This window comes from Perissodus microlepis, chromosome 16 (genome assembly GCF_051167445.1).
Source record: "Perissodus microlepis isolate ML-2025 ecotype Zambia chromosome 16, ASM5116744v1, whole genome shotgun sequence".
Classification (NCBI taxonomy): Eukaryota; Metazoa; Chordata; class Actinopteri; order Cichliformes; family Cichlidae; genus Perissodus; species Perissodus microlepis.
The window spans coordinates 9,151,084-9,223,172 of record NC_140476.1 but is presented as its reverse complement, the minus strand read 5'-3'; the positions used below and the strand labels follow the sequence as shown (position 1 = coordinate 9,223,172).

General features: G+C 41.0%; 3 protein-coding genes across 3 annotated transcripts; all 3 read right to left on the bottom strand.

Annotated features, from left to right (window-relative positions):
• Positions 1-31,945: 31,945 nt before the first annotated feature.
• inhbb (inhibin subunit beta B) lies at positions 31,946-41,830 on the bottom strand. The gene is made up of 2 exons (XM_084908504.1): positions 40,873-41,830; positions 31,946-34,282 (listed from the first exon to the last, which is right to left on the bottom strand). Exons 1-2 carry the CDS (start codon positions 41,258-41,260, stop codon positions 33,456-33,458), a joined length of 1,215 nt encoding a protein of 404 aa, XP_084764630.1. The 5' UTR covers positions 41,261-41,830; the 3' UTR covers positions 31,946-33,455.
• Positions 41,831-45,852: 4,022 nt separating this feature from the next.
• Positions 45,853-68,769, bottom strand: klhdc3l (kelch domain containing 3-like). Its single transcript, XM_084908115.1, has 8 exons — positions 68,695-68,769; positions 57,037-57,229; positions 56,374-56,456; positions 56,208-56,286; positions 54,153-54,199; positions 53,531-53,651; positions 52,814-52,997; positions 45,853-49,593 (listed from the first exon to the last, which is right to left on the bottom strand). The coding sequence occupies exons 2-8, from the start codon at positions 57,197-57,199 to the stop codon at positions 48,981-48,983; spliced, it is 1,290 nt and encodes a 429-aa protein (XP_084764241.1). The 5' UTR covers positions 57,200-57,229; positions 68,695-68,769; the 3' UTR covers positions 45,853-48,980.
• LOC146370387 (E3 SUMO-protein ligase ZBED1-like) lies at positions 57,201-68,688 on the bottom strand. Its single transcript, XM_084908114.1, has 3 exons — positions 62,245-68,688; positions 61,200-61,828; positions 57,201-61,110 (listed from the first exon to the last, which is right to left on the bottom strand). The coding sequence occupies exons 1-3, from the start codon at positions 63,092-63,094 to the stop codon at positions 60,718-60,720; spliced, it is 1,872 nt and encodes a 623-aa protein (XP_084764240.1). The 5' UTR covers positions 63,095-68,688; the 3' UTR covers positions 57,201-60,717.
• Positions 68,770-72,089: the final 3,320 nt, after the last annotated feature.

The following is a 72,089-nucleotide window of genomic DNA, read 5'->3' as shown; positions in this document are numbered from 1 at the left end:
AAAGCTTTGGTTAAAGTAAAAGGTTCATGTGAAAAACCGAAGGTCTGTTGCAAAAGTGTAATCTCAAATTAATTGATTATTGTCATTGGTTTATCTTTGATTTCTATGTTTGTGTCCACTGGCCTGTACTGAATGGTGGGTGCTTTTGTTTCTTATGTTATATTTGTTATACTTCTTGCCCTCTAGGCTAGATCTCTCCAATTAGACATTTTAGCTGGATAAATAAAGGATAGATATATATAATACACAAAGATCCTTTGAGTCATTTTTTCCAAGGGAAAACAACGAGACCTTAAGTCATTGCTAAATAATTGGTATACTGGTAATTTGATGTTAAAGATGTGTTCTCTGACCTCAATTTTATATCCCTCTGGACAGATGCCAGGAGTACAAATTCCCCCATTCTTGGGTATTTCCATACACACTGGTAAAATGGCCTTTAGTCAGTCCTGAAGTGTTGGGAGGAACTTTGCAGACTAAAATTTCTGCTTCACTGGAAAGTTTTTGGTTTTCGTTAGCTCAAGAAAAGGATAGGAGAGCCCAAAGTCACGGCTTCCAAAATATATTGTCATGGATTTGTTTAACTTCAGATGAGCATCGTGGTCCACTGACACACAGGCAGCCTTTCCTTGAGAAGCACTCAAAGATCACTTAACAGCCCTCACATGTCATTCATGTGCACAGAGAACTAACAGCCATCGATTAGTGGATTCAGGTGCACTAATTCAAGCATAGAACAATGTGGGTACTTGAAGAATAATAGCTGCTGATCTTCAAAGTAGCTCAGCAGTTTGATTCCTCAGTGTGTACTTTGTTTGTGTCACAACACAGGGAGGCGTTCTGGGCAAAGTGAAGACTCCCAGCTGGATCTGGCGACCCATAGAACCAACATAAAACCCGTAAGAAGGGGATGAAAGAGGGGTTTAATCCCTCCTATTCAATGTGCGCTGACAGCACACATCGAGGGTCTAAAGTGTGTGTTCGATGAGGGTAATGGGGGTAGGTTATTATCTAGCCGTCAACCTGGGTAGTTCTTCATACACAAATATTGTCCAGACACTTCAGAGCTCAGTGTTTGGATCAGGATGTAGAGGATATGGCTATAAAGGCTGGTGTAACTCAGGGGCTGGAGAATCACATTAAGGGTTCACTTCACTGATCTATATAGATTCTTGAAATTTTAACATTAAAATTTGAAAGATTCAAGCTGAGATTATAACGCTGCTGAAAATTCCTTCCACACTGTGCATGAATTAAGTCTCGGTTCCATGAGGAGCCCTGCAGCTGGATCCATTTGTGATATTTCCAAAAGAACTTCAAGATGATGACTCCCTATTTTTCTTACTTAAGTTTCATTATGTTTGTCAAGTTTGAGCCAGTCTTGCTATGGTAAATAATCCTTCCAAAAATCCCTGGATCCAAATATGGATATGGATTTGGATAGACTCCGAAAGAAAGTCCTCCTTGTCCTTCACACATAGAAACTAGATATTAAAAGTTAAAAAAGAAATCAATAATTAAAAATTAAGACAGGAAAACACGATTTTTTGTTCCTTCTAGGTATGGTTTTGCTATCTCTTTGTGGTCTTTTTTAAATCAAGTTTTTTGTTTTTCCCAATGTGGCAATTTTCTGTTTCTTTCTTGACAGCTTGTGTTTCTTTGTGGTCATTTTGCATCTCTCTTTGATTGTCTTGCCTCTGAATGTGGTCATTTTTCATTTGTTTGGTGATTCTGATTTTCTATACAGCCCTTCAGTACCTTCATGTAGTTTTTTTTTTGTCTTATTGTGGTTGTTTTGTGTCCATTTAGTCTTCCTTCCCATCCACTACCTATCACTGGGAATCCTGTGGGAGGAAACTGTGGGGAGAATGATATTTTTATCACGTCTTTGCTCTCCATTGGAGTTCTCTACTCTTTAGTATATCACTGGTATGAATTTACATATATCTTGTCAAATCTGACAACACAGATTTCAACAGATATGAAAAGAGATCGCTGAATGAAATACAAACCCACCTATTTTCAGTGTGCCACATTGCTTTGTGATCCTCAGGGGAGATGAGTTGCTCTAAATATTAGCTGTATTGTTTGGCATATCGTGTCACAGTTGACTGCTCATCCACCCCTTTCAGGCTTAAGAAGAAAAAAAAAAAGCTCTGATGTTTTTCAAGCTATCACTGCCTCCTCAGCCAATGATCCCGCCTTTCATTTGAAGGCATGGAAACCTCAGCAAACACGATGCTGAGCGTTCAGGCTTGATTGATGACTTGCTCTTATTGATACAGTCTCTTACATGTGGTTTGGCCATTGTAGCACATGTGGTTAACCAATAAAGAACAGATCTAGGTCAGATGCAAAGAGAACATGTAGATTATAGGCTTTGGTTGCTGTTCTAATTCAACTCACTGCATTGTCATTGGCTGGTGAAATGACTCCAAATGACAGTTATATTTTTCAACCTGTCATTATTGTATACCAGAGGTTTTCTGTCATCCTTCATGTTTCCAATAGCAGAAGCGGAGTGAGTTTTCTCATGGTATACAGCAGCTGAAAATAAACAGTTGGCTTTGTGAGAGGACAGTTTTTGTTTCAGTAGCCATAATCGACACTCTTGCTGCTAATTATAAATCCTGCAGACATTTCAACTTGTCTTAACAGAAGAAGTACAGGTGTACTTTATAGCATTACATGCATTCCACTTTAAGGGTTGTCAGGATGCTATTCATTGGAACATCAAATAGAACTGAATCACTGCTAATGTTATTATTATCACCTTTGCTATGGCAAGACAAACTCTTGCAGCACACATGGAAAATGTGCAAAAAGGTGCACCGGCGTGGTGAGCTCTGGGAATACAGCAGCATTGCTACAAGACGTCATTCAGGACAAGAAAAAAGCCAAAAACTCACAAAAGGTTTAGGCCCATGTTTAGATTCCCATCCATCATGCAATACCATCAGGGAGGTGATCCGTCCCCACTTCATTTTGCAACATGACAGTGAGCTCAAACATGCATTAAGAGCTGTCTTCAGGCACAGGAAAAACACAAGTATCTCGCAAAACATGGTCACACAGACACACAAATAGTGATTTGACTTGTGTGATGTAACTCATAAATAAGAAACTTTCATCACATGATTTGTGACAACATCCCAGTGTTTCCCACAGAATACGACTGGATTTGTTGTGGTGGCGGGGAAGGGAGAAAAAAGCCCCTCTCACACTTTCTTCAATGAATTGAGAAATCTTTTCCTTCTTCTGTTCCCTTTAGGGGTCACCACAGCAGATCGTCTGCCTCCATCTCACCCTGCGCTTTATATACTTCTCTGTCACACCAACCGTGTACATGTCCTCTTTCACTGCATCCATGAATCTTAATATTGTGTGACAACAAACACAGTTTTCATGTCAGACTATAAACAATATGATTGTGTTTGATTTGACACAGGCCAGTCATCATCCTCACCAGTCTTTGAGTCAGGTCTCTGAGGGAGAGGAACATTTGACTGAATTCAAAAGACTGTATTGTATTCACACTTAAATGTTGAGAGTTTGCCTCTCTTTGGCGTTAACAAGAAAAAACTTAATGGAACAAAAAGAGTGAAAAAAGCTCTCCAAACTGAGGGAGTTCAGACCGAATAACCTTTTAGTTTCTGACGTCACTGTCCAGTCTGGGATTGTGTGGGATTTTTTGTTTGGACAGGCAGTTATTTACCTCATGAAAAACACCCAGACTAGACTGAAACATCTCTGAACATAATTTTGAGTCAGTGAGGAAGTTGTAGCAATTGACAAGTGCAGCTAAACATGCTGCTGCAGTGTTTTTTTGTTTCTGTAAGTCTGGCACAACATGGTGATGTCTCCATCCAGCCACTCAGTTCTAACTGAATGATTTTGCAGAAAGAGTGTTAACAATGAAAACGTCTAGAACACAACACGCTTTCATGAAGCAAATGCACTAGTACCAAAGCTGTTATTCTCTTAATGTCCACTTGAGGCTGTCCAACTTTACATCAGAAATAAACATGTTTGCAGCTTATCACAAAAAACAGTTTTGGTCTCTTTATTTAATTTTCCCTTCATAACAACTGTGCAAAAGTTGATTTTTTGTAACTGTTTAAATTGTATTAAGGCTTAAGCATTATTGCATTATTCAGTTCAATTCAATTTTATTTATATAGCACCAATCATGACTACAGCTGCCTCAATGCTCTTTACATTAGAAGGTAAAAGACTACAATATTAGAACGAAGCACCAACAATCAGACAAGCCTTATGAAAAAGTACTTGGTGACAGTGGAAAGGAACAAACAAAAAAGCTTTATTATTTGTCACATACAATATCATACAGAGTACAACGTGCAGTGAAATGTTTTTGTGTCCGTGCTGCGGACGTAGCCGTGCAATTCCAGGGCTTGGTTTAGCATGGGGAGTCTAGCCAGGACCCTTACTGGATAGGAATCAAACTTGCAACTCGCGCTCCAAAGGTCTGTAGTCTTACCACTACACTATCCAGCTGCAACTCACTTTTAACAGGAAGAAACCTCCTGCAGAACAAAGATCAGAAAGGGTCAGCCATCCATCTTGACCAGTTGGAGGTGAGGGAAGGGAGAAGAGACCAGGGAGGGACAGCGCAAAAGTCAAAAGAGCTTACGAATGCAGTCCAGTGAAGATACCATAAATGGAAGCAGGTACAAACTGCCATTAAACAGTGAGTCAGATCAGAAAACCTTACAGTCATGACTCTGCAGAGTGCTGCTTCAGACTGTTCTTGACTCATTGTTGATATTAGTGCTCTTGTCTAAGCCATCTGCAATAGCTGTCTGGATGCCCGAGGATTTTCAACATGCAACACCCACACTTTAAACTCTGAGGTTATCACGAAAAATTAATGATTTAAGAAGTTAAACTTTCAGATATTTAGAACAGATATTTAGAAAACCTCTGATTCTCAGCACTCATTAATGTTGACCTGATTTTGAATATTTGTGTTGTAAATCAGGTTCCCAGCACTGTTTGATTTATTTATTGATGACATATTAACTGTATGCTCATGTATCAACAATACTGTTTGCTAGGTAACAATTGCAGTGGCATGTTTATTAGAAGAAACATGTTGTGTTGAGTCAGGGAAAATAACTGGCCATATTTGCTCATTTTTTTTATTGACACTCAGGTTGGGATCCAGTTATTTGCTGCTTTTGGTTGTAGGGATGGGCGGCAACCATGTTCCCTGTGTGTATGTGAGTGTGTGCGTGCATCTGAGCATGTGTTTGAACCTGATGCATTACTGACAGGAGCGGGCCTTGCTGCAGCAGCGTGCTATTGTTTTCGTTGGCAGAGATTAGCGGCCCCCAGGGGCCCGTGCCACAAAGAGAGCTCTGTTACCCACTAGAGTGCTTTATTGTGCCCCAAATTACCCCTGTGGAGAGGGTAAAAAACAGCATGGCAAATATCAAGCATGCATAATGTCACTGAGCAAAATGACAGCTGCCTGGTCCAAAGATTCCTTGCTGTAGGCTTTACCCGTACTGCTTGAAGAGATGTGTCAGCTTGATCATAGAAACACTCATAAACTCATAAATTTAACTAATTCAAATCCATGGATAAGATTTTTTTTCTCATCTGAGCTTCCTGCAGTGTTTCCACTTTGTGTTTAATGCCACCCTTTTTTATCACATCAAACTGAAGAAACCACATGGTTTTGTGCAGCTTTTCTCCCTCTTAAAAGCTTGTTGTTGTTTCTTTTTCTTCATCTAAAGCATGGATACAACTTCACATCCTCAAAGTGCTCTAAGACAGCTCAAACCTCTCAAAAAGACAAATGGGGTCATGTCGACAAAGAGCAATAATCTTCTTTGCTCCGCGGCCTACGAACAGGCCTGTCAATTGGATTCATTCTCAGCATCCAAGGGGACTGGTTTTTAAAAGTGTCAAGATCAAAAGGCTTAACTGACAAAGCACGCTTTTTATTATTGCAGTGGCAGCCCATAAGCTTTTAATGTTGAAAATTACAGTAATTAAGTACATGCTGAACAAGCCTTGGATCTTGAGGGAGGCTTTGAGGAGCAAACCACAAATAAAAAAAAACAAGCCCATAGCTGAGATGAAGAGGGTTGTATGTAAATATGAGCCCTTTGTACTGGTATGCAGTGCAAAGTCTTGCCTGCGGTGGCTCTTATCATCCCGAACAGCATGGGATTCATCAAATTTAACGTGCCTTCATGGTGTCTTTGGTTTCAGAGGAAGGAAGATCCAAAAAAGAAATTGTAATAAATGAGTCAGTGGGTGAAAAAAGTTAACAAAGAAGGTGAAATGATGTGAGACATAAAAGCAGCATGATTAAAAAAAAAAACCTTCCTGTTTGATTAGTCATCACGGAATAATCTGACTGACTTTGCCGGCAATAAATAAACAAGTCAGAGAAAAGATTTTCCCAGCGGTGATCTGGAATCATGTCAAGGCCACATAGAGTCTACAGCATGTGACGGTTTGTTCCTCCCTGTCACTCATTGGGATGTTTTTCAAACTACAAGTTAGCTGAAGCTCGTTTATAAGGCATCCAGAAAGGGATCAGAGAGACACAAACACAGAGTTTAATAATGCTTCATCTGTGAGGAAACCACTTAATTACTTATTAAATACTTTGGGTTTATTCTCTACTTTTTAGGGAGAGTAACAAAAGCACTCCCATAATAGAAAAGATGCTTTGTGGTAGATTTAGCTGCTATTCCGTCTGCAAACTCTGGGTAGAGGCTATATGGATCCAAGGAGCATATATTCTACATTTTAATGCTTCACTGTCAACAGCTTCATGGCTACCATGTTGGGTTTACTCATTGTTTACTCATCAGCTAATGCAATCTAGCAAGCTGCTTCCATGGATTCTATTGGTGCATCACACATAACCATACACATAGGAAACATGCAAATAGAATAAAATTCTGGAATTTCACTCAGCAAGACTGCAACTCCGACTTCTTGAATGGTCTGTTAGTACAATTAACTGCAAGGGGAATGACTCCAGTGGCCCCAGTGACTCAAGTGGAAATTGAGTGAGTGAGTTTTGTCTTCATATTTCAGAGAGTTGTTTCCTTGGCTTGTCGACACACACCAAATAGGCTATAAAATACAAACCCAGATGACAGGATACAAAAAGAACACTATATTTGAATTAGATGATGAACCAGTACTGATCATAACCCTGACATTTAAATATTCTAAATTTATATTTGGTAAAAATGCTCTCATGATAATTTTATAAATAATACTCAGTGTTATGGACCCATTTCGCAGTTTCCCGTCTTTCAATAGCTCCTTTACCGCAGCAGCCGAAACTTACCTCTACACTTCACCAAAGCAGGGTGAAGTGATTCCTTTTTCTTTTCTTTCTTTTTTTACTTTTGTGAATCACAGAAGCACATACCAAAATCTATGCATGTTGTCCAACACCTGAGGAGTGTTTTGGAGTCCTCAAAAAGCCGGGCTTCCTTTAGGAATTCGACATTCATAGTGGGCGAGAAAGAAATTTAAATTCAGAAAACACTGAAGTTACAGTGATGTTTAACCTAAAAATCTCTAACAAGATATTTACAGTGAATAAATTTAACACCATACATCTTTGATATACAGTTTGCGATATACATTTTTTCACCTAAAAAACTCCAGTGTCATGGTCCTGAGTCTGACGACTCAGTGTTTTGTGTTTCTTTATATTATTCTATGTTCTTGTTTATTCTGTTATATCTTTTGTTAAGGTTTGCCATTTGTTTTGTTCTATACCTGCCTGCTCCCACTTCTCTGGGTTCCCTCTGTCTGTCCGTGGTGTCACACTGTCTGCTTGTGAATCTGTCTGTTAAGTTCAGTGTCATGTCTGGTTCTGTGTCTGTGAGCTTCCTGTTTTATTCTGAAGGTCTCTGTCTCATGTGAGTGTGTTCAGTTTACGTTTCCCCTGTCCCGTCAGCTCTGATTTCTCCCAGGTGTGTTCCCCTCCTGTCTCTCATCCCTTGATTACTGCTGTGTGTATTTAAGCCCTGTGTGATCTCCTGCCTGTTGCTGGTTTGTCTGCGTTTTTCTCCTCTGTCGTCCTGAGTGGTTTTCCCTGCATCTGTCTACGTCTCCCTGCATGTCCGCTTGTGTCTTTAGGTTTCAGGTTTGTTTTCTATGCTTAGATTTTCCAGTTTAGGTTTACTCAGTTCTGTTTTTCGCCACCCTCGCCTTGTGTTTTTACCGCCTCCATTAATAAAGCTTCCTCACATCAGAAGTGCCTGCATCTTGGGTCCTTTAATAAATTTCACACGGCTCGCCTCGCTGACCGTGACATTCAGGTTGCATTCTAACAAAAAAGGAAATTATTTAGTTTTAATTTTTTAAGAAATTGTGCTGCTCAGCATTGCATTTAAAATCTTAATTTTTCCCCTCTGAGTTACTGTGAATCACATGTAATTACCTTGAAATTACATTTTAATAGCCACCCACCATGGCATAAAACAGCATTACTGTAAAATCAATCAAATAGAGATAAACGTTTTCTTTTTCTAGATGTAATGAAAGTTGATTATTGCAGCTTTTCAAGGGGAAAAGAATCACGTGTGACGCTAAAAGAGAAACATGCTCTGTGTCGCGTAGCTTGCAGTGCAGTGTTGGTAGTTGCCCTTTGAGTGGCCAGCGCGGTGAAAGGCTGGTGGGCAGGGGTGACTCGGCCCTCTCCCTATTGTTCCTGTAGCTTGGTATTCCTCTCATAGCATGCCCCAGGCTCTAGAGGATGTGCTTTTTAAAGATCCCAGGCCCTCCTAATGGCCTCACTCAACTCTACAATACTTACTTTTTAACAAAGACACCCCTCGGACTGAATTTCTGCCTCTTTCACCTCTGAGCAGATGCAGTGTTTATTTACAGAAATTACACAGCAATATAAATGACAAAGCTCCTCCCAGATTATATATTGTATTAGTTTTAATCAAATTCTTCAATTTTTCATATATTCCACTCTTCCCCTCTCCTTTCACCCTTCCTCTCTCAGGCCTCTCTCTTTCCTTTTTGCTGAGTGTCCCGCTCAGCTGGCCAGCACCTTTTCACTCTTTGCTGCAGGAATTGTCCCCTGCATGTCAAGTGTAACCATTAGAAGGAAGGGTTTGGATGAGAGGTGCTTTTCAGGTCCCCGTCCCCCTCACCTTTGAATGGAGACAATAGAGCTGTTCTTTATGTCCAGATGACCACACATACACACACTGCCAGGAAAGTTTCTAGTGTCCTGCAGCAGCAAGGCCCCATACACTAAACTCACGTTTTAAGGAACGGGTAGATTACATAATAAAGGCACGATTGCTCTCGCTGTTGTGACGCAGGCATCATCACTGTACTAGAAGTCAATTTCCTGATAGGGCTTACTGTAGTTCGAGCTTGGTTCAAATACAAAGGAAAAGCCAAGAAACAAACAGAGAGATTGTGCTTTTCATGAAGACGTTCCTCAAATCAGGCCAAGATCTCTCTTCTTTTCAAAAACCTAAATAGACTAACAAGCTGCCGAATTGCCTTTTACTTTAAAACATCAGAGGGAAGAATTTTTTGATCTAATGCACAAATGAGCTGGTCAATATTTTCTGTAATTTACCAAACTAACAGTTGAAAAATGTCTGGATGATAAACATGACATTGTTAGGTTTTGTGAATGTGATTTAGGGTAAATAAGTACTTTATATGAGAAGATTGAACAATGAATCAATAATGGAATCAAGACATTGTCTTTCAGACACTGTAAAATGTTGGCCCATCTATCTACCCAGCCCATCTCCATGCACAAACTTTCTGTGTGATGACTGTCTCCTCCAAGTAACTTGAACTTGGTTACGTGAAAGAATATAGATGTTTCTTTCACCTTGCAAAATTTCAGAAAAAAAAAAAAATAAGATGACATTTTGACAGCAATACAAAAGCCTTTTGGGGAGGAAGCTGAGGAAACGTGTTGGAAAGCCAATTGGTGACTTTGACATGAACAGTCTATTTGTATCTCTGCTCAGAGATCAGAGATTTCTTTTACATTCACCACAAACTAATCCACCACAAATGGTTCTTCCACAGTGAATGGTTAATTAATGGAATTTTTGTTTTATAGAAAAAGACTTTAAGTGGAGCAAGGAGGAGATGGTGCCAGATTCTCCGGATAACATCTCCGCTTTTTTCAGATGATCGGGTTCTGTTGGCTTCATCCAGTAATGACCTCCAACTCACACAAAGGGGGGTTTCAGCAGAGTGTGAAGCAACTAGGATCAGAATTAACACACAGAAGTGTGAGGCATGGTTTTCAGTTAGAAAAACAGTGTTCCCTACTGCGGATTCTGGAGACGTTTCTGCCCTAAGTAGACAAGTATCTTTGGGTCTTGTTCATGAGTAGGAGAGTGTAGAGCAGGAGATTCACAGATATACTGGTGTAGCACCTACAGTGATGTACATAATGCACAAGTATTCTGAGGTGAAGAGAGAGCCAAGTGTGAAGGTGGACCTGTCAGTTTACCGGTTGATCTGCATTCCTACCTTTAATTACATGTACAAGCATCAGCCGTGACTGAAAGAATAGGACTGAGATAGGATCCAGGATGGAATCAGAATAGATCTACAGCTAGTTCAGTTGGTTCAGTGTCTGGCCAGAATGTCTCTTGTCTCACAGGTAAGGTATTTTGGCCATGTCAAACTAAAAGGAACCTCAGTGTCAGACCCAGGATATCCTAGAGAAATTACACACAGTTACACAGGCCCAGTGAACAATCATTCCGATCTGGTGCATTTAAATATGGTGCATTAAGCTCCTGTGTAACTGTCCATAAATAGTGATTCGTGAATGAGACCCTCACCTTGCCGTAAAACGAGAATCCAGGTGCTTTGATAGAACGCGAGGGTTTGATGCCCTGTGAATGAGAATGAGCTATTAACCATTACTTTAGACACAAGTAACCTTGCAACATTCCTTTACTCTTCCTTTCACTCTTTCAAACTCTCACTTTTGTTTACACGCTGTTCTTCCTGCAAGAGAAATGATTATGACACTTATGCTTTCAGTATCTATGCCTTTAACGATCTATCCCTTAATGCTGTCAGAAACTTCATGTTGTGTTGTGTTTATTTAACCTCTTAACACCAGTCAGGTTGCAGATGACCTATCTGGGGCTAGGGATAATGTTTGGGCGAGGGGCTTATTGTTAATGAATTTTGACCTATTTGGGGGAAAAAAAAATGCTTTTAACAACAACAACAAAAAGTTTCCATTAATGTATGTAGTTTATTTGAAAGAGAACATCTTAAGAAGATTAAAACTTCTATGAAGTCAAACATATTTTAAGTTTCAAGTTTATCCAAAGCTTGCATTCAATGCGTTTTTCAAGTTATAGCACTATATATCATTTGCAGGTTACACCACTGTAAAAGGCCACTGGGATCAAGGCCAAGACATCGTGCTTGGCAATCTTAAGCCAAGCCCAGAAACTATGAGGAAGCTTCTGGCCAAGAAACCTAAAGCACACTCTCTGTAGGGACACAACACAAACTTGGCATTGACTGCATTCTCCAACAGCTCCTCCTTCACGGGTGTCAGGACATGTTACTTTCTCACCTAACTTTTTACAAGAAGTGAAGACCTTGACAACCTTATCTAAATACTTAAGTGTCTGGCTTTAGACAGAGTGACTTACAGGAAGTTTTAAAAAACATGAAAACAACCTGTTGGGTGGGGTGGGGGGTGGGAGTAGGGGTCACAGCACCATTCGGCAGCACCATTCTCCCCACCACAGGTTTGCATAAGCCCCGTAATGGTAATGCCCTGTACAGTCCTTCAGCCCCCATGCTTGCCTCCTTGAGTGACAAAGTCACTCATACCAGCGGATTAGTAAGCAGGGGCCCTCCGCCTCTAAATGGTTGCCGGTAATGTGCCCGTGATGGACGTGCTGTGGCATGTAGCAGCTAGCTCTAGCTCTCTGTCCCACCATCCTCCCCTCCATCCATTCTTCACCTCTGCCCTCCTCCCCTACCTTGTCTCTCTTTCTTGAGTAGTACGGATCGGGTGGGAGGGTTCTCCTCCCCCTGTAACATGAAGAATGTCAAGATAATCTTCAGGTGGTTGGTACACACACCGCCTAATTTCCCAGGGCTGATTGCTGACCTCTTGGGCTAATACATCTGAGGCTAGAAAAACACAGCTCCCAAGGAAACATAATGCCACCCTTTAAAAATGTGCAGGCATTTTAATGCACCCCGCTGCGAAGGCACAAACAAGCCCTGCTGCTGACGAGGATTCCAGCTGCATATAAACACAGAGCTTAGGCTTTGCACTGTTAACCCTTCTCTTTGTCTTGGAGACCGTTTCACTTTGGCGCGTATAAACAGAAGCAAATAGAGGGACTGGTACAATTATCCCTATCAGATGGAGTACCCCTCCTAAACTACTAACACTAGTGGCCATGTGTGCAGCTTTTTTCATTATATGATGTTTCAGATCAGATAACTTTTGCTTCCCTGTTGCATTAATTTTTGACTTGTTTCATTCTTTTTTTCAGCAGGTGTAACCCAGTTTGCTGAACTTAAACAAAGTGAAATTAAAATTCAAAATTTGTTCTACTGAAACTTAATTTAACTTATTGGAAGAGTTGATATTTTAACCCTGAGCACATAGCTGGACTGGCCATTGGGCATACCGGGCATTTGCTCGGTGGGCCGATGGTGATTTTTCGTTTTTATGGGCCGATGATTTTTTTTTTTTTGGGTAACGGTATAAACAATGAAAGGTGGTGGATTGGCCAGATGCTGGCTGCTGTGTAAAAATAACTCAGTTGTTTGGTGGTGGCTATCGCGGAGCTTCCACAGATTCACTAACATTAGCAAGTGGTGGAGGCCAGCAGGTGGATGAGAGAAAGGGGAGGCAGGAGAAGGAGAGACCCGAGGCGGCCGCCGGTCCGAGTGTCAGGTGAACTGAACTTCAGGTAAGAAGTTATGACCTGCAGTCTATCTGGGTCAGATATAAACCAAGTTTAGGTGGAGTTTATTTTCGTTGTGCTGACTTTTTACAGTCAGTTACAATAACTCGTACTGCGTACTAGCTAGCATGATGGAGTTTCTATACAGCTGGGAGGGTGCTATGATGTTACTGATAGTGAACTTTATTTTATTCATAAGGTTAATTAGTAGAGTTGCCAACCGTCCCGTAAAAAGACAGAATCGTCCCGCATTCAGAGAATATATTACGCGTTTCGTATTGAGCTGAAAAGGAGCACAGTTTGTCCCGTACTTCAGCTAGGATGGAAAAAGACACAAAGGTGGATTTATTCTGTCTTTACGCTGCACAGCTGCCTCTTCTCTCATTCTCCCCCCTCCCTCTCCTGTTTCTTCTTCAATCATGAAACTGATCAATGATCAGCTGATCGTCTTTTCTCTCTTGTTTGTTTATCGCCCACTTTGCGCCAGAAAGAAGAAACCAGTGGATGTCGCATTAAACAACAGCTGCACGTTTAAGCTTGATCAGCTGTTGTTAGAATTTATTTAATATTAATTTCTAGTATCAGTTGATGTTTGTTGGAGCCACAGCTGTAAAGCTGCTGGTCATGATATCGGTTTGTATATCTGGTTAGAGGGAAACATGAAGATGAAACCAGGAGATGTCCTTACTGAATCATCAGAGCTGAACAGGTGATGGAGAAACAGGTTTACCTTTTAGGTGACATGAATGAGTTGAAGGGAAGTTATAAACTGTTTCTGAGAGACAAATAACACCAGGATCCTTTTTTACGCTGACAGCTGGTAACTGTGCAGGGGGCCAGGTAGGGCATTAACAGGGAAAGGGGGGCACAAAGAAATACCTTTCTTTCTTATTCTCATTTAAAATGTCTCGCTTTTATTAAATAATTATCTGAAGCTTACAACAAGTTTTTAGCTGACGTAAAATGTATAGAAATCATACATATACCAACAAGACAGTGTATATCACTGTCACAACAGCGTCTGTTTTCATTCAAAGGCTTTATGGCTTTTCCTATAATACCTGGGGGGCGGTCTCTAGTCAAAATGCCCAGGCCGATTTTTTGTCCCAGTCCAGCCCTGCCTGAGCAACAAAACTGTTTTAGCATCTAGAAGGGCCAAAAAGGTCATTTATCATTTATAAAATGTCTTATTACAAACAAATTACAATCAAATCAAAGCCTATAAAGCTAAAATCACACCTATATTTCACACATCTTTTCATTTATCCTAACCACACCAGTGGTAAAAGAAGATGTAGGATAGAATTAGCTTGACAAACCTATGGCAGGAAAAACTTTTTGTGACTAAAAATTGAAATATTCACTGGAAAGCTAAATTATTTCAGATTTGGTGAAGGGGTAGTGACTCTTGACAGAGTCCAAATGGGGGTTTGTACCATGAAACAACTTCAGCATACTGAGGATATCTTCTCCTTATCTTGCTTCCCAGCCTTAACTGCATCAACAAGGATAAGACATCACAAAAAGCCGGTTAAAAATCTCATCAGTCTCTGGTGTTTTCATGAGCTATGAGAAAAAAATCATAGCATGAGCCGTAAACCTAACCCTCTATACTCTAATCTAAATATCCTCACTTTGGGATCCAACATAACTTACAGCGGTGTTACAAAATGACATTAAGGGTTCATAATGGGGCATAAAATCCAATGAGTCACATAATAGTGCCTGTTTTATCAAATTAATTTTTAATTAGCCAAGACATAACATGTTGAACCACAGAGGTTTCATTCCTATCGATGAGTCGCAACTGCAGATTGATCCTAAGACCACAAAATGACTTATTAAGAGTAAGACACCAAAAAAAAACTTTCCTAAATTTAAAGGGGTGGGTGATGGTTTAATTGATCTACTCCATCCTGTTTTCCTCCCCTGAGTTGAAGTGTTTTGCATGAGTCAATGCTGCTTTATTGGACATTTTAGGAAGGATCATTTCTGACTGCCAGGGTGGTTGAAGTCTCGGTTTTCCCAACTTTACGATGGCTCATTCTACCTCAGGGTCCTCCCTGCTTATTCATTCATTGTTATTTATTTGTACAGTAAGCAACATTCCGATTTAATCACAATAGGAATTTGAGTGTGGCAAAATCAACCAAAGTTTCCACCACTGATGGAAAATTCTATGGAAGTGTCTGTGGTTACTGTTGTGAGAATCAGTACACATGCAGTCATTACAATGATGGTCCATTGATGAGGCTGGTATGTGCTACAGGTGTGATTAAGGTGTCTGGGTTAAGAACATCCAGCTGATGCCGAATAAGGCACACCTGCACCTTTTGTTAGTCGTGTGTTAGTCCTGTGAGTTTTACAGGATAACCATATAAGGATTGCTTCCTTTACAGCCTTCTGACTTGAGACGTGAGGTCCAGCCAACCTCCTGTGTGTATGACTTATGAAATGACTGTCTGTGAGCTGTCAGCTTACTGGGGAAAAGGAGGGGGAGAAACAATTAAGCCCAAGCTGTTTCATTTTTGCTCAAATAAGTCAGTAGTTTCCAAACTGCAACCTCATCCGCTCTGTGTGTATGGGTGTGTGTGTGTAACCAGACAAATTGCCTCAGCCGCCTGAGATGAGGTGGAGCACCTGTATACTGACTCAGTCATTCACACACAAGGCTTATACACATCTCTGATTGTCTGGATGTGGGATTACAGCCAGCTGTCTTCTATAAATCAGTCAAACCATCACAATAATAAAAATCACTGATACATTCAGTAAGAGGTGATTTCAGAAACTTTTTTTATAGCCCACTTTCAGTTTGCTTTCTTGATTGCTACATCATGGTAAGCAGTGACATGTGCATCCTGAGTAAATCTAATTATTGCACAAATACAGTGCAGCATGTGGTTTTAAGCCACAGACTGTGAAAAATTGGAATCGTCTGGGTCTAAATACATTGTAGAAGAGCCTTAAACCTGAATTTTTACAAATGGCAGGAAGAGGGAAACTCCAGTGTTTGCAAGAAGAACTCTGAGAAAGTGAGCTCACTGCTCATTTGCTCTGTCCCCTCAATAAACACTTTCCTGATGCGTTCCATCCATCCATCCATCCAGTCAGCTAGCTTTAAATGCTTATCCAGGTTTGGGTTGCAAGGGCAGTCCAAGCAAACATTCTCCCTCTCCCTGGGCATCTCCTCCAGCTCATCTACGCAAACCACCTCTACTAAGTTTATGGTCTCAATCTTTAGTTTCAAGTCTTATCAATTACAAAATGATTTTGATTTTATAAATGATAGTCCTGTTGAAGTAAAGGTGTATATATAAAAATGTATAAAAATGATTTAGGGCAGAGTGACCTTATGAATGTGAAGTTTTCAAATCGATGGTGGGTACTAAAATGCTCAGCATAACAAACATCACAGACTGATGGGTGACCTCATGGTGGCTTTGACTATGACTTCTTATTCCTAGTAATGTGAGCTGTAGGTAAACTTGGATGACCTGGTTCAGGATTTGCCTTGCAAATGTCCTTGCTCACTTCAATCTCAAGATCTGACAATCATGAAACTTAAACTAAATTATTTTTATTATTACTTAAGGTTTTCTTTGACTTTAACAACTTGACACAGATGTGATACTTAACTGGACTTTGGCTCAGTTACTCTGGACTTATCATTCGCATCATATCTGTAATCTTGGCCTTTATTTTTAAATCAGCTACAGTTTTAAGTTTTTTGGGTTTATTTTTTCCCCTCATTGACAGTATCAGTTTAAATAACTAAACATTGGCCAAAGTTAAAGCTTCCTTTGTTATAAATTGTGCTACCCTAGGTTTTTACAATGTCTGTATTTTGCTGGTTGATGACACACATCAATTTTGTCCTGTCCTGTAGACACATTAATGCATTGCATACAGTGATAAAAGCCAGACACCATGCTGTGATCCAAGGAAATTCAGGAACAAATGAAAAACAAAGTAATTAGGATCTCTCAGTCTGGAAGAAGGCTATAAAACCATTTGTGAAGCTGTGGGACTCCATTGAACCACAGTGAGAGCCATTATCAGCAAATGACGAAAACATGGAACAGTGGTGAACCTTCCTAGGAGTGGCTGGCCGACCAAAATTACCTAAAGAGCGCAGCAACAACTCATCCAAGACATCACAAAAAAACGCCAGAACACTATCCAGTTCCCTGGCTCACTTGCCTCACTTAAGGTCGTGATGTTCGTGACTCCACCATAACAAAGACTTGGCAAAAATGGCCTGCATGGCAGAGTTCCAAGGTGAAACCACTCCTGAGCAAAAGGACCATAAAGGATTGTCCCAGTTTTGCAAGAAAACATTGTGATGATCCCCAAAACCTTTGGTAAAAAGTAGCAAAAGTTGAACTTTTTGGAAGTTGTGTTCTATTATATCTGGTGTAAAAGTAACACAGCATTTCAAAAAAGGAACATCATACCAACAGTAAAATATGCTGTTTTGCTGCCACAGGGCCTGGAAGACTTGCTGTGGTAAATGGGACCATGAATTCTGCTGTCTACCAACATATCCTGAAGGAGAATGTCTGGCCATCTGTTCATGACCTCAAGCTGAAGTCAACAAAACACACAAGCAAGTCTACTTCTGAATAGCTTAAGAAAAACAAAATGAAGACTTTGGAGCGGCCTAGTCAAAGTCCTGACCTGAATCTGATTGAGATGCTGTGGCATGACCTTAAAAAGGTGGTTCATGCTCGAAAATCGAAAATGCAAAGATAAGTGGGCCAAAATTCTTACACAGCACTGTACAAGCCAGTTATCACAAATACTTGATTGCAGTTGTTGCTGGTAAGAGTGGCCCAAGGTTTAGGGGCCAATCACTTTTTTACACAGGGCCATGTAGGTCTGGATTTTTTCCCCCTTAGTAATAAACACCTTAATTTAGACACTGCATTTTATATTTATTTGTATTATCTTTGTCTAATCTAAGGAGCTTGGAAAGAAGAGCAACTGGACTTCTTTAAGTTTCTTGAAGACATTTCACGTCTCATCCAAGAAGCTTCTTAAATTGTAAGTCCAAATGGTGGAGAGTCCCAGGTATTTAAGCTCTAGTGGGAGTTGTCCCTTAAGAGAGTGGTTGACCCACTATTGGTCATGTCCCTCATCACACGACAAAGGGGATGCTTCTCTGGACAGCAGTCTAAACGCAGACGCTCAGACCTTTCATCAACCACACAGCTGAAAGATGTAATAGATAGGATTTTTTCACCTCGTGTTGTACACATCCAGCAGGATCCTCGTCAGATGTACCAGCCACCCTCACTGGTTCTTTTTGTGTGGAATAAATCACACAAAATGTCAGTTGTGTCCTATTTGAGAGCCATCAGTTTTGCTTTGTTTGTACTTGCTGGTTTGCCAAGGAATTTTTAGTTTAAAACTAGTGCTGTCAGCGTTAATCTCGTTAAAATGATGTTAATACCATAACCGCATTAACATGGAAAATCTCCGTTAGCGAGTTAGCGCAGATCGCCCCGTACGTGGGGCTGGATGGCGCTAACACGTTAAGGAGCTAACCGAGCTAACCGCGCTAACGCGTCGACGGCATGCAGCCACAGGCACGAAGCGATCTGCGCTAACCTGCTAACGGAGATTTGCCGCGTTAATGCGGTTATGGCATTAACGTCATTTTAACGAGATTAACGCTGACACCCCTAGTTAAAACACATCTTTTCATTAAATTAACCTCTTAACATCCACTGGGTCACCAGTGAAATTAGTGTGAATTCTATCAACATGTTGAACAAGCATAGTTTTAGAAACTAGACTTTCCAAATCAAGACTCCTACATGCACTCTGGCCTTATGCTTCTTCTGTGCTAACAATTCCCCTTGGAGATACCAAACTGGTAAAAACTGCATATAAACCTAAACCTAACAATAAACAGGTTACAGGGAACCTAATGGATGTTAATAGTATGCGTGACATGGTGCTTCAGGATAGCTGCAATGTTCAAATGGGGTCATAACCAAATGTCCATATGTGACAATTTGAGAGTGGGACCTGTCTCATTATTAGTATAAGTGATACTACAACAATATCATCAAAGGACACCTTGTGTATACTTGTCAGATGCCAGTGGTTTGACAAAATGGCAGTATTTCACATCCTGGGAATGATCTATGCCGGCAGAAAGACTGCCAAAGTGAATTCAGTCCTAGCTACACTATTTTTTATTGGCCACAAGTGTGACCGATGGCAAATTCTTGTTAAAGTGTGAGGTGGTGAGAGTCCGGTGTGTTTCTGCTCATCTAAAAGTGTTGGTTTTTTGTTTTTGTTTTTTTGGCTGAGAGAGGTGGAAAAATAAAAGAAACCATTTAGTACAAAAACAGCACATTCCACACAGGTCTGCAGTGTGATCAACAAAAGAGAGGGAGGGTGTTAGCTTACTGCTGCTGCTTAATATGTTGACGATACCCCTTGTGTAAATCCCTGTGGCTTTACTACTGCTTGGTTAGACTTAAACACAATCCGTCCCTGTTATTGCAAGGGTTTCTCAATGAACCCAGCTCAGATAGAGCTACAGTTACCACTGATCCCAGCGGTGTTGAGAAAGCATGCAAAGCATCTGGGTCTGTCCTGACGAGAGCCCTATTAGTCATGGTTAATAATCCTGCTAGTCTTATAAGGAATACTTAGATGAAAAAAACCCACCAGAAATCAGAAGGGAAGATATGAGAAGAAGAGAGGAGACAAAAGAGCCGTATGAAATAACGAGTGGGAAAGAAAGCTCAAAAGAAGTGAGAAAAGCAGTGGAAGTCAAAAAAGAAGGGTAACAAGAAAGTAAAAATGAAAGAGAAGATGTGACTCTTTTTAACTTGGTGATAAACAAAGAGGTGACAGGAGATGTTAAACTGAAAGATTCTTCTTCATCCTGGCGTTGTTTCCGCTGGTGCAGGGTCCGCTCTTCGGCGAAGGTTTCTCTGTTAAACTGAAAGATTAGAGACAGAAAATGGCAGTGCAGTGATGGAGTATAATTTGTGGGTGAAAACGTGACAAGTGCCCTACCTGTTGATAACCTTTCCCATCTTATATAAGGTTAGAAGACAGGGAGCGTATGAGGATATTATTTTTAAAATAGAATGCTGACTCTGCCCGTGTGATCCACTTCACCCGCTGTGCCATCTGACTCTACCGGCCCAATCTAATCAGGTCACTACAAGCAGCCTGCTGGTGCAGGACCAGGCCACTTCATCCTTACCTCAGCTGATATGCATGTGGTCAGAAGGAGGAAGTGGCTGAGATAACTGAGGTGTTTTTAAGTCAGACAGGCATGAGGTAAGGCATCAGGAATCTCTTATAGGGCATTACCTCAGTCTGCAGGCCTACAAAACGGGGTTGTTGTGGTGGCTATGTATTGAAAAATACACACACACATACACACACGCACGCACGCACACACACACACACACACACACACACACACACACACACACACACACACACACACCCCTGGAGGTGGTACCTATTGTAGGCAGCAGGGCTTGGATCATTGTCATTTGGATTGTCTGCTGTGGTGGGTGAAAGCACCATGACTAATAATTTCACATTACGAGGTTGGCCAGGTTTGGGTGTAATTAAAAGTCATGTCTGCTCATGTTCAAGCGTAAAATGTGTCAATATATGAGGTGATTTCACACCCAGATTTGTCTTAGTAGATGTATCGAGGATGCAAAGTAGTGCAAAGTAGGCAGACTGGAAACAAATCAAAAGAAAAAATAATGCAAACTTTAAACCTTGAGTCTTGATTTTAAAAGAATAGTTTTTGCCTGTTTGTATGTATTTTATATGCTTTTATTTCGAAATGATTTTACTTCCTACCCACATCTTAATAAAATTAATTATTCACACCTGCTCACTCTGCATGAAAGATGGAAGGCAGTCACAGAGCAGGTACAGAAGTGGCACGAGCATGAAGACAGCAGAGCGTCAGCAGAGCAACAGGATGGACAAACCACGTGTTTCAAGACTGTTACTTAGCTGGGTTTTAGTTTTTATAGTTTTCTGAATGGCTTGGGCAACCTTTATTGCAAAAAGTCTCCCATATCACCGCAGTACAGTTGCTACGAAGAAGGGGTTTTTTTGCCCTTTGTTTGTTCCTCCTACTCACAGACAAATGCTGTTTGAAGACATGACTCAGGATCTGCATTGAATGGATGAGCATACTTTCAAAAGATATTTTCCTCATTTTGTGTTTCAGCCACACATGCCATATAATAGAAAAGATTCAGTGAAGGATAAATCAGTGAGTTCTTACTCTATCGGACGGCATCAAATACTTACGCCCACTGGCGTCATACAGATGCTCCCGTGACGGTGCGTTCAGGTCTTATTTAAATGCTATGTTCACATACCATTTAAACCTTCACATTGTGTTTTGCTTTGTTTTTACTCGCTGGATAGCTTCAGACACTAAAAACTACATCTTAGAAAAGATCTGATCAAGGTCTTGTGAGTTAAAACACACAAATAACCTTCCACGGTGAAAAAATACTCTCACACAGAGTGTTTAAAAATAGTATGAAGGTCATTGGGCAATTTGGATATGAGATTTGCATTTCTGCATCATGCCCTGATGTCAAAGGACTCTTTCTGTGTAACTGGAATAAAAATAAGCCTTCACAGTACAGACACCTTTTTATTGATATTCAAGGAGGAAGCAGACCCAATTAATTCCACCAAAATGCCCCCTGCAGCATAACAGAGCCACTCTAGCCACTAACTGTAGGAGGCCCAGACTTGGATTTTTCCTTTAAATTGTTCACAGGAGTAATAGTCTCTTTCTGTGTGGCTTTCTGGCAAAAGCCCAAAGGAATGTTCAGTATGCACCTGAAAGATTCACCAATAAAAGTATTTAGGAGACATTAAATTGAACACGATGACTGGCTGGTACAACAGATGCCTTTGTTGTGTGTACCACAGAGGAGCGCGGACAGGGATCCGATTCCACCACTGAAATCTGAGATAAAAAAAAAAGAAAAAGAAAATATGTGTAGGGAGAAGAAAGACTTTAGAGGGTGGGTAACTTCAGATAGTATCTCCTGCAACATGTGAGCCATCAAAGACTGTGTGTGGCACACTCGCTCACCCAGATCGTGAGTTAAGGCGCCGGAAAATTAATTTTGATCTGAGTGATATCCACGCCCAGAGAGAAGACCCCACACCCCAAACCATCTCGTCTTCTCTTCTCATGCTCGATGTGCACTGGCTCGCTCACAAGGCAGCTAAGTCAGCAGGAATGTCAATATATCAAGCTCGCTGTCCAACGTGTGGAAAGCTACGTGAACTTGTTCCATTCGACAGCAAGCAAAACGTTTGTCTGCGACTGTTCATCGCCCAGAGATATGACCGTTTTGTTGTTTGCGTTTGTGTTTCTCCTTCACCTTTCATTTTTTTTTATCTCTGCTGGCAGCTGGCGCCAAGAATGTGTTTGGAAGAGTGCTGCATTGTTTTCCTTCACACCGTTGGGGAGGCCGTCTCAACCTGAAAGCTGTCAGCGTTACGTGGCGCTCACATTCTCACTCACTGTCTGCAGCTCGCTCGCTCATGCGCACTTATGTTGTTGTTGTGTTTTGCACACTTTAAAGAGGTGAAGATAAAGGGTGCAGTTCCGGTTCAGGGAGTCAAATGTGTTTAAAGCAGGAGGCATTTATTATCACAAATATACAACATTTGTCCACACAGTGGTTTATACACCACTCTGCATTTAATATTAGTTATTATTATCCCTTCCTATTTCTTCTAGTTAAAAGGGAGGTTTTCTCTCTATTAGTGTAGGGTGTTTACCTTACATGTAAAGTGCGTTGAGGAGACTGTTGTTGTGATTTGGCACTATATGAATAAAATTTTAAAAATGTAAATACAAATTACATTGTTCACCTAGGATGGCATGGCGATGTCGCCTCACAGCAAGAAAATTCTGCGTTCAAATCCAGCCCAGGGCCTTTCTGTGTGCAGCTTCTCCCCATGTTTGGGTGGCTTTTCTCGGGTACTCTGGTTTCTTCCCACAGACATGCATAGCATTGGGTTAACTGGTGTGAATGTGTCTCTGTGACAAGCTTATGATACTAAACCTGTATTCAGTGTTACCAGCACTCTGGGCGTGTGTTTTGCTACTAAGACACACATATGTGAGTTTAACCTCCTAGGACCTGGCGTCCACATATGTGGACATCACATTTTGGGACCAAAATACTTACTTTTTCTCTACAAGGGCCTGATATCCACTTATGAGGACATTATACTGCCACTGTTCTATCAAAATTTGAAGCAAATGCCCTCATATGTGGATCTCATTTTTCTCAAAAACAAAAATCTGGTAATTCTTTGTTTTTACATTCTTTAGGTCCCAATCAACCCAAATAGCAAAGAAAAATTAAAAATGCATGCCATGAAGGAGTTTGGGTCTTAGGAGGTTAATCTTACAGGCGATATTTCATCCTATTAACTGTCAAGCAGCCAAGCTATTCTTTAATGTCTGTGTTTGTGTTATCTATGATACCCTGGACAGGTCGCCAGTCTGTCGCAGGGCTGACACACAGAGACAAACAACCATTCACACTCACACATTATGGGTAATTTAGACTGATCAATTAACCTATCCCCACTAACAGTATGTCTTCAGACTGTGGGAGGAAGCCAGAGTACCTGAGGAGAACCCACGCAAACACGGAGGAGAACATGCAAACTCCACACAGAAAGACCCCAGCCTGATGGTGGAATTGAACTCAGGACCTTCTTGCTGTGCGGCAACAGTGCTAACCACCGTGCCACTGTGCCACCAAAAAAATATATTATATAGCATGTGAAAAAAACAGCTATGGGCTAAAAATAACACAATTTGCTGTTTCTATGTTGGTCTTGCTACAGTCCGCCTCTCACTCTGTAACTGAGTCAGGCTTAATTCTTAATCATACCTTTTAAAAATCTGTATTACAAGTACAAAAGCTGTAATATTTGAAAATAAGCACTGCAAGCTTTCAGTCAAAATAGTTTGAGATTCAATTTACAACAAAAATCACAAAAAAATAATTTCTTTATTACATTAATAATATAAATAATAGATAAAATTAATTCAATAGTTACTTTTATTATAGGTTTAAAATTAAATGCAATACAATACAATAAATACAAATATAAAAAATATATTGATCATTGTGTTTCTTGATAAATTCTATCATAATTCTTTCTTAATGTGTCTTAATGTATTAATTCATATTGTGGCTTTTTGTTTATTGAAACTTAATGTTAATATTAAAATTCAGATTTTATATAAATAACACAACAAGTTCTTAATCTTTTCTTAAAACATTAATCCTCTTTTGACATCTCAGATTTTTTTGTGTGTGACTGTAATACAGTTTGGATGACTCTTATTTAGTTCTAAATTAGATGAAATATCAATAATCTGCGAGTTTCCAAAATGTGTTAACATATGTGTGACACAATGTCTCTTTGGTGTACAAACACACAAACACAGTTAAGGAAATAAAACACAAGCATCAGTTGTTTTTCTATTACTGAAACATCTGTCAACAGAGCCTTTGTATGACCTCATCGGAAAGTCCTTTTAGTGTGGAAGAAATACAACAAAGACACACAATCTCTGACACACAGCAGGGGATGCTAGTGCCTTGACATCTATCCAACCATAAACCAGTGACAATGCAGCATCAGAAAACAAAAAACAGTTAATTTGAGGCCAGCTGAACACTGACCCCAAAGCCCCGGGCACATTGCTTGTCACATACAGGATGACGTTAGGCATCATTTTCAGCATGCACGATTAAAGTTAGCAACAGGTGAACTTTAATCTAAACCAAAGCTTCTTCCTAAACCTAACCAAACAGCCAGTAAAACTGACAGCTGATAAACTTTGAGCAGACTTTATCGCATGTGTTCTGTCGGCTTCTTAAATGATGACACATTTAACGTTGCCAACTTTCAACTCACCTGGAGTGAGATCATAGTTGGGGGGTTGTGTGGGTGAACTGGACCTTTAAATATTCCACAGGTTCCTCTGTGAATAAGAGTAATTTTATTTATTGATTAATAATCTTGTTCAATGTGTATCAATATATGGGAAATATTTCCCTGTGGGTAATATTTATAATATTTTATGTTTCCTTTATCGCTGACAGATCATCTCTAATGAGATTGTTGAGAAATACTCTGCAGCAGGAACTCTCCTGTTGGCTCTTTTAGCCATGGTTCACTGAAAACATCACAATGGAGTGAATCGAAGCAAAGCCTCTAATGGTAAAAAAAAAAAAAAAAGCCAAACAAACAGATACATTTTTCACACAACTTTGCGTTCTCCTCACCACATGACAGGACCAATTCCTGTAAAGACTATAAAAGGTCTTGCCAGGTGAAATTGTTTGCAAAGACTGTGCTGCAGCAAAAACCTTGTGATTGCTCTGCAATGAGCAGGTTCCCACAGGTGTCAGTCGTTTGTATAAAAGATGGCGACTTATTTGTTAACACTCATGTGCTAGAAGTAAGCAGCAAACTGGAAATGAAGTTTTGCCTTACTGCTGCAACCAACACATTTCAAAAAGTGCAGCTTTTAGTTTGAAGGGAAACATACTGCGTTTACATCGCAGTATTCACTGTTTCACTAGTATTCAGTGAACTACCGTATGCCTATTGGTGACCAATTTCATGTTAACAACTTCCAGCAACCAGTCGCTGACTCATATGTAGGTCCATGTTAATGGGACCTAACTTTGTGCTTACTTCTATCCCAGCTAAACCTTGTAAATCTTCTATTTTTAAACTTCATTGTAACACCTTGGAGAACAGCCATGCTAAAAGAACTGAAAGAATTTGGACCTTGGTGTTTAAGTGGAGCTTCTGTGATTCTTTTCTTTTAACTTTTGAAGGAGGATTTGGGAGATGGTTGATGAATCAAACTTAATAAAAAGACACAGGATGCCTTGAACTGGCTGACCCCTGCTACATGAACTCCAGCAGCTCATTTGATAATCCTTACATCACTGACTCTACCTTTTTTCCTTTCTAATGGCCACCATCACCACATCCCACCAAACATCCAAACAGCTCAGGTAGGCGTTCTCTCTCTCAACAAAGGGTCCTCTCTTCTCTGCTTTTGATGTCATACTTTTTCTGAGTCTTCTTGACTTTGACTCAGGCCACCACCCCCTCCACTCTCACCCTCACGTCCTCCTCCCCCCTGCATATTTTGGTGTTGTGTTTTTGGTATGCTCATGAAAAGGCCCGCAAAGTTGGGACAATAGGGCACCTGCCAGAATAATGAGCCCTCAGAGAAATGCAGCTGGGGCTGAGAGTCATACAGGAACGCTGATGATGGCCTCGCTTTTAAGTGGTCAGAGATGATCCGTAGCCACACCTTACATCCCCTTGGCTGGAATTTCCCCTCTGACACACACTCACATCTACTAAAAGGTGTACAAGGAAGTAGTGTTACAGATAAATTATCATAGATTTTCCATGTATATATTTTTCCTTGTTCAGTGTTAGTTAAAAATGAGTACAATTGTTTCCTTCTGTGAGTGAGTTCAGCATCACTGCCTGTCTATCAGCCTAACACAACACTACGTCACTGAAATGTGGACTGAAACTATGCTTCTTGGAAACAAAAGCCAGACTGTTTATACACTGATTCTTCATTTAACTCCCAGGAGTGCATGTGACATTAGTCACACGGATTCCTTTCCCTTTTAAAGGTTTTAAAAAGCATCCTTCATCGGTCTAAAATACCATCAGAGAGCTAAATTTAACTGGCCAACAAATCCAGGGGACAAAGGACAGGAAGATGTCCAAAGGCATGAATAATGAGGGGCAGAAGAGGAAGACATGGATAGATGGAGACTAAGTGTGGGTGTGCCGGTTATTGAGCCACATGGTGTGTTCACACCAAACACATTTCAGGCAGTTTATTCTAGCGTGAACTTCAGGAACTTGGAAACGTACAGCAGTGAACAATGAGATAATTAATTATCATGTAATTACATCATTACTAAGATTTGTTACAGCAATGATCTATTACCATGACTTAACAGTAAGCCATCAGCTGATCAAAGGAGAGTGAAAAGAATAGAAAACTGTATTAAAAACATACAAATATATACAAAATATCTAAGATGACCAAAAGGTTATTTAACTTAAAGAAAATTTGTATGGATTTATTATTAATGTCAATGATTTTATTTGATTCATAATGAATATACTTAGAAGGTTTAAATAATCCTACTAATATAAACATACATATAAAATCTAAGCCACCTTGATATGTCCAGTTTCAGTTCATCTACCTACTGAAAAGGACAATTTTCAGAAACTAGATGTTACATGTCAAATAAAAATATTTTGCACTTCCTAGTTTTCCGTTAAACACTATCTTGTTGGTTCATTTCGGCAAAAATTCTTTAAAAAAGGGTGCATGTGAGATCTCAGGCATGACCCGAACATTAACCCTAACCACCACTGTTTACACCCCTTATCTTAACTGACATTTGTTTGAAGCCACACGGGTTTATTTTTTAATGCTCTAATTCTAGGTTTCTCTTTCTGTTTCAGTTTAACCTAGACTGCAATCAAGGTGGCTTGTTCTTTCTTGATTGCTTGTTTGTTTATTGTTTTTATGCTGAACACAAGCTCTATTGGTCCCTGGTTGAAATGGACTGACTGGTTGCATTGCTATTGACTCTTCACTCCCAAACTTTTTAAGTTGGTGGACTGAAATGGGGAGAGGCAGCAGTGGATCACTAAAGGTCGCAGAAATGCCATCAAGTCCAAACAAACACAAGTGTCCAAAGTTTTTCTATCCTTCCCAATCTCCTCCTCTTTGTCATTCCCTTTATCTCTATCATTCTTACTAAAACTGACCCGTTTAAAGTTAGATATCAGTAGATTGCAGGTTGTCAATTGAATTCTGTTTCTTACTCCTGCTAACTGATGTGCATAATCCTAGCTGAGATGGTTGCTGTAGGACAAACAGCTCTGGGCACCATTGCTCTTTAGTGAGTGTAGGCTGTCAGTCTAACTGGTATCAAAATCTATTTCCTCTGGAAGAGGCTAAAACTTTGTGAAAGGAGTCCAGTATGAGTTGATGAGTCAGTTATGCTTACTTCTGACCAGTGACAATGATTTTGGCTGCTGTTAGCTGCTGTCAGTCCCTGTTAGCTGATGTTAGCTGGTGTAGGGAAATCTTCCTTTGATATGGCTCTAACATTGTTGAACTTGGACACTTGAATAAACTGTCATACAATGTGAGAGAGTCATTGAACTGGTTATCAGAGGGAAAGTGTGATTTTTAGGACTGCTAGGCCTAACATTAGCTGCCATAATATTAGCTTATAACCAGCTGTTGTGGCTGTTTAGCTGGCTTGTTGTCAGCTGTCTGGAAATATGAGTGTCACCTGTTTAATCTGCTGACAGTAAGTACTTGTGACAACCTTGGGAACGAATAAGCATGTTTATGCATGTTTTTGCGTATTAGAGACCTAACTTAGGAGAACAGCTTAGGAGATGAGGTTTGTGATAAAGAGGAGGAGGGAGATTTTTATCCAGATGCCAGTCATATTATCATTTTCCTCTTGGTTTTGCTTCTTTACTGAAGGGGACACCTCTTCTGATCATATCCTGTGTATTTTTAATGGATTCATGCATCAGTTTGGTGAAAGACATAATTACATACTAATAAATGTATATTTGAGAGCATGCTTTTCTTTTTCTATTTTTTGTTTAAAAAAAAAAAAGACTTGTTGTACCTTCAAGGCTTAACATTTTGAAAATTAGAGGTGTGGCCTCTTTGACTGACAGGTGGATGGCAAGCAGGCACCTGTAGCTGTTAGCTGTCTGCTGGACCTCTGGACTGTGTTTGTGTTGCTGGAGCCCTTTGGAGCATTTTTAGTAAATTATCTGACCAAGAATATGGTTGCAGTTTTGGTGAGTGAAATCTTAGGATTTTATTTGGATGCTATTGTGTCTGTGTGCAGTACTTATTGCTCTCATCGAAATACATTTCTGGCTCCAAAACACAAAGACCACGCTCTCTGCTTCTAGCTTTTCCTAAAATCTATGGTCATATTAATCTGCTTTTGCAAATTACTCATGGTGTTGTGTTTCAGGTTGTGTTGCAGATTATTACAAATTTATGCTGAAAGGAAACGTAGCAGAATCTAAGACTGTACCCTTTAGTCTCACATATCCATCCATTCTATCATTAAGGTGGGCAACACAGACAACAACAAATGAGGGCTTTGTTGCCCCTGAGTTTGCCTTCAGTACTCTGGGAGTCAGGAGGTCGGGATAGTGGAAGGTGGGGTGAGAAGGTGAGAAGGTTTAGGGGCTGACAGCGAGACAGTTTGGGGGGCAGGCGGAGAGTTGGTGACAAGGCTTCAGTTGTTCTACTGATCTGCTAAGAAACAACCCTGACATTATGACATTGTGGACTCACAAAAATACACGCCCTGTGCCGCGTTGACCTCTTCACCTCCTGCTCAGCAGCAGCCAGAAGAGAGAAAATATAATCACTGATCTGGTAACAACACTTAGAAGCAGTGTTAATGCTGTTTTCCATTTGTAAAACCAAAAGTCAGAGTTGGTGCTCCTGTCAGTCAACTTAAATCCTAACCAGCACTTCCATACTGGTCGTTTCCAGTGTCACCTTTGGCACAGTAAACTGATTACATCATTTTGATTAACCCAACAGAGTGACAAAAAGTAGAAAAGAAAAAGAAATCGAGGCTGGAATATCTGGATTAATGAAGTTTTTGGGCTCATTAGTGATCACAAATATGCTTTCAAGTTGCAAAGCCTTTCCACGGCTGCCGTAATCCTTCTGTGAGAAGGAGCTCCCAAGGAGCACAGTCCATGTTGCTCCAGGGTCAAAATGTCACTTTGGTTTGTAGGGTGAGGTAAATAGAGGCAGAATGAGCCTCCTGTCTTAGATTTGATGGCATATATCCTTAGAATAAAAGTCCCTCTAGACAATATTGAGATGGTGGGTATAAAACCTTACTTACCATCCAACAATCCCTTTGTAGAGGGTACGTGGGCAATCAGTACATCCCCATCAACACATGTAATGCATTCCTCCAGACCACGGAGACAAACACAAGCAGAGGAATTCCTGGCCCCAGGCGATGAATAATCATAAATTCATTAGTGAATGCAGCCAGGGCTGATTTGGAAGAATAAGCGCTGCTATTGCGGCGATAAACCAGCTGACCCTGTCAACTTGGCAGCTGTCATGACCTCAACCTGTGACGGTTTTAGATGTGGGAGGGCAAGGAGGACAATATTTGTTTAAGCTGATAGCTCGGGGTTGGAGAGGCTGCACTTGTGTATGTGCATGTTTGTTTAAAGGTGCCTTTGGGAACGTGCGTACAGCTCCAGTGATTATCGATGCCAAAAGCCTACAAAATATGCACCTGTAATGTGATTTTAAGGGAGCGAGTGTGTGGCCCAGAATGCAGCTCTGCTTTAATGGCCTGCAGCTCCAGCTCGGCGTCGTTAACATTCCAGCTGTGGAGATTTTGGCATGCACTGGAAAGCATGACAAGACAGCTACGCACCTCCCTGCTCTCTGCACACGCTGTCAGGTTCCTCCAAGAAGTATTAAACAAAAAAAACTCTGTGACAGATCATTTCTCGTCTTCACCTGTCAGTCATACACCATAACACTGATTTGTTTTCATAATTTGTCTTTATAGAGAAATGTTCTCTTGCTCTTCGAGTTTATTCTCACTCCTACGCGGTGTTCCAGGTAAAAAAGTTACTTACACTGATCCCTCCCTAACGTGCTATTTGCCCTGCAGGTAAACAAATCTCGTTGCGCTTCCTGGCAGGTCCTAATAGACACATTTAGAGCAATTATCTGGCTGATGTTTTAACAGGGACATGTGATGTGTTGTGATGGAGGCTCTGCAGAAACATTACTTGAAATCTTGCCGTTGGTAGGTGTTGGCACAGACAGACAGACATTCAGGCGGGCAAGCCTTGTGCTGTTGCATAAAGTGTTGACACATTGTAGCAACTGCAGACCTACGCTGGGAAATAGAAACATTGTGATGCAGAGGGAAACAGGTCTGATGTAACAGCCTGCATGAGCATGTGCACAAGTATCTTAACTAAAACAACACGCCGTGCAGACAGATGACAAACAAGCACGGCAACAGGAGGAATCGGGCAGGTATTTGAAGGTTTGTGCGCTGGCACTCGCTGTGGATGCCACTGAAGCTGTTAATCATGCTTGTAATTACTGTTCTACAGCTCCAGCTTATAAGAGACACTTGATCCTGGCAGGCGACAGCAGAGAAATGTTTTATGTTTGAACCAGTGGAGACAAAGATTGAAATGTGCTCATGTTTTTCTTGCAACTTCAGCCTCACCCTTTTGTTTAGGTGGATATCAGCCTAAAGCACAGAAAAGACTAAAGTACAAACCAAACACTTTCACCCAGGGGTGGAGCCAGAGGGGGCCACCCGTTACCAACAACAGTGAAGTCAGTTAGGGGGCCACACACACACACACACACACACACACCATAGAACTGTTATATCTAGAGTGTTTTTAGCGAAACATTTAGGTGAAGAAGTTTTTCTACAGGAAGAGTTTTTCTTTTATTACTTTGAATTTTCAGAATAAAGTTGGAATGTGGAGGAAAAAAAACATCTGGTCCATCAAATCAAAATTACTATTTTGACTGTATTCTCATCATTTCAACTTTTTTTCTTGACATTTTGACTTTATTTTTGAATTTTACCTTATGACTGGTCCCAATGCTCCTTAGCAGATTTAACAGCAACAACAGCAACAACAACAGCAACAATAGTAGTAGTAGTAGTAATAATAATAATAATAATAATAATAATAATAATAAAATATATTATGAATGTTGTCATTAGGCAAAAACAGTCACACTTAAAACATGATGCAGAAAGGAAGTTAAAGTTACAAAATATTTAAGAAAACATTTTATTTTACATAAACTGTACAGATGACATTTACTGGACTAAATGTTTCTTAGACAGGAACTAAAATAGCTTTTCTTATTAAATAGAAAACTGGAACAAAAAATAGAATTAAAGATGAAAAATGAAATGTTGCTCATTGTACAAAACAGAGAATGAAAATAGAGCTAAGACAGGAGAATCAAATGTCATACCCTGATGCGGTGGTAGGCCTTTTACAAATGATCACAAACGGTATTTTACACAGTGACTCGGCGGCCTTGCCGTCCGAGCACTACAGCTAAAATCGTGGCCTCTTTGGTTCCATTAATTAGTTAAAATACATCTGAAACAAAATTCAAATTTACTTCTATAAAAATAACTTTTCAATGGCAGTTTTTGTTTCGCTAAATCCGCAACTTTTCAGTGCAAACGTCACAACAATCATTCGCTTTGGAAAGGAAGCGAAAGATTACATTTCAAGTATTGATAAAGAGTTGAGGACTGAAGAGAGAAAGAAGAAGAAGAAGAGAAAGAGAGGGGGAGAGGATTCAGTCTAATAGCATGTTGAGTATGGGTATAGGTTACTATACATTGCATAGCTCATGTGGCACTTATTCAGCGATAGGACAGGACACTCAGTACCCCTTGGAAGGCATTTATTTATACAAGTGCTATAGGGTGTGCATTTCAGTTTCTGCAAGTGCTGCACTGCACTGTGGTGACCCACTGGGCCAAAACTAGAGTCTCCAAGTCTGCAGACTGGCTTCTGCTGAGCCTCAGGGGGAAGGAGAAAGCAGTTCTCTCTCTGTCAACACAAGAGTGACGGCCACAATAACGCCAGCAGTGGCGGCTGCAGAGGTGGCGGTGGGGGCTCAGTGGAGGACTTTGTTCTGCCGCTGCGCTGCTGTGAAGGCTGTAATCCTGCAAGGCATTAAGCGCTGCCAGTTTAACTCCACCAGAGAGGACAGCCAGACTGAGTCTGTCTGCATGGCAGGGAAGTGCTGGTGTTCTGAATTGTATAAGCTGATGAACTGTCAGTGCTTTGTAAAAACACAAGTCTGTTATGTGCTCAGAGTACTTCAGAGGGTTGGAGGAGCAGGGCAGGGGGCGTGTGGGCAGTGAAGCCAATCATGTCACTTTCCTTAAGCGCTTGTTTTGTTTTGTTTTAAATCTTCATTTACGAGGAGATGACGGGCCATTATTTTTTAACTAGAAATGGCAAACTAGAGAAAAGTATCATTTGGTGGTAAGCGTTCCCTTCTCGTGCCGCCGCTGACCAACGAATAGGCAGAATGCGGGCGGCAAGCGTGTCGCTCACTCTGATAAATACACACGCCTGTGCTGACACGTGCAAACACACGTGGACACAACAGTGATACTTGCTTTTGCTAGATGGTACCAGTGTGTGTTGCTTGCACATACAGTAGGTATAGATATATATGTGTACCGTACAATAACATCCTGTTTGTACAAAAGGCCTTCCTGACAGTCCAGATAATGACGGGCCAGTGTGGACTCAGGCGCAGCCACACTCGTCCACGATCATATTGGGCACGTCCCTCTTGATGATGTTGTATTCATCGTCAAAGTAGAGCAAAGACATAGTACTGAGCTTGGTGGGGATACAGCAGGAGTTTACTGAGCCCGGGCTCATCCCCCGCATGCGGTACTGATTAACTACCGCAGTGTGGAAGGATGAAGCTGAGCCCGGCACGCCTGCCATGTAGGCCGGACAGCTGCCCTCACAGTAGTTACCGTAATAACCTGCTGGTGCAATGATCCAGTCGTTCCAGCCAATAAGCCGGAAGTCTATGTAGAACTGCTGTCGACAACACAAGCCCCCGCTGGTGCCATCACAGTCAAGCCCCCGCTTTCTAATGCGGTGCTTTCCATCCAGCTGTCGTGCACGCACCACCAGGAAGGGCCGGTGGGATGGGTCGCCGGGATCCACCAGAACAGGAGCCACGCCAGCTGTCTCACAGTCCTCACAGTGGATCTCCAGGTCCTGTCTCCGGCTGCCCTTCCCAAACACTGCCCGTACCGCCTCAGATAGCGGGAACGTATGCCAGCCGCTGCGCTTCAGATCCACCCGCTTCTCCACCAGAACCCAGCGACCTGTTCCCCCTCCGCCACCTCCACCTCCTGGGCTTCCTTCCATTCCGCTGACAGCCGTGGCCTCCTGGTAGTGGATCTTGACCGTCACTTTCCTCCTGATGCCCTTCTGAGGACCACCTGGAAGTATACGGAAATACAGCCACATGTTGGCCTGGGACACGTACAGGTTCTGGTTTCCCTCGTTGGAGATGAGGAAGTACAGGTTGGATTTGGAGGGTGTTTGTTCATCTGTTAGCAAGAGAATAAACAGAAGAATTTATTACACAGAGGTAGAATTTTTAAGAAGGTAGATGACAGTCTCTTTTAGTCAGTTCAGTGTGCAAAAACAAAAATAAATGTCTGACTCAAATCATAGGATCCAAAGCTGAGGACCTTTCAGCAGCATTATATTGTTTTCAGTTTGCTCAGTGCTTATGAAAATGCTTCAGCAGTTATCACATGGCTGTAGTTTGTAATTTCAGTAAGTGATATCACATCTGATCCAAGAGAGATAGGCGAACATGTGACAGCTTAATCATCTTCTCGACAACTGAGCATGGGTTGTTGAAAGCCATGACAGGCTGGGAGGTCTTTGTTGTGCTTAAACCAAGCGCACTTCTGTGGCTCCAGGAGAAAGGTTACTGACCTACAGACTGTTTTCTACGCTCACACAAACACACAAACAGAGAAAGCCCCTGAGAAGGGCACAGCTTTGTTTCCACAGATCTGTTTTCCCCTTGTTTTCTCTGTTAACTCTCAATGACTGCATCAGGTGACCTCTGTGGTAGCTCCTGATAGGCCAGCGGTAACAGGCCAGTTCTGGGATCAGGCCCAGTTGGCTTTAGGTCCATTTTTGTAAGTGACAGGACCAAAAAGAAAAGAGAGCGAAAGAAGGAAAAGGGAGGAGGAAGATGAAGGGAAGGAGGAAGGATAGAAGTGGAAAAGTTGGGAGGGTGGCGGGCATGGCTAAGGCCTGCGGGGGGTTCACTGAGTTCGCTGTTCGTGCCCAACCCGAGCCCCGCCTCCCACCCTATGCTACCCCTTTGCACCTCCTTCCAGCGGGAGCACCCTGAGAGTGACAGCACAAAGCCCTGTGTGAGGCAGTGGGAGAGCGCCGCGCTGCAGCCCGCCATTGAAACGCGTGGCGTTCCAGCAAAAAGCATGATGAGGCAAAAATAAAAGCCATTTACATGACACTGGCCACTTTCTACAGCAGCACAATGAAGAGATCCTGGGTGTCTAAAGGTGGCGCTGGGCTCTCTCTGGCACTACTTTTTTTTTTAAGCCCAATGATGTCTTCCAAATTACCCTGAGGTAACTAGAAAGGTTTCTGTTTCAGGAGACTTGCCACAATGTGCTCATGCAGAGCTTTGAAAGCAGCTAAATTACTTTGTTTGCCCACTGATTAGTGTGTGTCAGTGTCAACAGGTGGCCACCAAAGACGGGCCTCCTCTTTAAAGCGCCTGGTGCCTTTTCCTCCATTAAAGTGCAGCTTTACCTTCACACGGGGGCCTGTTCAGACCAGCTCTCCACTCTCTAGTACGTCAGCTGGTTGCTCACACAAACCCACCCACCCCCACGGTAAGCAACTCTCCACACATCAGCCTGTGGCTAAAATATGACTGTGCACAACGAGTACACGCTCAAATCGACGCAAAGCCAGCACCGTGAAGGAATCAGCTGAACAGCAGCTCATGCAAAGACCCCTCAGGGCTACAAGTAACTAACCTCGCCTCAGTCATCACCGTACGTGCCTTGACAGCTCTGAGCTCAGAGAGAGACGGGCATCACACAGTGACAGGCTGCAAAATAAGACGTCTGTATGATCATGTCCCATTTTGATTCCAGGCCAACCTATTCCCCAAAGAGATGAAATTCAGGTGTAGTTAACCATCCGAGATCAAGTCATTGCTGATATTGAGAAGTAAACCTAAACCATAACCCACCAACATAATACCTTACACCAACATAACCCTAACACTGTATTCTTATTTTCCTGTCAGACAGTATTCTTTTGCTTCATTTGGCTTGTGTCGTATGTATTAACCTTCCGAAATGCAAGTGCAATATAGGTGGTAACCCAAACCCCACATTTTGGAGAACGGTAAAAATGTGCTTTTTCTTTTTTTTAATTTGGAAAAAACAAAGCATGACTATTCTTCAGTGTGTGTAATTTGGAATTATATTTGAACCAATTGCAAAGAAAATAAATAAATAATTTGATTGCCGGGGTGAGAATTAGGGTTAGGGTTGGGGTCATCACTGATGATGGGTAACCCTCTGGGGTCTGAGGTCCAAGTCATCATTGGTGGTAACCCTAACCCCTATGTTTTACAGAGGAATAATGAGACGTTAGAGAGACTCTTCTGGGGAAAATGTAAATTGTTTTTCGTGTGTTTGAGTTACAATTGTTATTTTTTTTGTCCCTTAACTGACAAAACTTCAGAGAAGATTTGAAAATAAAAATTGTGTTTGTTATACAAGTATTGTTACAGTTTTTTTTTTGAATAAATAACTTAATTACATGATCAAACCATACGGTAGTATGACTAAAGAACAACTAAACAATGGGAGAGGGAAGAGAAGGGTTATAAAGGTTTGGGACAGAGAAAGAGAAGGGATTAAAGGTTAGGATGTAAACGGGGCTAGGGACAAGTTGGGAAAAGTATGCACAGAGGGGTTTAGGTTTAGGAGTATTCAGAGGTCACATTTGAAATCTTTTGCCAAAACAGTTTGAGGAATTTTTACACGCTCGATATCACTGAGCTGCTTTTATGCTGTAGCTGCTCAGGATCTGCAGTAAGGCTGTGAATAAGCTTTAATTTCATTACTCATGAATCTGTCTTTAAATTGGTTTATCAAATTTCCCAGAGTGATATGATCAAATCACAATCTAAGACATTTTCCCAAGATTCGCCAATAAGGAAAGTGAATCTTCAAAACTGAGATAACCATGGTTAAGTACTAAATTATTAACGGTTTTCTGCCAGTTGGTTCGTGTTTAATTCATTAAATGGTGACGTTCTGCCTCAAATGGAGAAACACTAGGTAATAAAACTGATGCATAAAATCATAAATAAACCGATTTTCTGAACACAACAGTCCTATTTTTTTTAACTTCTTAACTAGGGGTGGGCAAGAAAATGATAAAAATAATGATAATAACGTTTCCTTAATCACAATCTGAGATATGGTTAAAATAAAATTGATAAAAAGCAGCTAATCTTTGAGCTACTCTAGCCGTACACAGCAGTATGACAGGAGTGTGAGTGACATGAAAGAGAAAATGACAAACGTTAACAAAAACAGTGTCATCGACACAGACATCGGGCGTTTTCCACTAGAACATCCGAGGATTTCGGTGGTGTGTGAAGATATGTTGGCCATTTCAAATCTGACAAAGAAGCAGAGCAGCATGCGCCACAAACTGTTCCCACAAAAGCAGGCAACACCATGAATCGTTTATACAATCTGAAGCAGTGGCATCAGTGCACAGCTGACCTTTTACCTTCAAAATGCACACACAATCCAAGACTGTATACAAACCAGGACTCTTTCTCTGTGTAACATGCTTTTACAGCAAAAGCCAAAGAGTGTGACACAGTGACATCACAAATGCATTACATTGTAAGACATTATGGCAGCAAGCAGAGTGGAAAATGTTGGATTTAAGCAGCGGATCCTGGTTATCTGGCTCCCTGATCATAAACATTTAATATCTATTAATTAATATGTATTAATATCTATTATATTTTATATAATAGCCTCATATCTACACTTTGGAGTGAACAGAAACCTTTAGGCTTCACAGAAATAGTGATTTGTTTTGTATCATAATATAGATCAATTTCAACTGATATGAAAAAAAAAAAAGATCTTGATATGATTTTTTTTCCATATCCAGCCCTACTTTTAACAGCTACCTGGGTTATGGTTACATGAACTTATTTTGATGGAAGTTTCACTTATTTGCATAGTTAGATGGAAAAAAAACTCACAGAAAAATTGCAAAAAACTGCATTTTGACAGAGCTGATCTGAAAGGTCATGTCTTCTAGTTTCTGAAGTAGCTAAAATGCCACCAACCCCTAACCCTAAGTGGTTGCCCTGTGACTTTGTGGATGGTAAAAGGTTAAAATCCAGAGGAAAAATCTGCAATGTCACGACAACTGGCAGGTTTAATCTGCCACTACAAAGGCATGAATGGACTTCTGCTTGATATGAAAGGTTTTCAAGTGCTGAAATAAGCCTGAAACCACAGCGTCTAACGTAGCTTATACCTGTAGACAGGTGGCATATGTATGATTCTCTGAGTGGAGCACTAACAATCACTCCTTTAGCGTCATGGACCATATAGATCCTCGCGCTGTAAGAGCATACATCTGAACACTGCATGACTTATTTCAGCTGAGGTTCTTTAGGAGGAATGAACTGTTCTTTTCATGCTGTGTTACAAGCAGCTTGGAGCTGGCCTGGACACGCCTCGCCTGACCCCACAGTGGAAAAACGTTGTTAGTGATTATCAGCAGGCAGGACACCTGGGTGGGCTGTTTCAGCGTGTCTCCACCTGCGCTGCTGAGCCAGGGAAGAGGCTGTGGATGGAGGCAGGCAAGTAGGCAGGTAGATAGAAAGCTTCAGAGCTCATTACTCAAAGATGCTGTCGACAAGACCACACGGCGTGGTTCTAACGTGACATATGGCCGCCACCCCTCAGGCCTCAGCTCTCAAGGAATTCCACACAGACCGAGGAGGCGTGGACGTGAGACTCTGGACTCTTGACCAGAGGTTAAAGCCACAAATGTGCTGGACCTGCTGCTGTTAAAGCTTTACCACAGAGGAATTTTTAATCACTGTGCATAAATCATTTATAGGATCAGGAGCTATACAGTAGCAGCCGATCCCACTGATTGAAACACACCCCGCTGAGTGAATGTGGAAAATGGCTGGAGCAGGTCCAGGAGTGCCATGACTGACAGCTCCTCATGAAAGAGCAGTGTCCTGCAGTAAACCTGCCAACCTGATCCTGTGGAGGAACTACTTAGTGACCTCCCATAATGAAGTCTTAATTCTGAGTTTTGGACCACTTGTCACAAGTTCACTGGGTCCAAGCAGTGGCAGCGAGCAATCGAGAAGCGCCCATCTGAACTTCTCCATCCAGCGCTTTCTCTCTCGCCCTCCCTTCTTCTCTGCCCGTGTTCCCCGCTTCGCTCCTGTGGATACGGGACACCGAATCCCTCAGTGAGGGCCCACGGGAGCATGTCAGGGGAGAAGAGAGATTGGCATCCCCTCCCTCACCTGCCCGAGGCCACTTGGCAGACTCTGTACCACTGTGCTACCGGAGATAAGGCACCGCGGTTAACCCTGCGCTGACGGGACACAAGCTGACCCCACAGAAAAACAAAGCACACAAACACCTATCAGCATCCATTTACTGGCTCTCTGTTGGCTAAACAGATGCCAACTTCACCCCCAATCTCGCCTTGTTCTAAAACAACAATTCAGGCTTCCTCATCTTTGGGGAGGGACAAACTCCCCTGGCTTCAGAGCATTCTGGAGACCTCGCCTCTAAACCGTGCCCTGGCTGGCAGCATCCGATCTGGGGGGCCTCGAGCCAGCTGGCCGGGAGGCAGACGGGGTCTAGGGAGCAGGGACCCGAGCCAGCTCCATGGTACAATGCCACACAAAGGCTCAAAGGTGTGAGGAAGAATAGAGCAAGGAAAAACACAGAAGTAGAAGAAGAAGCAGCAGCAAAGGAGCCCAGCGAACCTTTAAAGCTTTGCAACGCTGCAATATGGGCACACACACAGACACACTAACAGCACCAACAGTCCCATCACCTCATCCAACCCAGCATGGACTCAGATGTCTCATACATTATTCTGAGCAATTTCTTTTGTTTTCGCTGCTGTTTTTCTTCTCCATGTTGACATGATGTGAACACACAGAGCTCTTATAATAATTGCCCGGCCTTTGTTGCCTTGTCATGAGGGCGCTCAGATCATTCCCAATGGAAGGCAGGAGCTCACAGTCCATTCAGGCTAATTGTAGCTGCAGAGCCAATGGGAAACCTGTGTGTGTGTGTGTGTGTACAAAGCATCTTATTTTTGTGAGTTTAATTTTATGTTTCCTTCTCTTAAACTAACAGTTTGTGCTGGAGACGTGGTACTCACAGCACCAAGTGACAATTATTCCATTCTGTCGATGATTTTGTTGTGTATATGTGTGTGTGTGTGTGTGTGTGTGTGTGTGTGTGTGTGTGTGTGTGTGTGTGTGTGTGTGTTTTTGAGGCTGTGTGTCAGGGTGTGTGCGCGCACAGGAGGGTGTGTGTGTGTGTGTGTCTCTTTAGACTTCTGAGAATTAGTTAGATACACATTCTTAGAGGAAGGGATAAATGGCCAATTGAGGGACTTTGTCCGTATTTAAAAGAGGGCTTTATACATTGGAGTATTGAGTGTGAGCTCAGCTTTGAGATGAAACTGGATTCAGAGGTGCTTTTTTTATCCCCTAGACAACACAGGGGGGTAATTTAAGGACTCTGTCTTTGGTTTCATTTCTTCTGGATTTCCAGAACAGGAGGATTTAAATCAGCAGCCAGTGTGACGTAATAAGATGATGAAAAAATGACGGCTGCACCAGATTCCGTGTTTATGGCTGGTTTATGGCTGTTTGTTGTGGCTGCCTCTGCCGCTTAAAAATAAAAAAATTATATATATATATTCACCTGCTAAGGATTGTCAGTTATTAACTCACCTGGTGCCATGCTGCCTGTTAAGACTCAAAGCGTGAAAGAGTTCAGGCAAGGGTCGAATTAGACATGTGCAGTGAATTATTGATTAGTACCTGATTCTGCGAAGCTGATGATCTCAGATGTCTCCGCCTGAACCTCGTTGTTGAAGGCAGCCTGCCCGTCGAAGCTGGGGATCTCCACCCGGCCGTCCTCTCGTACTTTGCCGGCGTGCAGTCTCCTCAGCGCCGTCACCATCGCAGCCTTCGGGATGGGATGGGTGATGTTGGGTCTCTCTCTCATCTGTAGCCGGTTCAGTATGTGCCTCTTTACCGCCTCCAGGAAATCTATGTTCATGCGCTCCGACTGATCCGGCCCCCTGAAGCCGCAGGACGCGCACGACTCCTGGGGTGAGCTTTGAGTCTCTGTCCCGGTCACCGAGCTGCAGCGCACGCACAGCACGCACGCAACTAAACAAGACAGTGCCACACTATAAAAGCTCATTTTAAAGTTTATTCTACAGTCCAAACGCTACGAAAGAAATTGTGAATCTTTTAAAAATGCACACCGAAATTTAAGCGACTTTTCATTTACTAAAGTTCCGGGAGAAATCATCCAGTGAATAAATCCACTGAGCATGTGTTTGTATTCCAGGAGACTAAACGATTCCAGTCATTGTGCTTCCAGCTCGTTATCCAGCAACAAAATAAAGTTCATCTCTGTAACCGAGAGGCGCGCACGACAGTTCTGATTGTTGATGCGCTTCTGTCAAACCACGCTGCGTTCAGACGCGTAATCTGCCAAAACAAAAGAGCACAAGTGTGAATAAAACCCCGTACAGGCGGCTCCTCTCCATTCAAGCAGCCTGCGGAGACTCCTGTCCCGCAGCTTCAAGCAGAACGCGAGCGCTCCGTGAGTCCCGAGTCTTTTTGTGTGTGCGCCGTGCGCGGTTGAGGGTGGCAAGCTCCCGTGCGTCCTGCAAGATTATGCTCAGTGAGACCCTTTCCTCTCTTTGCAATCACGACAACAGGGGCTCCGCACACCCAAAGTTTTTATACAGGAATTCGTACACCACGTGGGGATTTCCACCAACAGCGCGCAAGGGATTATTACTACGTCTAAAGATCCACGACTGTGGGACATGGTTTTATTATGGTAACACGGAGGCCCCGGAGCGGTTGCATAATTTTTTTCTCCCTCAGGTCTTGGCAATATTTGACTTACAGCCTTCAGTGTGGGTGATCACCTGATATCCAAATTTAGGAATTTTTATAACGGCCCCTTTAGCGGAGGTACCGCGCACAGTCAGACCCCCGAAATTAGTCATTTTAATTATTACTTTCTAAAGATTTTTAAACGTTTTAGATTTAAAGCATCAAACGTGTGTTTCCACACAGGATTCGAACTTCACACAGATTACAGCCCATACAGAACCATTTTCAGTATCTTTAATTCATTCACTTGTGTTTGTGAGCTATAGAAAAAAATAATAGTTTTAATCAGATTCATTAAAGACTGAATTTATATTTCACTGCAACCTTTAAAAAAAGGTGGATGGAACCATAAATGAAATCAGGAACTTAAATGAGGAGAACGCAGGGCTGGTAACCACACAAATTATCAGACAAACAGCGCCATCTACCGACAGAAAGACCTCATTACACACTGCTGCCATACACAAACAGAAAGACACTCCTAAATTTAGGACTATCTCACAATTCCCAGTAAATGAAGGACAAGGAGCTCTCTGGAGAGTTCTGTGATAAAATCCATAGTTGAGTTATCTTCTCCTCGCCTTCCTTTGAGTATTTCTAGGAGAAAAGTGGACTCAGTAAGTATGACATGCCTGCTGCCAGTGTACCAGTGACCAATGAAAGTCAAGTGAGTTTAAGTATTATCGAAATGCCTGTTTGGCCCTACAGCTGTCAATGCATGTATGTAGAATAGTTCTAGTCATCTAGTCATCTGCAGCCTCAATAGCAAACTAGGGTGTCCTCTCGGCCATCATCCAGAATACCTACCCTACCATCCTAAAAGTTTATACTTCAGTTTAAATGAGTGATTCTCTAGAATTTTGCAATTGCATGTTACTGAGCATCACACTAATCTGTGTGATGCTTCCATACAGTCTATGATCTTTCTGGAGCCTCGGCCTCAAAATATGTGGAATTCTACTCCAACAAAACATGGCGGATACTTCGGAGCATAGAGACTGAAACCAATGAGTGACATCACAGCGGCTGTACAGTCCATGAGCAACACACAAGGAAACATACTGCCATGTCTGATGCAAGAAAAACTATACCCACTGGCAGAACTCCAGGAAAAACACCAGGCACTGCTCTTTACTTGATACGCCCACCGTTGCAGTGATGCATGGTGGAGGCAGCATCATGCTGTGGAGGCATTCCTCAACTAGTAGATATGGTTGCTAGGGTGATTTCAGCCAAGCATATCCACAGTTTGAAGGTTAGATGTTCAACAGCAATTTCTCCAGCACCAGGGACAGGAGACTCCCCATCCAGCCCAACCAAGCTTGAGATGATCTTCTAGGAAGAGTGGGAGAAACTTCCCAAATCCAAGAGTCTGTACACACTCAACCAAGATGTCCAAAATGTAACTGCTGGCAAACAGGCTTTGAAAAAACTAAGAGTCTGAATATCACATCTGAAATTTTAGCTTTTAATGCTGAATGCATTAAAAAAATATATGTAAACTGGATTTTTAAAAATGTAATCTGTAACACAATAAAGCATCAATTGTTTTTTTTTAATATAATGATTAAATGTAATAATCCATTTGTAAAGGGATGTTATAATACTTATAACACTTGATATTTTATACTTCACTCTTTTGGTAATAACCTCTCAATTTAACTACATAAAAAGAAAACATCAGTGTTGGATTGCTTTCATCGGGTCTTTAGAACTACAATCCCCAAAGGAAAAGGCACCTGCTGCTCTAAATGAGGGCCAGTATGTTGCACAACAGTCAGACTGTGCAGCCTTTAAGTCCCAGTAAGAGTGCCTGTTGTAGTTTTCAGAAGCTTCTGTGTGTCATGTGTGGAGCAGCAATGTAGGTCAGTAGGTCAAAAGAAATGAAGAGCAGCAGCAGCAGCAGCAGCAGCAGCAGCGGCGGCGATGGATTAGAGCAGCCTGGTCTGCAGCATAATAGCTGATTAAGTTACTCTCCTTTTTTTTTTTTTTTTTGGCCTGTCCCATTTGGTTCTTTAGCCATCAGAATTGTTGTCTGAAGACCAACAAGGATACCCAGTGGATTTACTTTGCCAAATGGATCATCACGGCCTTGCCGTATTGGTCCATTTGATCAACCTTTGTTGTTATTGTTTATTTTATTTTATTTTCAGTTGTTATTGACGGGACAGACATGACTGAGGGATAGGAAAGGGAGAAAGAAAGATGAAGGAAAAGAAAAATAGAAGGGAAGAGGGACAGTGAGAAAGGGTACTTAAAAAGAGAAAGAGAAAAAAAAATCTCCTGGATCACCTGTTGAGAGAAAAAGAAGAGAAAACAAGCAAAAAAAAAAAAAACAGAGCAACATACTAAACACAACACCATCACGTTAATCTAGCTAAGTGTAAACAGCAGTAAATACTAAATATTGAATGTTGTTGTGTAGCAAGCAGGACCGACAGCGCATAATGTGCTTGGAAATAGCAGCCAATAGAGGTGTAGTTTATGTCTATGAACAGTGAACACCCGTGTGCACACCTGTGTGGATCAGCGTGCTTGTATTCAAAAGGTTTCCCCATGTAATGGTCTGCTAGAGGATGTAGAGAGCCATGTAGCCCTGTCCCTCAGGGCATGAAGCAGGCATGGAGGAGATCCAGCCTCCAGACATCCAGAGGCCCCAGAGTGCGAGAGCCCAAGGAGGACCACCGGAGGGGCATCCGTGCCACCCTCCTGGGAAGAGCTGAGGAGAGCCCCAGATCAGGTGTCACCCAGTAGCCACAGAGCAGAAGCCAGAGGGGACTGCAGTGGCGTGTCCGCCGGCTCTGCCGGCAGCCAGCTGTGCCAGAGTGAACTGAGCTGCAGGCCCAGAGGCCGGAGGCCCGAGGGCTCCCTTTGCCCCGGGAAGAGGCCTGACCGAGCAACAGGCACCAGGCCCCGCCAAGTAGTCACCGGGAGTGAGCTGGTACACACCTGAGTGCCCAGCCCCGGACACCAAGAACCACCTACGCACCAACCCCTGAGGGCATCAGTTACCGGCAGGGAGTGTGGTGAGGGGAGATAGGCCTTGGAGGGCCTGGGAGTTCCCAGAGAGGTGGAGTGTAAGACCCGACCTGACATATAAACACAGACAAACAGGCACACACAGACACAAACATGCATTCCCACCCTCATGCACACATATACAAATACTCAGCACTCACTCAACGTAGGGATAGACATACATGGACACTGTACACACAATCACACTCCCCAAACAAACTCTATACCCCCAGGTCCAGGTACCCTCACCCCTGGAGGGGGAAACGGCACCTAGACCCAGGAGATGTTACGGCAAGCAGACCACCCCAGGCTCCGCAGCAGCAGGGAGGCCCCGCATCCCAGATCCCAATCGGACGGCCAACACCTCCTCCCAGCCCCCCGCCCCGATGGCCAGCAGAGAACAGGGGTGTGTGATCTTTTGGTAATAACCTCTCAATTTAACTACATAAGAAGAAAACATCAGTGTTGGATTGCTTTCATCTTGTCTTTAGAACTACAATCCCCAAAGGAAAAGGCATCTGCTGCTCTAAATGAGGGCCAGTATGTTGCACAGCAGTCAGATTAGACTGTGCAGCCTTTAAGTCCCAGTAAGAGTGCCTGTTGTAGTTTTCAGAAGCTTCTGTGTGTCATGTGTGGAGCAGCAATGTAGGTCAATAGGTCAAAAGAAATGAAGAGCAGCAGCAGCGGCGGTAATGGATTAGAGCAGCCTGGTCTGCAGCATAATAGCTGATTAAGTTACTCTCCTACAGGTGTACTCACACAAAGCCAGAGTAATCCCAGAACAGATGTACTTCAGAGAGAAAATAAAAGTTGGATCAATAAAGGTCCACATGAACTCTATTTAGCATTTTATTAATGCTGAGATTCTAGGCAGACCCAGTGTTCAAATTCACTGAACTTCTCTGTAAAATCAAGTGGAAATCCAAAGTTTCTGAGGTTTACATTCTGACTTCCCTTTTTTTTGGTAAACTCAGCCTGAAGTCCACAGATATTTTTCAAAAATATGTAACTTTTCATTTTTAAAGAGTGGGTTTTAGCAAACCCCAAACATGAGGATTTGTTGCACTTTACAGGGACAATTTACAGAAATGGATTAAGAAAAACATTTGAAGCCTTGGCATTTCTAACAGGACATTCTGGGGAAAAAGAGGGTCAGCCATGAAACATGTTTCAATTTAGAAAGTCATAAAAGTCATAAAAGTTCAGTGCAATAAAGCGCCAATGGTCATATAGAGATCTTTTTAGACATCCAGTAACTCTGAGGCAGTTACATTAAAGTGTTACACATTACTCAAAAAATAAAGCACAGACAGCATATAGGACACAACAGCACCATTGTACAAACTACATCACTTACAGTGAAGGTACGGGAGCCCCTCGGTGACAATATTTGCATCTAATGTAATAAAAACTTCAGATTTTCATGACCTGCTCAATCCCCTTTAAACAGCCATGAATTCATGATGTAAACGACAGTTCTTTTTAAAAACAGACACAACTTTTTTTTTTTTTTTTTTGTAAAGATGAAATCAAACCCATCTGTGAGTCCAAAGGGATTTTTAGTCAGAAGTGAAAACAAACATAGGTAAGCAGTTCATCTCCTGGAGCTCGTTGATGGAGTCTGTGGAGATGTGGCGCCCTCTTGTGTAGTGTAGCTGACATTACTGTTAGGTGAAAGCATTCGTTGATTGCACTTCAAAACGATTTAGAAGATTGCCAGGCTGGCCTGTGTTCAAATTTCTGAGCAGGTGAAAACATTTCCAAACGGTCACAGCTGTGTGGTCAGTAAGAGGAGCTGATCAGCGGGCAGGTTCAGTGTTTCGAAGTTTTATCACAATTTCCTTTTTGTTTTTGTTAAGTTTGTGTCCTGGCATAAGGACGCACTCAGCACACTATTATTTTACAACTCACCAATATTCCTCACTGACCTTTAGGTGACATTTCGATGTACTTTTGCAATACTTTTTATTTGAAAAAAAAAAAATTAATCCTTTTAGAGAATTTGGTATGACTTTGACACTCTTCAGATATTTGAGTGATCTATAGATTTTCTGTTTCTGTCAAAAATCTTGCCGATCTTCCACATCTGCAGCCCAGATGTTCGGATTTAGTTTGAAAGTAAAGCATGGAGGTAACAAAGAGCCTGACTGTGAGGTCTCCAGTGCAATATGTTGTTTATCAAAGTATTGCACAGTCGCCATCTTAAAATAATATAAGCATACTGTAATTCACTCAAAAATACGTTCAGTTTACTTTTTGTACTTTTATTAAAACAAAGAAGTTGTTTTGTAAGAAGTAACAGATGGGAATTGTTTAAATGTCCTTTTCATAGAACAGGTAAGAATTTCTGTCATGAAGCTATATTTCTGTAAAAATATGAGAACATAAATGAAACCGTTTTGGTCATTTTAAAAGGAGCTGTGGGAGAAGCTCAGCTGACCAGCGAATGCAACACGATTTCAAACATTTTTTACTCGAGTAGAAATATTCTTAACTCACTCAGACACACGTTCACCTTTGTTGGCACCACCTGAAGGGAGTTTGTGTATTTTAAATGAGTATTTCTTAGCAGGTTTGCTCATTACAGTTTTTTTTTATTGTTTGAAAATGTTCAGTTTTAGATTAGCTGTTCTGTCTCATGTGATGTGTGGTATTGATCGTGGACAGATTTAAGGAGGTCAGAAGAATAAAATAATCCATCACAACACAAAGAGCTGACTCACTCTTTAGATGTCCCTGCCTCAGTAAGTACCAATGGTAAATACAGACACTCCAAAGCCTTCTGACACTGCAAATACTTATTTTAATGTTAATTAAATAATGCTTATTTTTCATTTATTTCTGTTTTGCTCCCCCCCCCCCAGTTTATTAGATACCTGAGTATAGCTGTTGCCTATCTGTATGACCACAGTGTACCCATCTTCTGATGGCTGCTTCCAGCAGGATAACATGCTGTGCCACATATCTGGTATCTGGTATCATGAAGATGACAATGAGTTCACTGTACAGCCACTGTGTGATGCTGTCATGTCAATGTGGAACAAAATCTCTGAGGAATGTTTGCAGAAACTTGGGTGAATCTGTGCCATGAACAATTAACTAAAGTAGGTCCACCCTGGTGGTAGCATGGTGTACCTAATGAAGTGTACAATGGGAGTACAACCAAGAATAAAAATGCACTGATTCTGTCTTTATTAATACAGGAATAAACGAATACAGGACCAAAATAAATAAAATGATGACCTGCTTTGTTTGTCCTCCTCCCAGCTCAGTGTGGGAGTCTTTCCTCCAGTTATTTACAGTCATGTTAGTTTCTCCTTTCTCTGCTCTCAGTCTCTGTGATGCACCTCCTCACACACAGGGTGGAGCAGGCAGACACAGGAGAAGGCAAATCATATTAATTACTGTAAGTGTAGCAAGAGCTTCCCAAAAAGTGTTAAACCAAGCCTTTTAGTGGAGTCGGTTCAGTTTGCAGCAGTTGCTGGGGAGTAAAAAACGTTTGCAAACATCAAAGAAAACCTGTCAGTGCAGCAGTATCTAACTTCTCCACACTGCTGACGCCTAGTTCATGAAACAGAACACAGAGCTCAGCCCGATTCAGCTTTTTGAGTCAAATATCAGACTGCCAAATCCCTGTTTTTCTCAGATTGTGTTCCTTTGTGTACATCAACACAGACATACAAATGCACCGACTGTGAAATTCTGGGCTGATGCTTACTAAAGATCTGATTCCAATACCTTCCCTGTTCTTACAGAAACTATAAACAGATACACAGAACAGATACTGTGTTTTTTCACATTCACTGTTAACAGAACACAGCTTTCTGTAATGCCATTTTCCCACAATTTACTTAAATGTTGCAAAAAATGTAAAAATCAAAACACTGAAACTGTACAAAAGTATAAAAATATTTCATGTTGTTTTCTTTTTCACAGAAAGCTAGTAACACCTATTAAAACATGCTTCTCACGCAGAGAACAGAATCGTTTATTCAGTCAATCATCGTCACCTGCCACATGGAGATGGGGCTGGTTCTCGTACAAGGTTTTCCGCCGAGCACCAGCAGCAGGTCGGGCAGATGCTGAGTGATGTCTCCATCCTTGCCCTCCAGCGCCTCCTCCTCTGAGCAGCTCCATTGTTTCATGAATGCTTTGTTCTCAAATGTCAGGCAGCTTCCAATACGCTGACCATCTATCTCTATTAAGGCCTCTCTGCTGGTCTCCAGTTCTGAAGAACTTCTGTTGGCTTCTCTGTCTGGAGTGAAAGTCTCCAGCTCTATAGCGTTATCTGGTGATGGGAAGCACTTGTTCTTAAACGGCTTGAGTTTCCCTCCCAGTAACCGGGGCTGGAGTCCTGAGTCTGAGCAGAAGCTCTTGCTGGTGCTACTGGTTTTGTAGCTGGGACCCAGACCAGTGCAGCAGTGGTGGATCTTGTCTGGGGGGTTGGAGCCCGGGAGTGTCGTGAGCTGCATCCAGGTCTGAGTGATGAAGCTGTATCTCCACAGGCAGTTCTTTGGAGAGTCCTGGGTCTCGCCTCCACCGAAAAGGAGCATTGAGTCTTTATAGGTGACAGCTGAGTGTCCTGTGAGTTTAGGAGGGCCGTACCTGAGAAAAAACAACCACAGGTGGTGTTAGCAGGAAAGAGCACACCAAATGATGCCAAATAAGTTCAGCAGTCAGTGCTAAAAACATCAGAGCTAAACAGACCGGTCAGACAGGAAGTGCTGTTTGGACCACAGTTGTGCCTGAATGGGAGACTAGCTGGGAGCACCAGGAGCTGTAATCGATAAACTGCTGATCCATGTGTGATCGTACTCTCTGCCTTGCACAGCGTGTGTGATAATATTTCTATATGGCGTGTTGTGCCATGTTACTTTATTAAAATTACCCCTGGATATAAAACACATCATTTGCTCTGTTAAACCTGGGATGATAAATCTATTTCTGACAGATGTGTCACTCATCGTATTTAAAGGAGGCCCTGAAGGACACACATCTCTTTTTGTTGAACACCAGCTGCCTTGATTCCTCTCCTTGTGTCTCTTCCTTGCCTCCTCTGCTCTCTGTGGTAGGGAGGGGCTAAGACTAATACGCTAAGAGAGGAACTGAGGACACAAAAGAGGGGGGAGGCAAATGATCTGTGGAAAAACATCTTAAAGTGAGGTGTTGAGTTTAATACTGACTCGTGTGTTTTGAGGACACCAAAAAAATAACTGCAGACACATCTGTGTGTCACAGCAGACACTACAAGCTTCCTGTCCCCTTTTTCCTTTCCTTTTGCCAAAGCTCTTTTCACACTTTGGGAATTAAAGCTGATATATCACAGATTAGAAAAACAGTGAGTCTATTTGTGGTACGTTTGTCACCAAGAATATGCAGACAGTAAAATTTCCCTTTGATCTGGATGCAAACTTGATTTCCAAGTCTCCTTCATCAGTTTCAGAGCTCTAATGCGCAGTGATTTCTGTGACGTGCACCTCTGATAATGTCTTTGAATTAAGTTGGCAGCACTCAGTCAGTTCATTTCAGGAACCCTGCCATAAAACGCCTCTAAACCAACCAGAGAAAGTTTGGAGGGGAGGTGAGAAACAAACAATTACATCTGCATCTTAAGCTCTCATATTTTCTCAGACTTTACTTAAATGTAACTGTAACGGTTTACAACCTACAAAGTCAGGTTATCACCATTAGAAATCACAAGACCTTCCAGTAACATTGTGTCATTAGGGTCACACTGTCTGTCTGTTTTTTTCCATTTGCTGTATGATACCTGTGCCTCAGGGGGCAAAAACAAGTGACGTTAGTCCTGACTATACGGCTGACCGGCTAATCATTAGTCCTGATAAACTGCTGTTCATGTTCATAACGCCAGACGAATCAATCCACAAGTCTTTACATGTAACATATTCAGTCATCCAGAACAAAAAAAACAAAAAAACAACAAGTCTCCAGATGTAAATCTCAGTAATCTGAAGCTCTTTATATACATAAATTTACGTATTACTAAACTATTAAAGAGACGGTTCCTCAGGACTCTTTCTTTCCTTTTTTTTTTTTTCAACAGACACACTACAATCAGTGTTTCCACCTCACATGTCAGCCTGTCAGCACGAGACAGCAGCGGCTGAAAAGTGATCCCAGTCTTTTGAGCCGCTGCTGAAGGATTCTCTGTCTCATCAACTGGATCAGGTTCTTCTGCCATGTTATGTTATGTGGGAATACTCAGATGGGGAGCTGCAACAGACTGCTTGTCAAGTTTTCTCGTGAGTCTTGACCTTCCCTTTATGTTCCTCCTGCTCTTTGCTTTACTCTTTATGCTAAAAACTGCATTTGTTTTACAAGGTTTGACTCATTTCTCACCCTTTACATTACTCTGCATTACACCACTCTATCTGGAATAAATCATTTAAATCATCTGAAGCAAATTAGTTTCTTGATTTGAAACACAAAGTTCTTTAAAAGCAAAACTAAAAAAATAAATAAATTACAACTAAAATATAGTTTCACAAATTAAAACACAGGTAAAAAAAAATGTGAATAAAGAAACGTTAGGAAGCAAAAAGTACTTTAACTTAAAAAATGAAAAGCAATGTAGCAAGCTTGTAATTTGCTAAACTGCTGGAGCGATTAGGACAATACAGCTATAAACTGGGCCTGAATTGAAAAAGCTAATGAGCAAAGTTGTGGTTTTTAGAGGCTGACCATCTGTAAGAGCCATTGTGAGCTAATTTAGAATGACTCTGGGTCTGGGTCCATTGCTAACTGGTGCATTTAACTATAGTTTCAACAGGCGGCTTAACTGCTGCTTCTAGGTTTTATTTTCAGAGTGTAGACCAAATATAATGACAGTAAAAACTCCCAGAAAGCTCAAGAGTCAGCAGCAGCAAAAACAATAACCACAGCACAGGATTAAAAAAACATAGAACTTTTTGACAGCCAGGTTAGTGAAACCCACAGAGATGAATTCATTCAAGGGGCATATGATCCAGTAGTATATTCACAGGAGTGATGTGTTACATATTCACACCTTTATATCGTGGCAAAAAAGACTTATGTATACCTGCAACAAGTGTGCCTTGTGAATGGACTTATTCCAAGGTTAGGGAGGTCAGTTAATAATAATAAAAAACATCCGACTCAGCCTAAGAATAGCGGAAAAACCAAAAAGACTCAAAATGTTTTGAATAAAAATCTTTGCATATGACAAATGTAGACAGTATTTCTTCATTTTTCTCTTATTTTATTCATTTTCCATAAGTGTAATTAGCTATATTCAGTCACAAAGAGAACAAATGATATTGGGGCCTCTACTTAACCTATTTCCAAAGTAAGCCACAGTCAAATCCACAGACCTTGTGTGGACATCATGATGAACAGAGCAGCTATTTTCAGTATACATTATTTATAAATTGGCTTGTTTTGTATTGCACTGAATTAGTAAGTAACTGAAACAGCCTCATGTACGTTAACACAACCACAGCAAAATAGTACATGCTGAAACACAGAGTTCATTGCAGTCATCGCTGTCTTTAACCATTCCAAAGTATTTCTTATTTTGTTGTAAAGGAAGTTCTCCAAAACATGTATTGATCATAATTATTGATAGTCTGGTATAACACGTAGATTTGTCTAGAAATGTGCAATGCTTGTCTGTGTTGTTTCACAGAAGAGCCTGTTCAAGTACTGACACAAAAGCAGCCAGCAGGTGTCGCTGTGGAGATGGCTGTGAGATTGTTTTGAAACCATGATCCAGTGCTGGCACAACGACTTTGTATGTCTCAGTTTGCACCCAGTTTTCAAAAATACCGACAAACTCCGCACTTACTTGAGCGAACTCCATGTCTGGCTGCTGGAATTCCACTTCCAGAAGTCTCTCTGCTCCCGTAAACCTTTTAAGCCTCCGAACAGGTACACGCAGCCCTGATAGGCTATAGCTGAGTGACTGTGTCTGGGGCCTGGGCCTAATGAGTCCTGCTGAGAGCCACTCAGCAGGGACCAAGACATGGTATCTGCCATTAACACACACACACACACACACACACAAACAAGTATCTATAATTAATGCTCATTCTGCAGCTCACATTGTGTTTGCATGTGTCACAATGCTGATGATGTTCACATGCTGCCCTCTAACTGAATATGGGTGAGATTTCACTCCTAGAAACGGTTCAGCTCAGTTTAATTGTCAATTTGTTTCTCCATCTCACAGCTATAAACTACATTCACACTGGTAAATATGAGTAGTTTATAAAATTATATTGACCAAGATGGAATCACAGCTAGAAGATGAGCTTGGCATCAAGTGGGACTAAACTGATGCAGTTTACTGAACTTATGATCTATCCAATTATATTAATGCTCAAAGTTGCTTATAGAAAAATCATGCTGAACAAAAGCTACAATTAATCCTTTGATAGTAACTCTGGCAAATACCATAAAAGGTCAGCTGATTTTGAGGGCGTGAGGTGGGAATTTTAAGATTTGGTTAGTTTTATATGGAAGGAGCTGACTGAATTCTCCCTTTTGTCAGTTTTAAACTCACTAAAGTCCAAACTCCAGAAATCCTGGGAGGTGCCTTTCATGTCAATGAATCCTCCGTACATGAGCATGGCAGAGCCGAGCACCACGGCGCTGTGGCCCTTCCTGTTGGTCGGCATTTGGGTCTGCACACAGAAAGAGAGAGAAATACATTTAGAATAGATGGTAAGCTACTAACAAGCAGGCCAGTATTCCTACATAGATCTTCTTCTATGACCTTGATTGAACAGTCACAAAAAATGCATTAAATTTGGGCTTCTTCAACCTAACCCTAACCTTTCTCTTCCTACTTTGGTGATCCTCTTCCTACTTAGCTATATCCATTCTGTCGGGAAACACTGAAAATCCATTTATTTGACCTTTAAAGTTCTAACAAATATGTGGGTAGTGTGTGACTTCTGTTCTGCTGATACAAGCTAAAACAAGCAAAGGATGGCAGGAACTGTGCACAGTGTTCACTGATGTGCTTCCAAGTGTTGTGACTGCGCGACACAAAACAAACGGCAGCACGCGAGGACTGAGCGGTTAATTATTTCTGTTATAAGCTGATAATGAGATCTAACCATCTGATTGTTTTCTATAGACAGAGAACATGTTATCATTTAGATATGAAAAGCGCTCGGTACCTGAAGCAAGCTCCTCTTTCCCTGCCACTGCACCCACTTCTGCTTTGCTGAAACACAAATGACACAAGAAAATTAAACTAAAAGAGTGACGTACAATAAAATGGATATGATATCTTTACAACATCTGTCAGCCTTACTCCAAGACCAAAAAAGTAAGTAAAGGCTAACATACAAAGAGGAGAGGCACTTCTGCGATGATTCTGAAATACACTGACACACACTGTTGTGCAGCCCAGTCTTATGAAATCTATTGTTACAGGGACACAAACTGTCCAGTTGGCCAAAATAGAGAGGCTTTAAAAGACATGGTAAATGTTATATTTTAACCTAAACCAAGACAGTTTTAAACCCAATCCTGTCGTTTTTAATGCTTAAATGTAACCAGACAAAATATTTTTAATAAATAACATATTTAAAAATACCACCAGCTACCTGTGGTACCTGTTCGCTTCCTGGTATAGGTGATTTTAAGAGAAGTTGACCCCTGACCTTGACCTTCAACTTAATTGAGATTCGAACTTGTCCGAGATGTTTTGTTAACTACACCTATGGTAGCAATTTGATCTTGATGCAAGGTGACTTACTTGTTGAATTATAACAGTCATAAGATTTTCAGAAAACTTTGCTTCTGACCTTGACCTTTAGGTCCAGGTCACTGAAATTCAAACTAGCCTTGAGATTTTTCATATATTGTAAGAATCTGACAATGTTACATCGCTTAATTTTGGGGTTATTACATTCATAAGCATGTGTCAATACCCCATCAGCCTTTCACAGCTGAGGGATAAAAAATGATACAAAAACCGTGAGTTGTATAGTCTCTGGCGTGAACTGCAAAACGCTTCATGCCGCCACTAACCCCGCCTACCTCCAAATGTGGAAATTTTTTGCCTTTCAAAAAACTGCAAAATATTGAGAGCAGACTGATGCAAAGTGGTGTTCACGGACATAAAAGGTTGTGACTGTTTGATGAAACTGGGTTGACTCTGTGTGAGTGTTTGTGTGATGAGCTCTGGCAGCTGAATGTTAGTGTTTATAAAATGACAAGAGTGGATATCCTGTCTTATGCCAAATAATTATTTTCAGAAACTGAAGGGATGACCTGCTGATCCTGAGACCCTTCTAATACTTAGAAAAACATCTTCAGGACCTTAACTTGCTTTGATCAGTGTGATCTGTCCTAACTTTCATTAAGATTGTGGTAACACCTGTGTTGTTTCTCCGCTCCACAGCTATCGCTACATTGACCTATCCACCTATTTCACATGGGGATATTAACCTTGAAAGTTTACCCAGAATGCACTTTTTCAATGCTTGTCTCTGTTGCTCTATGTCAAAGAAATGAAACTGCTGCATTTTATGCAAGTCATGACAGATCCCATCATGCTGAACAAAAACTAGATTTTTCTTTACATCGTGACACTTGGAGTGGAACGAAAACTTCAAGAGCTTATACTTCTAAAAATATCCAAGTTCGGTAAAATGTAACAATTGTGTAAAACAATTGCTTCATTAAACATATTATAGTTATTATGAAAACAAAAGAACCAATTGATTTTGAGGGTGGGGGTTTCGGGGGCATTTTACAGATGTGATATGAATTTATATATAATAAGTGGTGAGAATTGAAAAAACTGTGCATGAGATGGAATTTAGGTTATGTTGGAACAAGCAGAATAACAACTGAGCTGAAGTGAAGAACACAGGAAGTGTTAGAGCAGGAAATGAACACAGCTGCAGTTTTCCTCCATTTGATAAATATGTGTTGGGGTAAATCACCTTTTCTTATGTTGTTTCTAATTGTCTTTAGAGTCACCTGGACTTTGTTCACATACGTAAAACATGTTACTTCAGTAACCTGTATTGCACATGACACCGCTGTTATGAGCATGGAGAGGTTTCTCTCTCAGCTTTAGTGACACAGAGGAATGAAACGTTTTACAGGGATTAGGAGGATCGACATGCAGCAACATGTTTTACCTGCTGAGCCTGAGAATTGACTACAACAGCAGTGTGACTGGCTGCCAGCCCATGCTGCACTGCAATGAAACTCACCGATGTCGAACACCCAGAGAGCACATCTGCATGTGGTGTATGCAGAGTCCAACAGCCCTCCAAACACGTACAGGAAACCCTGAAGAGTTCAAAGCTGTTAAAGATACTCTGCATGCCCACCGCGTCTCTCTGCTTTATGTCCAATGATTAAAGAAATTGAAGGTACCTTGTGAGCTACCATAGAATGTCCCTCCAGCTCCTCTGGTGCCACTTCACCACTGCAGCTCAACTCGGTCCATTCATCAGACACTGAAATATTGAACACAGCAGTGCTGTTAACTGATGATTACAAAAAGAATATTATAGGAGGCTGTTTTATAAGAATGCAGCAGAAAACATCCTTCGCAAAGTTTAAGTGGAATAAATGTTTTTCATGAATTGTGTACATAAACTTGAACGACTTGCAACACTTTCTACATCTGCACAAAGGCACTGCCCAAATACCATAGAAATAGTTGGTGCTATCTTCTAATAAAAGACTGCCTATAAAAGATGGAGATTTGAAGCATTGTAGCCTTCACCAGGGCAGAGCTAGAGGTGATCATAACCATACCTGAAAGGATAGATCTTAGTGAAGATCAAAGTGTTAAGTCATAACATTTGTCTGTTTCTTTTGTGCTGTTTTAAGTAGTAGACTAATTGGTCATTTGAAGAGAGGTCTTTATGTAAATGAGTACCTGAACATGGTTTTTGGCTACTCTGCCTAATATGTAATTCTTAAAAAGAGGTCTTTCAAGGATATCGCTTCTAAGGAAGTATTCTGTCATCCGTCTTTATATAGATCTGCATCTTTATATATACATGGCTATTAATGGGTGGGGGCCCTTACCCACGTTGTATTTCCAGAAGTCCCTCAGGCATCTGTTCTCTCTGCCTCCCAGGACGTAGACGTTTGCATTGTAGCTGCAGCAGGCGTGCTTGTAGCGGTCGCACGGGGACAGGCTGCTTCTCAGGGGGAGCTGTTTCCACAAACAGGGGTTATTCTGACTCATACCTGGCAGCCCTCACTCTCACTGGAACATCTTGTAAAAGAAAGTAAATGTACACAGTCGTGCGTTATATGGACCCACTATCATGGCTAAAAAGTGCCAAGAACAAATGTTACAGACTGGTCACACCTTTTTAGCTTCATTGTGCGATGATATGCAGGACTAAATATCCTTCTTTCTGTTAAAAGTTTACATTTTTTAAAATTAATTCTGCTCTCACTGCCGCTACAGATACTAGAGCCGCTGACTGACTCCACCTGGATGCTGTAAGTTATTAAACGGTGCAAAAAGATGAGTTTCATCTCCGTCTGTGTGAACAGGCCCAAGGTGGATGAAACAAAGGCTGCGCTACAGGAGACAGGACAAATGAAAAACCCAAGCAACAGCTGCTTCCGTATTCACGAGGGGTCACCACAGCAAGCTCCACATGTTTGATTTGGCAGTTTTACGCCAGATGCCCTTCCTAACCTGTCTGTGGCTGGAACTGACCCTGCAACCTTTTACTTTCTAAGCTAATGTGCAAACCACTACACAATAAATGCTTTAAAAACTGTCTGTACCACCAGAACATGAGTGGATATTCACGAGTTCATATCTTAAAAGAGCAGAGGGACTACACCAAGTTTTTTGGAGCACCGCTCCTCAAACAGAGCCAGAATTGTAGTGTAATAATAATAATATAACACGATAATATAATCATAATTTACTCAACTTTCCAAAAACTCTAGTACTTATAATCCTGCACGCAACTACACTAATTTAACTTTCATTTTAGAACCCATCAGAGCTTTCCCCTCATTTGCATCTTTTTTACAACTGCCTGCAGAGTCCTGAGAAAGATAAAATTAACTTTTATTTACATGCACATTGTGGCATTGACAGAATTTTATGCCGTTCTTCTTCCTTCTTCCTTGTTGAATGATAAACTTCTTATCAAATGAACACATTTCTTTCTCCTGAATCAATTTACTGAAGACATTTGGTTTGAGTGCGCATTAACTTTACTCATCAAATGAATCCTGTTTGTTCTGCATTTACCCAATGGCCAGTGACAACAGCAGCCTTTGGAAAACTGTTCTGACGCACAAAACAACTGGATACCTTTTTTTTTTTTCCCCCTGTCCCGTTTGGTTCTTTTGCCATCAGAATTATTGTCTAAAGGCAAAGAAAGATGCCCAACGGAATTACTTGACCAAATGGACCATCCCAGCCTTGCCGTATTGGTCTGTTTGACTCACCTTTGCTTTTATTGTTTATTTTATTTTATTTTCACTTGCTACACACGGGACAGACATGACTGGGGGAAAGAAAAGGGAGAAAGAACGAGGGAAAGGAAAACAGCGGGGAAGAGGAATGGTGATAAAGGGAAAAAAACAAAAACCAACAAAACAAACAGACAAAAAATACATATATCAATCACCTGGATCACCTGTTGAGAAAGACAAAAGAGAAAACAAGCAAAAAAGAGAGAGCAATTTAATAAACAACATCATTGCGATGATCTATGTGAATATAACAGTAAATACTAAATATTAATTATTATTGTGCAGCACATAGGATTGACAGCGCACAGTGTGCTTTGAAGTAGGAGCCAAAAAGGGTGTAGCTTGTGTCTGTGAGCACCCGTGTGCACACCTGTGAGCATGAGCGCGCTTGTATTTAAAAGGTTCCTTCGTGTAATGAACTGCTAGAGGGCGTGGGGAGCCATAGCCCCAGATACCAACTGGATACCTTTTTAGTACCGACTGAGAGCACCCAGCATCTGAACAAGGAACCAAAGCAGAAACCTTCAAACTGACACTCAAGTTTCTCATCTACAAAGAAAGCAGGCTAAATCCAGACTGAACCCCTACTGTGGGAAGCATTTATCCAGTAATTTCCTGCAGTTTTGAAATATGAAATTTCAAGCCTATAAGAAGTTTAATGTTACTCAGTTACAGTGCTGAATTTGAATCAACCAGCCGTTTGGGGCCTTACTGGTTAGAGTTTGCATGTTCCTCCAGTGGCTTGGGTACTACAGCTTCTTGCCACAGTCCAAAGCGATGCATGTGAGGTTAACTAGTGATTCAGAAGTGCATGTAGGGCTGGATGTGAGTATGAGTGGCCGTCTGTCTCTGTGTTCCCACATTTACTAGCTATTTTACTAATGAATAATCCTCCTCACTCTTATTTTGAAAGTCCAGGTGATGCTAACTAGATAGCCTCATGTTCTCCCTGACGGATGGCTTCTTCATATATTCTCTTGGAGGTGGAGTTACTCCCAGTATCCTGAAACATGCCAACACCCATAGCACTCTAGGGAAACAAAGCTTCTTTTCAAGAGTTTCACTTCCTGCTTAAATAAAAACTAATACAGCTATGGGAAACACTGCGCTCAGCATGTTCTCTCTGGCTTTAATAGATGGTGTCCTGGATGGCTGATGACACACATGATCTTTTGGCGTTTCAAAAACGTATATTTAAATACTTGTTGTGGCAGAGACAGCGAAGCTAGAGTGCTAAAGAGAACCAAAACAGGCACATTTAGAACATGGAAACTCAATACAGAAAAATTGCCTAGCCAGCCTGTGAATTCTAACCCAAGGCCACCTTCAAAAAGTTGAAAATATAAAAAAGACCAAAATTTAAAATGTGAACTACTGGCTCATTTTAAATGTAATTTAGTTTTACAGCATAAAAAAATATTAAGGGCTGTTCTTTTTCCAATGGACAATGAAATTACTGACTTTTGTTATTGTTGTTGTTATTATTTTATCGTTCGTCAGCTAATCGATCATTCCGTGAAATGTTAGAACACAGATGGATATAAGGTCGGTTTTAGGGCTGAACGATTATGGAAAATAATCTAATTGCGATTTTTTGCCCCAATATTGCGATTGCGATGCGATATGCGATTATTTTTTAAGGTCTTTGTCTTCTGTATTATTAAACAAAGACAAGCAATACATCATATAGTATGGCCAATACTATATTACATTAATTTTAAACTGTTCTTTCCTGGAAGACAGACCTCTGTTATGATGACATGAGGTGATGCATGAATTGATGACTGACATTTTTATTTAACTTCTTCAATCACAACAGTATATTTGAACATACACAATAGTTTATTTTTAGCTTACAAACATCTGAGCATAAAGTGCTGAGAAGGAACCCTGGTGTAAACATTAAAATGAAAGTCAGTACAATGTGCAGATTGCAGAAATATACATAAAAAAATCAGTGGCTTTACCACACTCAGTTTTTTGACATCTGTGAACTACTAGACAGTCATTAAATTAAAAAATAATATTAAATAAATAAAACTAATAAATAAAAAATACACACATCTTACTGATCTCTGCAGTCAGTAACATTACACATAAAGTGCAAACATAATAGCAATTGTATAAACACACACACAAACACGCCTTTAAATTAAAACTGGCTGAACATCTTGATTATCTGCAGTAAGTAACAGCAACACAGCACAAACTAAAGTGCACAATGAGTATGGCTCAGCTAGCCATAATCATCCTAGCTCACAGGTTTTTTGCTAGGAAGACCAGCATATCTACTTTTGCTGGCTTTAAGGATGAGCGAGTGCAGGTCACTATATTCCCTCCAGTGCTGAACAGACGCTCTGAGGGGGCACTTGTGGCTGGCACACACAGATATTTGCGGGCCATCTTGCACAGTCGTGGAAAGTGAATGTTGTGCACCTTCCACCAGGCTAAGGGATCATCCTCTCCGTCAATGACAGGGGTCAACAGGTAACTATTCAACTCTGCCTCCACGACATCTTCAAGTGGCAGAGGCAAAGCTGAAGAGGCCGCACTGGTTTTAAAAAGACTACCAAGAGTCTTCTTTGCCTTTCCCCCAGAGGCCTGTGCACTTGGAGAATTTTGAGCAGTTTCAGTGCGAGACCTCTTCTCCTGCCAGATGGGAAGAGAGACATTAGTTTTGCAGTTAGCTTATATATAAATATTATGGGTTTGTGGAAATATAATTTTCAAGGATTTACCTGATTATGTGTACGTCTAGCCGATTCCACCATTTCTGTCTTCAGTCGGGCCTTAATGGCAGGAAGGTTGTCTGCGCTGATGTATTGCGTTTTGAACCTAGGGTCCATGAACGACGCAACATCCAAAAGCTCCTGGGTGTTGAGGTCACTATACTTGTCGTTGAGGTATGCCAGGACCTTGGTTTTAATTGATCTAGTCAGATCAGTGTCCTCAGCATCTTCAGCCAAGACTGATGTTGCCAGAAGATGGAGAACTGGCTTGAGGTAGGAGATGCTCACATACTCTTCTCCAGAAAGAGCATCAGTAAATTCGGAGAGAGGATGCAGTGCCTTATGAATGGACTCCAACACTTCAGCATCCTGCCAGGTTGGGATGAGGGAGCGTGCATGTCGGTCACCTGTCAATACCTGCGATATGGCTTTCATCTGTTCCAGCACTCTGGCAATCATTTTCTCTTTGGACCCCCATCTTGTAGGGCACTCAGTAATGAGAGAGTGCTCAGGAAGCTTAAGCTCCTTCTGTGCCTCAGTGAGTGCTGCCTTTTTCTTCCAACTGTGTGAGAAGTGCCCCACCAACTTCTTGCACAGCCCAATTGCTCTTGATACTCTACCATCTTTGATTGCATTTTCTGGAGGGAAAAAAAAATAAAGTAAAAAGTAAAATTAGTGTTAGACATACAATTGCAGTTATGATGCAAGGTTTCACCATTTCTCTCTCTCTCTCAAATTCAAAGTTGCTTTATTAGCATGACTATGGGAACAGTGTTGCCAAAGCTATTGTTACATACATCATGACATACAAGAACATAAGACCATAAGACAAAAACAAAAAAGAAAATACATAAGAAGAGGTGGGTACATCAGTGTGGGGTTGACATAACATATCTAGAATTAACAGCAGTAAAGAACAAGATAAATAATAGTGTGGTGTGTTTGTGGGAGAGAGTGATACACAGGCTCACGCATACATGCATGCACACGCACGCACACACACTCTCTCTCTCTCTCTCTCTCTCTCTCTCTCTCTCTCACGGCAGTAACTTACCAATAGCAAGATGTAATCTGTGTCCGAAACACTGGAGCCTGGTCCATTCGTTCAGCTGTGCTGCTTTCACCATATTTGACGCGTTGTCCGTCGTTATGCAGACAAGGTTGTCTTCAGGGAGATCCCAACACGCAAGCCCCTCTCTCAGGCCAGCAGCAATGTTTTCCCCTGTGTGGTCTTCGGGGAAGTAGGCCGTTTGTAGGCTGCGAGCTTCGAGGTGGAGGTCTTCGGTAATGTAATGCACCGTCAGACTTTGATAGGGCTCTGCTGTACGGCTTGACCACATGTCTGTTGTCGCCGCAAAAAACTCAACAGCCTTTAACTCCGCTGCAACCCTCCGCCTACATTGCATATGTAGCTCGGGTATTGCAGTCTGACTGAAATACGTGCGGGAGGGCATTCTGTACCTCTTATCCAGTGTAGTTACCAAATTATTGAACCCAGGCTTGGTCACCGTATTGACGGGCATCATGTCTTTCGCGATGCAGTGGGTTACTGCTTTGGTGATTTCCACGTGCCGTTTTGAAGTGCGTTCATATGGCGTAACACCTTCAAACAGTTCGGTCAGTGATCCTTGCCGAGTAACGTTACTAGGTTTATTCTGCACACTACTAGATTTTTTAGCCATACATCTATCATACTCTGTTTTGTGCTGAGTCTTAAGGTGCTGGTACAAATTCGTAGTGTTTCCCCGAGATGTAGAAACTCTACCAAGACAGGTTTTACACAGTACCTGACTCTGTGCGACATCATCTCTTTTAAACCCAAAATATTCCCACACGGCTGATGTGCAGTTCCTCTTTGGCACTAGCATCCCCGCAGGCTCTGGTTCTGTTGAACCTGAGGCCATTGTGTAGGCTACAGCTTTGCTTGCTAGTTCACTCTCGGCTCCCCGTGTCACGTGACCAGAGTGCAGCCTCTGTGGTTAGACAATCTCGTTTGATCATATCACATGTTTTACTCGCGCATGTCACGTAAACAGAGTATAATCGCAGCCTTTGCGGTTAGAAAATTGCACTTGATCATGTCGCGATATTATCGCAAATGCGATATATCGTTCAGCCCTAGTCGGTTTACTGTGTAATATACGCATGAACAAGCAGTGGTGCTTTAGTTATATCAGTTATATTACTACAAGTCACTAAACAGCACCAGTGACTCATTTAAGCATGCTTTTACATCACATCTAAGCTGAGTTTTAATAGCTTTGCTCTTTCTCACTGTGAGCAGTAATTTTCCATCTCTAAGTGAGGAAGTATACTCAGTTTTACAAGGCCATTAGTTTTCCTCTGTTTGGACTTGGAGTCTGCCTTGACCGCTGTCTTATCAGGCTGTCACAAGAGCAAACAGCTCTGAGGTCACAACACTTAAGTGACACACCTAGCCAAGTGTTGTCCAAATACTTGAGAGTCACATGAATAAATGGGACCATAACTTTGTTGTTCATGGAGAAAAAAAAGCAATATTCAGGAATGCAGCCTTTAAAATCTAGGATCAAATGGAGCAACAGCTGTTTTTCACCATAGTTTTCTATATTTCCTAAAGCATCGGCTCATCTGCCTTGTGAACTTCAGGGTCACATCTAATTCTTAATACGCAGGGTTTAATATGATGTCAGCCCACCATCTGCTGATATAACAGCTTCAACTTTCCTGGAAAGGCTTTCCATAATGTTTAAGAGCGTGTTTATGGGAATTTCTGACAATTTTTCCAGAAGCACATTTGTGAGGTTAGACGCTGATGTTGGATGACAAAGCCTGGTTTGCAGTCTGCACGTACAAACTCCAAAACACGTAAAAACTCCAAAACACGTACAAACCCCGAAGCACGTACAAACTCCAAAACATGTACAAAACACAACGGAAGTGCTCCAGGATGCTAGGGGCAGTGTTGAGCCTTTGTTACCTAGTGGTTACACAAGCCACGAAGTACCAAGTAAATGAACATTTTTTTTTAACTATTTGAATATATATGAGTGCCTGTGTATAAATACACAAACAATACACATATGCTTTCAATTGTGTACTTTAAGTGAACTAGGTAGCTCTGTTTTGGAAGTTCAGTTAACGCTAGAAATGTGTTTTGGAGTTTGTACATGCTTCAGAGTTTGTACGTGCTTTGTCTCTAGGGGCCACCGTATATATTTATATATAAACATATATAAATAAAACCACGTTTTTTTTTTAACATTAGTAATTCCTTTTGTGCATAATTTTATATTGTTGTTGATAATAAATTAATTAAAGCAACAAACCAACCTGAAGAGCCAGTTGGGAGCCGAAAGAGCCGCCTCTTTTTAGTGAGCCGAGCCGAAAGAGCCAATTCTCTAAAAAGAGCCGGAATTCCCATGACTATTTTGGAGGTCTGTTGCAACTGACTATGCAGGAAGTTAGCAACCTTTGTGGACTTTTGCGCCTCAGCACCCCACTCTGTGATTCTATGTGGCCTACCACTACATGGCTGAGTTACTGTCTGTCCCAATCGCTTCCACTTTGTTATAATGACACTAATAATTGATTGTGAAATATTTAGTAGTATGACCAGACTTGTTGCATACGTTACATCCTATCACCATACCATGCTGGATTCACTGAGCTCCTCAAAGCGTCAAATGCTTATATATATTTTTTGTTTTTATTTCATTTTTTTGATAACAAAAAAAAATATATAAACTCAACCTCATCCTTAACTTAACATTCATATCATTCATTCATATATTGGTTAGAACATAACTGGATTATTAATGAGATTTTAATTTCAATTCAGAAAAGGAAAATATTCAGGCTAAAACAATGGCTTTTTTGTTTTTAAGCTCTCATCTTGTCCTCTATTACAAATCAAAGCACCTGCTCTGTTTTTAATATAGATTTTGGTTTATGACGCTCTTTTTTTTAATCTTATTTAACCTTTTCTGTGTAAATGAACTCCTTCTTGGTTGTAAATTTTACCTTATTGGATTTTATTTTACTGAACTTTTCTATTTTATTTGAGCTAATCTGTGATAGGCATTCGTTAATATTTTGGATACTATAACACAGGAAGTTCCAGCTTTTGGCATAAATACAGTTTATTCTTAAATTTAACATTTCAGGCATGTGATTATACTAGCACTGAAAGGTTAATCGGAATTCCTTTTTACATTTTGTCTTCCAGTGATTCTAAATAAAACAGGATAATTAGGATAAAGTGATTACTTGTTTGTTTTCTGTTACAATTCAAATGCACCTCTGTTCAAGTGTTTTCTAAAAGCCAAAACTCACTCACGGCTCAGGCTGAGATGACAGTCAGAGAATCTGTGGTTTTCGAGGTCCAATTATGGAAAGCAATCATTTGCTATAATGAAGCAGCTCTAATTAAGGCTGTGCAAATAACTGTGTATTTTGATTTCAATTACAGTTCCAACAAATATTACAACAAGTTACTCTAAAAAGAAACTCTACTGTCGTTTTTAAACTATTTAACCAACTCTGAGACTTCAGATTTGTCGTAGGATTTTTTCAGTGAAGAGGTTTTCTCCTGCAGCGACTGAACCTCACTCAGTCAACAAATACTGTTATTGCAGCAGGATGTGTAATCATGTTATTACAGAAATCTGAGTCGCAGAAAACTCAGGTTGCTGCAATGCTGCCCACTGGAATTTAAATAACGTTTGAGCACCATGATCAACTCCTGTGGTGAAAATAGCACAGCAAAACTGTTCCTATGTTGTTATGTTGGTTTCTGTCTTACATAGGTTATTTAAGTCTTATAGATTTCTTTGTGTTAATGAATTTATTCTCAATGTGTGAAGATATCAGCCAAACAAATGAAACGGGATGAAGCTGTTAAAGAAACTGCAATGTTTCGAAACTGTGAGCATACTCTAACTAGCGCTAGCCCATCTGCTCCATTGACCCAATAAATCATCCAATCGCAGTCGAGTTTAACATGCACCTATTAAAGCACCACCTTATACTTCGTAAAGAACCATGTGGGGCCCAAAGACAAAACACAACAGTACTGATGAGAAAAAAAACTTCAAGCATGAAGAAATGTTCATGTGCAACTATGAAAAATTCAGATGACCAGAATTTGTGACCATACGTGGACAGCTATCAGCTGAACAGGTAAAAAAATCTGCATCCTCTTTACATTTTTACGTTAAACCTGTAGCTCCACTAACTCAGTCTGCTGCTCACCTGCATAACCTCCGCTCTTTATAAAACACGCACACTTGCTGAAACAAAGTTGGAACAAGATAAAAGGAGATCTTTTTAAACTTAGCCACTTTAAGCTCCAATCTAAAATCAAAGCAAGAGAAAAAAATGTCCTCCTATTGTTTTTTGATGCTAGATCATTCATCCTGCTCCATGTACACGTTTAATGATCAGGGAAAAAATGATCTCTTCTATGCTGTAGCCCATGCAGCAGTACAAACTCAATACCGAAGTCCAGTTTCAGGTGAGCACAGCTGGGTCCAGTCCAGACAGTACGTGCAGTGAGGCCTTTGAATCACCTTGCTGAACTCTCCATGGCATCTGCTCCAGATCCACTATCTCCATTAGTTTAAAGGAGTGTCCTCTATACCAGCAGTCCCCAACCCCCGGGCCACGGACTGGTACCAAACAACTTTAATACTTTGTTTGGTACTGGGCCACAAGACTTGAGGCTCGGGTGTGAAATGTATGGTTTACAGGGTATTTATTGTTAACTCTGGTTTCCCTGGGTCTTTTCCCGTGTGTTATGAATAGTTTTTTTGGGTACCGGTACTTGTTTTATTTTGTTCTATTTATCCACGACACCTTAAAGGCCAGTCCATGAAAATATTGTCCGACATAAACCGGCTCGTGGCGCAAAAAAGGTTGGGGACCACTGCTCTATACAGTATAAAACAGTGCAAAAGATGGACAGAGGCACCTCTGGTGTAGGTTCATCAAGTTGTGTTATGAAGCATCAAACTGAAGAGTTTTGCAACCAATTCGTGACGAAATGACCAAAATTGATCAAATAAATATTTTATCCTGTGTCGCCTGATACAAAATCTGAAAAGTGCTTACAAAAGTCAGGGCTAGTTTCCCACAGACTTCTGTGGGACCGGGAGTCTATGGAAGCAACTGCAATGAAACTGGAAACCAGAGATCAGTAAAGTTAATGGCAGTTAAACCTTTCTTAGTCCTGACTGACTGAACTGACCACCAATGAGTGCAAAGGATATCATTGACTGACACACGAGGGGAGTAAATACACAAGTGTTACCTAAGCAACCAGAGCCTGGTATCCTATCCACTACCAACCAACAGCCAGTGACAATGCTATGGGAAGGAAACAACCAAATCACTTCCTGTGTGGATGCTACTGTGTGGAGGCCACTTCAGGACTACACACAGAGTAACTGTTAGCTTGTTGCAAAAAAAAGCTAATATAATCACCTACAAATAATTTGGATTTTTTTTTTTTTTAAAAAGGATCAAATTAAAAAGTATTTAAAAAGAGACCGCATTGCCTCTTTTTAAATACAGTAAGCTATTACTGCTTTACAAACATTCATCAGTACAGTGGAAGTGATCTGTGGAGTTACTGGACCAACATAGTGTCAGTATTGTATTCTGGTAGCTGACTTGTTAGGGAGGATGTTAATCAGAAATTCAGTAATATATTCTTTCCAAGGAAATGCACTTTATAGATGGTACCGAACTTAAAATATGAGGTAAAGATTTAAATCAACCAGTCTCTGCCAATCCTCTGGGTAAATGTGTAATATATTACTTTTCCCAAGCTGGTGCAATCAGATAAAGCACACACAATGGAGCCTCTGTATTCCCATGAAGCCACATTAGTGATGTTTTCACTCCTATCGAATCTGAAATTCTCGGACAGTTACAGATAATAAGACATGAAGTTGTCTGGGTGACACCATTTACCAGGTTATCTAAGGCTACGCTAACTTCTTTCTTTATCTTAGGTGTATACTCAGGACAAAAAGTGTTTTCTAACCGTTTAACATTAGATAAGTAGCAACAGGCGCTTTTTTGTACAAGGCGGCTGTTAACGTGAAGTTGTCTGATGTGTACAACCGTTCCTAACGTGACTTTAGACACTTCAGTTTAATCAGGGGGAATGCGACCCGTGAACCCACAACTCGCTCACATCTCCAGCAGCGACTCCCCGCGTGCTTTCAGTAGTTTATGTAATCGAAGGAAAGCCACTTGGCTAAAGTAAGATACCTTACTGGTTTCCCACATATTAAACCCCGAGGAAAATCTATCAGAGGAATGATAACGGTAACGCTCGAGAAGAGGAAACGAGATCAACTTTTTTTTTTCGTCTGTTTGATCAAAACGGAACCAAAGCAGGTCCGAGCTTCAGTGCCGAAAAGCTTCTGAGCTCTAAAATAGTTATAAAAACGTCACTTCATGTGAAAAAAAAAACCAAAAACAGCCAGTTTTGGCGTTAAAATGATGTTTTACTTACGGACAGTCCTCCGCTGCAGTGTCTCTTTTGGTCGTTGTTTTACTGCTAACGGGCTGCTGATGCGTTCGATTTCACCTCGTAAATTCCCACTGCAGGTCTGGGAAGTGAAAGAATTTGTTTGGATTGGCCAAAACAAATGTACTGCGTATGATGAGGTATGAAACCTCATTTTAGATACACATTACAATGTTATTTTCAAAAGCAACCTAATTAGGTGACTATGATGTATAAGAATAATTAAAAAAAAAAATCTGTTATAATATAATACACGTGCTCTTGGGTGAAAAACGGAACTACTCAATCATGATTATCAGAATTTTTTCCAGATGCTAATAAACAGTTTATAGCAAAGCAGATATGAAGGGAAAATATAGTGTATATTAGCTCAAGTTGTTGTTTTCTAAAATGGGATTGCACACCCCCAAATGCCCCAATCTATGACTGTTGCAAGTCTGTGGTAATTCTATGTTACACAGACTCAACTTTCAGTTGATCAGTTCCTTTCTCTACCAGTAGTTTCTCAATTGCAGTAGATGCAGCATCAAAATTTGGGCCATGAACCTCTCCTTCACTGCACCCTCCTTCACACAGAAGGCCAACTGTTCTGACTTTCCATCTCTGGTCTCATCATCTGGTCTCTCATCAGTCTCATCAGGTATTTTTTGCTTCCCTAACATACAGGTGATGGTCACAACATGCTGTAGGTACCCGTTTTTTCACTTTTTCTTTGAAATGTGCTGTTTTTATCTGCTGTAAACACTGCCTTGGAATAGACTCCAACTCCTAACTTTCATAAATGTTGTTATTTAGATTCTTACTAAAAACCTGATAAACAAAACAGAAAGATGCATTCTTAGCAAAGTATTCCAGCCATTTGAAACCCTGGAACTAGCTTTGATGAAAGATTCAAAAACAAGTATATCATTGTGAATTTCCAATAAGTCTGGGCTGTTTTCACTATTTAAGTTCACTCTCCTTAAAGGCAATTTAAAATAAACAACGAAGCCCAATTTGACCAGAACAGTACCAAAAGAACAACAGTTCATTGGGTGGAAACTAGATAAAGCTAACTTTAGCTAATAATCAGTCTCTACTGATCTAGCCGACATTATCTGATGTTTTTGACACTATTTAGAGAGCAAATACACAGTCAAAGGATTTAATAATGCACCACGAGTAAATTCTCTGGTGTAGATTGTATAGCAGGCAAATGACCACTGAATTTCCTAACTTAATCAGTGACAAAACAAACAGAAGGAGCACCAAAACAAGAAAAATAAGCACTGTATATTGTTGTAGTGACAACCCTGCAAATTACAAAAATAAAAAAATACACAATCAGTTATTAGTGTGCACCCTATCCTTACTGATCACTGTTGTAATATGCCTGTTCAGACACATAGAGGCACAACCTCCAGATGTAATTTTGTGGGTTGGCAGCCCACTCTTCAGTCAGAATTGCCTGAAGTTGCTGCTGAGTCAATGGAGGATTTGAATGCCATTCAAACAAATTCACGGGTTGCCTCCAGCATTGCAGTAGAATGATCCCAGTCCGGTTGCTCTGCTGTGGCATTCTTACAGATTTTAATTTCACAAAAACCTGTGGTGAATGTTTATAGGGTTTAGTGTGTTTGATAAAGGAGTGGAATTAGTTGGATAAAGACACTGTGACTTCTTCTCCAAAATTGTGTTTTGAGGACTACTCAGTCAGACATAAGCACGTGGGAATTATTGTAAAGACAATTAGGCATACACTTAAGTCACAGCAATGACCCTGCTTTATCAGAGCAGTTTGCACTTTTGTTTGTGGACAGCTGTGCCTTTAATCTGCAGCATTGATTTGACCTCTTAATCAGGCCTCACTCACTAATAACAAGCCTACAACGGAAGTATCCAAAAATGAAATGTATAGTTGACCAACACAGAAACCCATGCAGGCCACTGTCTAGACAACTAGTTTTCATGTAAGTTGGGGGATGCCCTCATAAAATAACCTTCAACAAGGCAAAGGTGTCAGGTCCTCGAAAGTTAAGTTTAATTCAGGGACCTGTTAAACTTAACCTTTTGCCTTGTTGAAGGTTATTTTACGTGTCATCAACAATTCCCTGAATTTGACTGATAATCCTAATCTCTGATGGCTACATCATTACCAATATTATGTTTGTAGATGCTAAGCCTATGCTTGAAGCAACTGAGGTGTTAGATGGCAGGGGTGACACAGTGCCACTGTTATGAATGAAACTTGACATAATCCAATAACTCCAGCCATACTTATCTTGTCCTTTATTGTTTTCCATAGGTTGCATTTGTTGTTCAACTTGGTGACTATTTACATAACATTATGATTGTGACCTTGCACCAAGACTACGTGCAGCTGTTCACATTTTACCACACTACGGTCAAAGACAAGCTTTAGTCTTTTTTTTTTTTTTTTTTTAAATAAGACAAAGGACATTGGAACAACTGCACAAAAACAATAACATGCGAATAATGTTTATTTATAACTACACAACTGAGAACAGAAATGTATTCATTAAAAACTGTTTGTGTTCATCATTTAAAAAAATGTCCAAGTAAATGAAATTAAACTGTAATTGCTTCATTAAACAAAGTCCCTTTGCAGTACAGCAGACTAATACATTAAAGTGTGAATATGTTGATTTCAAAGTCTGATGCTTGAGTATGGACAGAAAAACTGATCACTGAAACCCCAGACTTTCAAAGACTGATTACATTCTTATTAACCATTTATGTATGACTATTAAATTATTATTTCAATCATTCACACTCAGCTTTTAGCTACTTCCTCACTCAACAACTAACCACAGGATTTACTAACCAATTTTAATAATAAAATAATAATTAATAATAAATAACCAAAATAGTAATAATAAAAATCTGTTTAACTACTACTACTTTTATGGAGCTGTTACACAGTTAATTCATGCTAACAGCTTTATTGCTAACCATAGTTTTAGCTAAGAAATGTCACGTTTTTCTTTAATATTTTAGCAATCTATTTAAAAATTTTCTTGTATTTGTGTAACTTTAACTGATGGATATACTTTTGGCTTTTCTACATCCTACTTCATTTCTACTTTCTGTCCATTGCATTTATTTAACTGCCAACCCCTCTGCCAAAGCAAGTACAGCTGCACTCAGTTTTTTAAGTTGGAGTATTTTCAGATTATTTGCACTGTTCATGTACTCCCACCTACTTTTGAGTTATTTTCTGCGGTAACTAAACCTAAGTGCTGCTTCATCAGGCAGGGTCATTTCAACCACGCAATTTGAAAAAAAAAAATGAAATAAACAACTCCACTGCACCATTTACATGACTGGATCTCACATAGATTTCTCTTAAGCTGTAACTACATCAGTATATCACATTTTGT

Coding starts and splice junctions, on each gene's coding strand:
- inhbb (XM_084908504.1), bottom strand. CDS start 41,260: ATGAGCTTTTATAGTGTGGCACTGTCTTGTTTAGTTGCGTGCGTGCTG. Junction 34,283..40,872: donor CATCAGCTTCGCAGAATCAG/GTACTAATCAAT, acceptor TCTTGCTAACAG/ATGAACAAACACCCTCCAAA.
- klhdc3l (XM_084908115.1), bottom strand. CDS start 57,199: ATGAGTCAGAATAACCCCTGTTTGTGGAAACAGCTCCCCCTGAGAAGC. Junction 56,457..57,036: donor CTTCTGGAAATACAACGTGG/GTAAGGGCCCCC, acceptor TCAATATTTCAG/TGTCTGATGAATGGACCGAG. Junction 56,287..56,373: donor ATTCTATGGTAGCTCACAAG/GTACCTTCAATT, acceptor TGAACTCTTCAG/GGTTTCCTGTACGTGTTTGG.
- LOC146370387 (XM_084908114.1), bottom strand. CDS start 63,094: ATGGCCTCAGGTTCAACAGAACCAGAGCCTGCGGGGATGCTAGTGCCA. Junction 61,829..62,244: donor CAGATTACATCTTGCTATTG/GTAAGTTACTGC, acceptor TTTTCCCTCCAG/AAAATGCAATCAAAGATGGT. Junction 61,111..61,199: donor CTAGACGTACACATAATCAG/GTAAATCCTTGA, acceptor CCCATCTGGCAG/GAGAAGAGGTCTCGCACTGA.